This window comes from Camelus dromedarius, chromosome 1 (genome assembly GCF_036321535.1).
Source record: "Camelus dromedarius isolate mCamDro1 chromosome 1, mCamDro1.pat, whole genome shotgun sequence".
NCBI lineage: Eukaryota > Metazoa > Chordata > Mammalia > Artiodactyla > Camelidae > Camelus > Camelus dromedarius.
In genome coordinates, this window is record NC_087436.1 from 112879855 (window position 1) to 112940802 (window position 60948).

Here is a 60948-nt window from a genome sequence, read left to right on the forward strand (position 1 = left end):
ACTAATTGAATTACATTACATTAACCAAACATTTATTTGTACAGTTATTAGCTTTTCCAGTGAGGTGACAGTTAAGCTGACCATCTTACACCAAGAAATCAAATGAGAAGACAGCAATCAAAATATCTTAGCCAATTCATGTTTTATTTATCACCTCCTCTCCATTTATCATTTCTCCTAACAGTGGCCAAGGTTGATCATGGTATTTGTGGCAGTAGGCATAGTCCTTGTTTGGACTTTAAGTTGCTCTGGCATATTCTACTAAAAAGACTTGCTGGTTTCAACCCATAATTAGCTTGTGACCTGTTTTAAAAAGCACTGTATTATGCCATTTGATTTTGCATTTAGAGGCTGTACGAAACTTTGCTTAGTCTCATTTGAATGTAATGGTAAGTCTTTCCATATCTACATGTCAAATAGGAAGGTCAAATACTTAATATACAATTCACAAAGAATATAAACTGTTTAATACATGTTAAAACTTCCACTCTAACACATACTGAATGCCTGTACAACATGCCGAGTGATAACCCTTCTACCTGTTTTCCCGTAGATTGTCATAAAGGTTATAGGGCTTGCCCACGGTCATGTGATTGTTTAGTGAAAGAGCCAAAGAACAGAAGTGAAGTACTGACATCATTCAGGTGCCCTTTGCTCTATACACCATGATTCTAATCATTAAGCGTGGAATGACGGGAGGAGGGTAATAGCTCACTGGAAGAGCACATGCTTAGTGTGCATGACGTCCTGGGTTTAATCCCAATTACCTCACAGAAAAAAAAAAAGAGTGGGATGAGATTTTTACTATTAAGAGTTGCAATTTGTAATAGTACTAATATGGTTTATAATGTTCACATTAAACCAGAAAGTATTCAATATCCATTAATTTCTTTTGAAGTTAATTTAATACCAGTGAGCTGAAAATACTACCAATATTTAAACCCCCGATCTAGTTAGCAATTGGGTGAATTTTCTCCATTAATATCATATTGCCTAACAGGTTGCAATGTCATCAGAACAACAACAACAACAACAACCTCATTACTTAAAATCTGAAAAGTCAAATCAACCTAAAAGACTTACATTACAGGAATAAGATAACTCAAATGGTCTTTTTGAAAGAGTGTGTCAATAGGAACTTGATGCAATTCTGTTTGCAAATGGCCACAAGGAGAGTGAATCAGCCTCCTCTTGCTTCAGCCGAAGGGTGTGGCATGTAGTCTTGAGTAATACACTTGTGACCCAAATTGTTTTGGAGGCTTCCTTTGGAGAACATAGGTGCATGTATACTGTGGTCATCAGAGTCCCAGCAACGGCTAAATCCATCTCAGCTGAGAGCTCATTGCTTTTGTTTTCGTTTTTTGTTTTCCTTAAATATCAGAGCTTCTGTGTCGTTTGGCTGAAAGCCAGGTAGTCGCATGGTAAGTTTGTGTTCCTTCCTCAGATAAACTCTAGCTCTGCTCAAGTGGCATCAAATTTCAACTGTTATTACAGATTAAAAAACACTGATTGAGGCTCTAGTGTGCACGAATCTCCAGCAGTGGAGCTGGTGAGGAGAGCAGGAAGGGGTAAGACAAATGTAGCTTGGAGCATATTCCTTGAGCATATTCCTACGGGTACTCTGGGATGCAGATCATTTTAGATACTTTCAGCATAGTAGTAGGGTGGCCCCATAAAAGTTTCACCAAATTTGCTGTGGTAACTTATGCAAGGCAGATCATCTTGAGGTAAAAAGAAGCTGGATAAATATTAAAACCATTGTTGGAGTGAAGGAGGGATTCTGAATATGATGGTATGGCTGTACCTCACATTTGCCCTGGCTTAGACCCCCAAGAGCGTATCTGATGCCCAGGGGGCTAGAGGTTCTCTGAGTGAATACAGTTGAAAGCTGCTTCACTGAACTCATGATGCTGAAGCAACCCTCCTTTGGGACCCCTTTGACAGTCACAAAGAAGAAAGCCATTCTTTACTTGGCACCTAAGCTCACAATGACCATCTGAGAATACATGGCCCAGGGGAAGAATGGAAGAGACACAGTGGCTCACTTGTCACCTGGGGTGGCAGCATGGCTCTACAAGGAGTGGATTTGTTACTGAGCCTGTGAAAGCCATCCCTGAGGACTCAGAAGTACTGCTCAGTAATGGTGGGTGGTTTCTCCTGAAGCTACAGATTGTGCAATGGCTGGTGAAGCAATGAATCATTTAGATTCACATATTAATGATATTGTTTGATATTAATCATTTGTATCTGCAGGCTGCTGGGGCCTGGGGAGATATGGGTTATATAAAGATGAAGAAAACAGTGACCCTACGTTCAAAAAGGACCCATTTTCATGGGGAAAAAGACACGGTCATATTGATAAAAGCAAAATGCAATGTATTCACTATTGTAAGTGAGGTACTGTACCAGATGCCTCACTGAATGACGCATAAGAGTATCTGCATCCTCTTCTGTAGAAATTGGGGCACCATTAAATGCTTTTAATTAAGGGAGAATTAGTTATCAGATCTATGTTTTAGAAACATTTCTGACTAGTTGGTTTGGCAGAAGGATCGGATGAGAACCTAAAATCAGGGAGACTGGTAGTTCCAGCAGCAGGTAAGTAGGGCCTAAACTAGGTCCATATCAGTGTGAGCTGAGAAAGGGACGGATTTGAGACATTTGAGAGGACTGTGCATTTTATCAGATATTGAAGTGATGGAGAGTGAAAGCTTTTAAAATAACTCCAAGGCCTCCAGAGGCTGCATCACGTACTGTAAAGATACAGTTTCCGGGACTGAAATGCCTGCACGAGAACCTTGGCTCCGCTACAAACAGGATGACCTTGGGCGAATTAAAGATCCTCTCCATCTCAGTTTTCACCTCCGTAAAGTAAGGATGATAATAGTAACTGTACTCCACGTAGTCATTCTGTGAATGCATAGAATTTAATACCAAAAGTCCCTAGAACAGTGACGTATACTCAGGTTTGTTTGCTGTTGTAATTCTAGCTAGAGTAACTAGGTGAACAGTGATAAAAGTCAGGGCGATGAGAACACAGAGGCTTGGCAAACGCAGAGGACAGAGAAGACAGTGAGATCACTTTTGGAGATACTGAATCTGGAGTTTCTGACATACAGGAAGCATTTGTTGAATAATAATAGAAGTGAGCTGTTTTTTCTTTTCTTTGCTTTCTCTCTCTTTTTTTTTAAAGCACTTTGGTCACTTGCCAGGCACTGTCATAAACTCTTTACCTGCATAATCCCATTTCATCCTCGCATAATCCTGTCAGAGAGGTAGTAGTATTATTTCCACTTCACAGTTTATTCAACAGAATAGCACAGGCTTGTGGCTTAACAGTGTTAACAAAGACCTCATTCCCAGAAGGCATAGGAAGTTCTGACTTACTCTGCTGGGAGTAAGTGAGAAAGCAGACCAGCCGGGATTTGAGCCGAGACAACGTGACTGGTGTGCTGAACCACTATGACGGCTCAAACCACTTTGAAACCTTTGGCCCCTAATATCTCTTAATACTTAACAGAGCCTATTAAGATACAGTATTTTATTTTATATCGTGTTAGATGTTTAACAATAAAATAACCTGTCACTGGGGGGAGAGTATAGCTCAAGTGGTAGAGGGCAGACTTAGCATGCATGGGGTCCTGGGTTGAATCCCCAGTACCTCCATTAAAAAATAAATAAATAAATAAACCTAATTACCTCCCCCCCCCCAAAAAAAACAAAACAAAACAAAAGAAAACCTGTCATCAAGTGAATGGCTACCATATGCCAAGCATTGTATGTATATTAGCTTCAATCTCCACAATAACCCATCAAGGTATTATAATCAATATTTCAAAGCAGCGGAGACTAAGGTTCAGATATGTTCAGGAACTTACCCATAATTTGGTAACTATTAAACAGCAGAGGAGAGATTTGAGCTCCGGTCTGTTTATTTTTGAAGTCTATATTATTTCTATAGTACTCTATCTTCTGAAGTTAGCTATATTAAACTTAGCGTATCGTGTCATTGTATTTTGCAAATGATATCATGAGTTCCATGAACTCTACAACCACCTATCAAGTTTGAGAGGTTTTTTTGGGGGGGGTAATTAGGTTTATTTATTTATTTAATGGAGGTACTGGCGATTGAACCCCAGACCTCATGCATGCTAGGCATACCCTCACCACAGAGCTATACCCACCCCCTCAAGTTTGAAAAATAGTTTTAATCATGGATGCATAGTTAGTAACTGGAATAGTATTTCTTAAACTTTAGTTATAATAAAAGAATCACATGTAGAGTCCGAGACCTTGCCCCAAATGTACTGAATCGAATTTCCAAAGTGAGTCTCAGAAATAAAACCTTTTAAAGGACTTGTTAAGATTCTAATCAGTTTCCAGAAAGACACATTTTGAGGAACACTGTAAGGGATGGTCAAGTTCAGGTACCCCTGGCATCTGAGCTCTCAGGCTGAAGTCTTATTGTACTTGCATTGTCAGTACCATGCAGTTTATTGGCTCTTAATTATTATTTCAGATCTTCTGTCGTTAATCTAGGTGAACGCTTGCCAGCACGTAGCAAAGAACCTTGAAGCAGTGTGGGTCTGCATCCTGTTCTGCCCTATATTATTGCAGACTCTCTGCACCCCTTTTCACCAATGAAGAGTTCAGCAAGGCTATATAGCAGGACTTGTGTTTGACAGAAAGTGAAGTGCGATGCTGTACAAGCCAGAAAGAGCATGGCAGTGCAGTGAAAATGAGAGATCTGACTTCAAATCTTACTTGTGCTTCTCTGAGCTTTGGTTCCCTCATCTGTCAACTTGGGTTGACAGAACATACTTCATTATGTTGTCAGATAACGTGGCACTTGGTATACAGTTAGTCTTTTGATGGCTGATAGCTATCATCAATGCATAATTCACCCTTACATTTGGAGAGGAAGATCATAGAAGTATTATGCTGTATGTAAAAAAAAAAAAGAGAGATTTCTCAAGAATGTTTATATTGAGACAGGCAAAATTAAACATGTGTAAATCTGTAATTCTTCATGAATAATAGCATTCCTTTTATTTTGACCCATCTTAAAGCTGACTCAAGTTGGACATTTACAGTTGGTAAATATTTCACAGCCATCTCTTATGTATTCATTGTTAAACTTGCAGAGTCATTGTGACTTCTATTTTATTTTATGTGGCTAGACTACCAGCTTAACTGCCAGCTTAACTGCAAAGAAGCTGAGCTAGAATGACCCAGCTAAGCCACTCTGGAATTGTCGATCCTCAGAAACTGTGAAACAATTGGTGTCATCTTAAGCCAGGAAGTTTTGGGGTAATTTGTTATGCAGCAATAGATAACTAATACCATGAGACAGAGAAAAAAAATCTTTATCTTGTTTCAGCCACTGTCGTTTTGTGTTTTCTGTCATTTAACAGCCAAGTCTAACTCTGAGTCTTCCTTTCTTCAGTTAAATTAATTTGTAGAATTAACCTAAAGAAACATCTTTCAAGGTGCTATATCTAGGGTCTCAGAAACTGAGAACTGGAGGAGAGCAAAGAGAGCGCCTTGTCCAACCTCTTCACTTTATAGGTAAAGGTAGCAGCTAATATTTAGTGTTTCCTCTGCCAGGCTCTCTACGAAGTTCTGTACAGCATGTAATTCTCAGGCTATCCTGGGAGGGAGAGACTCACTATCCTATACGATAGATGAGGAAACTGGGTCCACACTCCTACCCACTTTGACTTACTATCTCTCTGCTGTTAGGGAGTACTTTTCAAACAGTTCAATTACAAGCATATGCCAATGTTTCATTACAATCTTGCACCTAAGGGGAAAAATCTATAGTAATTCAAAGAATCATTCTGGTAGGGGCATTTTAGGAAAAATGAGTGGAAAGAATCACAGTAAGACTAGTTAAACAAAGAAAATAATGATTGGCTGAAGGTCAGTTAACTCTTGAACTGGGTTGTTGCTGACTGATTTCCCATAACAGAGAAGCACTTACCTGGGAGAGTCCTTTCTATGTGTGTCATAGACTAATTAATATGTATTATTTATCACCCCTTAACACTCACTTCTGCACAGATGAGAAAACTGAAGTCTCAGAAAGGGCAAGTAACTTGCCCAAGGTCCCCCACATTGGTAGATAGCGGCAGAGATGGAATTAGAACTCAGGTCAATGTTTTATATATTAACCAAGTTGTTCCCCACAAACCCAGTTTTAGTCAATTAGTGGGACAATTAATTTTGACTAATTAGTCAATTAATGGGAATCAGAAGTTTAAATGACAGTCTTGTTTCTTTCTGCCTACATATCTCTTAGCATTTAAAAAATTCCTGGGAGTTGCCTTATGTACCTGGGGATACTTTTTTGTACTGTGTATCCATGGGTTTATGAGTTTTTTTTTTTTTTTAATGTCAGGAGTAGGAAGAAAACACAGCTGATACTTCCCTAAATACTTTTTCCCCTCTCCGTAGGCACAGATTAAGCAATCACTTGCCAGATTTCATCATTATGATGAATGTAAACTCGACAGTTTACAGGAAGCTTATCGTTCCTTCCCATTCCAGAAACCGTGTGATACTTTCCCTCGCTACTTGTTGCAAACAGCTTAGTCAAGTTGTCCGTGATTGTAGTCACCATCTTTCCTTCAGGCCATATATACTGCACATCCTGCAAGTCAGCTCATAATAGAGCCTTTGATTGGAGTTGGTGTTGACTTGGCAATATTTACTAAGAACAGGTAAGTGATGCACAGGTATGTTTAGGAAATGGAAGGCTCTTACCTGTCTGAAATGTTTGCAAAGAAACATTGTGGGTTTGTCACCAGTTGTGGGTTCTGGCCGGCATAAGTCCCACCGAGATGGAATGAATTACTCGAGATTCTGTGGAAAAAGTCAAGAGAGCGAGAGGGAGTTGGGAGCCAACTTCACGAACCTCTCAAATGCTCCCACATTTACTGTGTACAATCAAAGGAGAAATTACTAACAGTTGTGTGATGGAATGCAAGAATTTAGGGAAAGACAGGGTAGGATCGAGATTGTAGAGTCTGGCTCAAGGTCAGAAGACCCTTTATGTTTTGGTAAATCATGTTCGTGTTGGCACCAGTGAGTCTTACAGTTTATCAGGGCGGAATGTATGAGAAGCAGCTGCTTAACAACATTTTTCTTGGACTCAGGCGGCTGTGCCTGTCTTAGGTTGCCCCCCTCTGGGGATCTTACCCATCATTGGCTAACCAGCCTTCTCACCTCTGAGTTTGCAGCTTTTTATAACTTGTTTACCATTCCAGCCCAAGACTCCTTTGGGGGCCTACAGTTTATCCCTAGGGAAGTCATGAGAAGAAGGGAACAAGATACATTCTTAGAGCTATGTTAAAGCAGACCACCAGACCAGCCACTTCCTTGTTTTGGGGATAGAAGACTATCTAACAGCAGGCACGCCCAGCGTTTATAGCCGAGGGCCTGGGTTGTTGCTTTGTAACAAGCAGAGTGCTATCTAAAACCTCAACTATGCAAGCAAGGCAGTTACTAAGCACATTTGCTCTTCTTTAAGGAGACAAGCGGCTGGGGTCTGTTACAATTTGTTAACCCAATCATGGGCTCCCACAAAACATGGACCACTACGCACATCATAGCTCCATATTTCTAATGGCGCAAACTGTGGTCTTAGCATTATCTAAACTACTTCTTTTCAAAAGGTAATCTAGGGGACTGAACTCCTCTCTATTTGGACACTTACGTAGTTTGTGGTATAGCCTACACTCTTCTTTGTCACCTCTGGCTCCTTTTCAGAGGTTAATAACACATATTATGCATTTAGTTTGCTGAGATAAACTGATGACAGAGAACCGTCTTTTAATGTAAGGTTAAGTACATGTTCTAGGATGAGGAAGACAGATTTATATCCCTGATTTTCCACTGACTAGCTTTGTGATCTTGGGCAAGTCAATAATTCTAAACATTATTTTTCTTTTCCCATCAGGTAGGAAGAATAGTAAAACCTCCCACATGTAGCTATTGTGAGGATTACATATAACTCATGTCAAGCATTTACAGTGCCTGGTAAGACATCAACACATCTTAATTATTGTTTTCTTCTGTCTACTTCTACCTGTATCTTTTTCCTTTCCTTTAATCCTTCCCAGACTGTGCTGTTCCTTGTCTTTTTATTTCTGTCATATCTGTCCCTTTTTCTTTTATGCCTCTTTCTCTTATTAGCTCTTCTGTTATCCTACCCACAAGTCCAAGCATTTCTTTATCTTATGCATGAGGCATCAATGAGTCACCACCTCTAGGGGAGAGAGCTCCACACCTTGAAAAAAAAGGGCACAGTAAGTAGTACCTGTGTTCCAACCTGATGCCTTAATCTTTAAGTCAGGAATGTGCTCCAAAAATGCAAACTTGAAGTTCTGGGAACAGACACTGAGATTCACTGTGAGCACAAAGAGCCACCGAACAGGAGAATACCCCATGTGGCAGAACCCCTCCCAACTTCCTAGCAACTATTTGGACTTTAAAAAGATCTGGCCGCACTGTTGGCTGGCTAGAGAGGCCTCGCCGAGGTGAAGAGGTTCCTGTGTGTGTGTCCTGCAGGAAGTGCCATAGGGGCTTGGTGGTGTAAGGAATGAAACCCAGTGAGAACTCACTGGAGGCTTCCTAGGGACAAGCTGGGAAAGCCCCATGTCAGAAGGATGGGACCACGTGGCAGGAGATGAGGGCAAAGGTCTCTAGGTACAGGTACAGGAAGCACCTAGGACTCTCATTATGTAACTGTGCAGTCGGGTGGGGCTTCTGAGAGACTGGACATAGCTCTGGAATTACGGCTGTAATAGCGGCTGCTGTTGATTAAACTGAAATCTTAAAAAAAAAAAAAAAAAGCCTAACTTTATTTTTCAAATACAAAATTTAGGAAAAAATTTTGTTAAAATTTAAAGAAAAAAGTAGCTTCCCTTTCCCCCAAAGCAGCCACAGTCCCACCACCAAAAGACAGCCACCATCAATATTTTGATATATTTACTTTTAGCCCCTTTTAAATGTAGCTATAAAATATAGTTGCCATCAGATTGTTTGTAATATATTCATTTTCGTACTCTGACATTAAAAGTAAAATATGCTCATTCAAAACACTGGAAAGAATAGAAAAATATAAAGGAGGGAGGAATCACTATAATTTTTGTCACTAAGAGGAGACTTACTAAGACTTTGTGTCATTTATCTCCAACCCTTTTTGTGCATTTTTATAAATTTGGTGTGGATTATACTGTACTGCAATTTTGGTCCCATTTTTTTTTTTTTGGTTAACTTTATATCATACCCATTTCCCCAAGGGCATTCAGAACACTGTCCCTACCCTTAAAGATGCTTCTGGTCCCACTGGAAAAATGGATGTGGACCCAAGAGCAGTGGAGCAGTGCAGCAGAGAGCACAGAGGCAGAGCAGATGCACAAGGCAGAATACAGTTTTGGAATAAACATAAAATGGCTCTACTTGCAATTAACACTCTTGCTACTGATTATATACAGTCATTTTAGCATTTTTAAAGTCTTAAAAGTTATTGCCTAAATTCTTTTAAAATGCATTATCATTAACAAATTTTTATAACTGTAAGAGCAATAGGTGAACATAGTAAAATACTAGAACTGTGCCAAAAGATATGTATTTAAGAGGCATTTAACTGTTTCCCATCCTAGAACCCCTGGTCACTAATTTCTGCTGTGTTATTCTAGAAACATACACTATATCTTTTCTTTCTTTTTTTTTAACACAAAGGAGAATATATTTAACAAGTGTTCTCTACATTATTTTTTTTAGCTTAGAAAATGTTGGTTTCATTCCATATCAGCAAGCATAGATCTATCTTACATCTTTAAACAGATGCATATTTGTCCATTGAATGAATGTACTATAATTTATTTGTCTAATATCCAGCAGCCTAGTGAGGGACATCTAGTTGTTTCCAATTAATTTTGTCCCAGCGTGCAAAATATTTTATTGTATCTTTTGTTACAAGCTTTTCTTTCCATAGTGTTATGGCCTGAATTGTGTTCTGTTCAAATTCATACGTTGAAGGCCTAACCCTTAGTATATGAGAATGTGACTGTATTTGGAGATGGGATCTTTAAAGATGTGATTAAGTTAAATGAGGTGGTTAGGGTGGACCTTAATACAGTCTTACTGGTGTCCTTATCCCAAAAGGAGATTAGGACATAGACACCAGACACACACAGGCACAGAGAAAAGGCCATGTGAGGACACTGCAAGAAGGTGGCCATCTGTAAGCCAAGAAGAGAGGCGTTAGAAGAAATCAAATCTGCTGACACCTTGGTGTTGGACTTCCAGAACTGTGAGAAATGAGATCTTGTTCTTTACGTCTGTGATATTTTGTTATGACAGCCCCAGCAAACTAACACACACAGCGACGCTTCTATAATTATATAGTAAAAACCAATGGGGAAGTAGAATTCATTGTTTAAATTAAAAGAAAGAAAGTAAAAAGTATGGGGCAAAATGCAGGCCTATATATATTTCATTTTCTTAGGTCCATGTGGGTATAAAGTATCCGAAAGGAAAATGAAAAAAAGAAACGTAGCATCTGGCATCAAATTTCAGTTCAGCGGCTATCTTTTCTTTTAATAAGGCCATCATCCCTGCTAAAAGCTTTACTCCTAAATCCACCTAGCCTGCCGCCGCACTTGCTGATTGGCTGTTTTGGCTGACGGTAAGGATCAGCTCTGGTACTGAGTCAGGACCGGGACACCAGCTGTTGGGGATAGCAACATCTTTTCACTGCTTGCTTTCACAGCTAACAATGACAGGGAGAAGAGCTGTCACGTACTCAGCTAAAGAGAGTTAAATATAAATGTCTCGGAACTGACTTTCCCTGACCAATACCACTTTCCACGGCCCTCAAAACTAGGGTTGGGAGATACCAGTAAAGAGGCCTAGTGTCATCATATATTTAGATCCCCAGGGAATGATCTGGCATTTTGTTTCTACCCTGCTAGCACGCTGTTTTTCACAGAGAATGAGAGCAGGAAAGAAGGAATTGCCGGCCCACCAGGCACTATGCAATGTGGATTTTTCACTGTTCTGTTCGTATGCCTTAACCAGTCTCCTTGTTACCCACAGCTAGATGTCTGTCAGAATTCCTTTGCTGTTATACACCAGAAGAAATCATAAAGGCACGATTAAAATGACAACCTTGGCCTTGGTAACAGCTCCTCACCTGCTGTAGTTGCGGGCACCCATAAAGACGATACTACACCCATCAGTGTCGCCTTTCTGGGGCTAAAGTTTAATGTAAATCAATCACTTATTCTGGATAGATCAGGTGATTAATTATTACCTTCCTCAGTATATGGAGCAAACGTTAATAGCTTCTTCTGAAGGGAAGAATGACCCCCAGGACTTTTTTTTTTTTTATTACTTTATTCCTATCATTTTGTCATCTCAAATTCCCTGAAATGGCCAGAGTCCAAAGTGGCTGTTACTACTGTTCAGCTGACCACACAGTTTCAAATTCTTGGTCACAATGAAACTGTGTGTGGATGGAGTTTTTGTTGTTGTTGTTGTTAAACATCTACTTAAGGGACACTGGTGAACGACATGGACACAAATAGCTATTGGGAAATAAAACATGGTGTATTAAAAGTTAGTTAAAATGAGGAAATTACAGAATGCCACGAATGTCCTTAATTCCTTCTTTTTTTTTTTTACTTAAAAATTTATTTTGGGGGGAGGTAATTAGGTTTATTTATTTACTTATTTTCACGGGGGTACTGGGGATTGAACCCAGGACCTCATGCATGCTAAGCATGCATTTTACCACTGAGCTATGCCCTCCCCCCTTATTCCTTCTTTCTTTTTTCAACAAATACTGAGTGCTAAGTTTAAGTATGATAGGCATTGTTCAACCACTGAGGCTAAAACGATGTGCATGTTCTCTTGGAGCTCATTGCTCTGTATAGCTGGTTCTGAGGTCTAGATCGCCATTCCAAGACAGCTGGAGTGGCAGATCAGAATGAAGTAAAGAAATAGAGGGGAAACAAGGAAACATCCTCTGGGGGATATTTAAAGTTATAGAGGCAAAGCCACAGTGAAACAGCAGTTTAAAAATAAAGGAAAAAGGGAAAGAGGGTGAGAGAGAAAGACAGATATCAAAATTTTATCTCTATTCTAGTACTTAACAGGAATACTATTATTCCTGTTTCTAGGGCAGACTGTGTATAAACCATCATCTGAATCCCACACAACTAACACTGCACCTGGGAGGGTGTTACCAGACCTAGATTCATATGGCCTGATTACTCACTAATTTGTGGGATGCCAGGCAATTACCAGAATGCCTTTAAGACTTGATTCTCCTACAGGACGACCTCACAGAGTTATTTAATAATGACAGTTTACAGACAGTACTCACTAGGTGCTAGGTACTATTATAAATAATCCAAATGTATGAACTATCTTAATCCTTGTAACAATCCTGTGAGGTAGGTATTGGCCTTCACTCAGACTTAAAACAAAACACCATAGACTAGGTGGCTTATAAACAGCTGAAATGTATTTGTCATGGTCGTAGAGGTTAGAAGTCCAAGATCAGAGTGTCAGCATGGTGAGGGCCAGACTGTTGATTTCTCCTTATGTCCTCACATGGGAAAGAGTGGAAGGGAGGCACATTCTTTTGGGATTCTTATAAAGGCACCAATCCATTATTAGGGTTTTACTTTCATGACCTCATGATCCTAATGATCTCCCAAAGGCCAACCTCCTAATAACATCACATGGGGGGGGTAAGGTTTCAACATATGAATTTGAGGGGGGACACAAGCACTTAGTTCCTAGAAGTATTAACCCCATTTTATGTATGAGGAAACTGAGGCACAGAGAAGTCACGAAGCTTGCACGAGGTCATACATGTAGTGTCTGGCAAACCAGGAGTCCAACTTCATCTCCAATCTGTGCTTTTAAACGCTGCTCATACAGCTGCCAATAAATGGCACATAGTAAGATTAGAAATATACCAGTGCGTTCTTCTTACCTCCTACTCCATCATTGAAAATTTATTGAACCTCTATGTTTTCATGGAAATGTGATAGATATTAGGGATATAAGGGGTGAACAGAATCTATATGGTTTTTGCTCCTCTGGAGTTTATCGTTATTAAGCAAATAATATAACCCTTCCCGGGTTCTCAGTCTTCCCTGTTCTCTCTCATTTCTGTGTGTCCATTAATCCTCCAACCAACCAGTCCAGGCTTGATCCAGATCATCAGAGCCCATAACAGTATCTTCCTAGGTGTCTGGAGGCTGGGGCAGGGACCAGATGACCTGTGAGGAAGAGACACACTAACCTTTCTCTTGGCAGTGACCTTGTTTAAGTCTGCTCGACTTAAAATGGAGGGTTGTGTACCGAGGTTCTTTTCCCGCACTATTTTTCTGTGATTACTCATCCTCCCCAGCACCTACGGCCTTTCTGAGACTCCTGACCCGGCGTCCCTGTGCTGGGGGTACATTTTTCCCGCCTGCCCATCCCCAGGAGCCATCTTCCCCTCCTTGGAGTCTCCAGAATTCCACGCGGCCCTTCCCCCTCGCCCGCCCGCGAGGAGATGCGTGGTTCCCGCCCAGCCCTCAGCACCAGGCTCCGCGCCCGCCCCGAGCCCGGGGGCCGCCATTGTCTGGTCCTGTCACGCGTCCCCGTGTTCCCTGCGCGTTGCAAGCTCTTGGATCGCCCAGTCCTGGTTCCCACAGTCGCCGGGGCGCCTGACCAGCGGGCGAGGAGGTCGGCGCTCGGGCCCGCGTCCACCTCTGGCACGGAGAATGGCTGGGAGGCGAAAGCGGCTCGGGGGGACCCACGGCGAAGTCGCCCAGGCGAACAGGGAAGCCCGGCCTGCGGCGGCGCTCAGGCAGCGCTCTCGGCCGCCTCGGCTTCAAGGCCTGGTTGGCGTAGCGGCCGCGAGACACGCTGACAGCGCCCCTAAAACGACACCCCCTCCCCGCGGATAATGTTTTATGTTGTGAAACATAACAAGGAAGCAAACAGGGAAAAGAACTGGCTTCTTTTTCCGGCGCATGAGGAGGACGAGGAACGAGAAAACTGGATGTGGGAGGTGAAAGCGCAAGCCTCTGCCGCGCGCCGGTCACGTGGGCCGTGGGGACCGCATGGCGGCGGCTCGCGCGCCCCCGCGTCCGGGCTGGTCCGGCAGCCCGGGCGCGCGCGCCGACGGGGCGGGCGCATGCGCAGGGGGGCGCGCCGCCTCTGCCCCGCGGCGAGGGTGTCTATGGAGAGGCGGCGGCCGCTGCTGCTGAGGCGGAGGCAGTGGCGATGGCGCCGTTCCCCGAAGAAGTGGATGTCTTCACCGCCCCACACTGGCGGATGAAGCAGCTGGTGGGGCTCTACTGCGACAAGGTAACGGTGTGCGGGGCCTCTGGCTCCGGACAGCGGGGAGGAGCGAGCCGGGTCCCTGGGCGGCAGGGCCTGCGCCGCGCCCGCAGCCCCCGGGGGCCGCGCCGCGCGAATTGCTGCCTGCGCAGCTGTCAGCGCCGCGCTCGCTCCTCCGCACCTTCCCCGGGAGCCCGCGTCCCCGCCGGGCGGGCGGCTTTGGACGTGCCCTCGGGGCTCGCGGCGCGGCCCCTTCCCGGTGGCGTCCTACTGGCCAAGGGCCTGGCAGCCCGCCGCCCTCGGGCGGGCTCCCCGCGGCCCCGCCCGGCCTCCCGCCCCAGGCCTCCCCACGCCTCTGCCCCCAGAGGAGGGGGGCTCCTCCACACCCCACCGGCCTTCGGGGACCCCGGGCCGGTCACCTCGGTGGCTTCCTTTCCGCTTGGGGCAGGTCGTTTCTACAGTTGCCCCCGCCTCCTGCATCAGCACTGCCCCCGCCCTCCCCCTGGCCTGTTTTGGGGCTCCCCGAGTCTGTACTCACACCCATCCATCCTTCTAAACCTCTGGCTTGCTGCCTGGCCCAACAGGCAGCTTCTCCTAACTGCTCTCTGCCTATTTTACGCCCCAGCTTTTTCACTGGTTTGATTTGGGAAAAAAACTCAGGTCTCTTGAGAACCCTCACTCTTCATTTGCGATTATCTTTTCTTTGCAAATTGTATTGTCTGGAGCCTTTACTCGATGTAGATTTTGTTACAAGGCAGCTCTTCTCTGTTGGAATTCTTTACTGGACTCCAATGAAAGGGTCCTCCGAAAAAGTTGGTTTAACTGCGAGAACCTTTTTGCACCCTTAATTGGCGCAGCATAAGCTGAAAAAGCACTTTTGTGGAGATAGTTTAGGGCCTTAGTGTAGGGCCTTTTTGCTAATGATTTAAAAACATTTCTGTCAAAAATTTATGTTGGGGGAAGTCCATATACGGATATCCTGAGAACTTTGGGCAATTCTGTTTCATTTAGAAGTGAACCAAGCGAAAAACAAAGTACTCTTTATTAAGCATAGAAATCAACTTTGGTGAACTTTCAGAAATTACATAGCATTAAGGAGAATCACTGTTGAGAGAAAAGAGATGTACTTGCAGCCCAGTGAGGTCTGGGTTGGAGGATGCCCAAAGTCTTCAGTGCTAGGCCACACTTAACAAGCACCCACAACCGTCTTTTCCCTGTCTCCATTTTGAAGATTAAAAACACCCGGTTCAGATATAGGTTTAAATACCAGGGCAGTCTAGGACAGTGGTTCTCAACTTTGCTCATGAGAGTCATCCGAAAGCTGTTAAAATCAGGGCCTCTGAGGGAGGGACCCAGGCATCCAGTGTAATTTAAAGCTCCCCAGGTTAGTCCAGTGTGCGGCCAAAAGGGAGAAACAACAAATGGGTAAGCCGTGTAACTCTGGATTTTTGACTTCACTTACTATATAGCATTTTCATCTGTTCTGGCTTTTGGACTTAGTTATTCTGATAATATGTTTTAATTGCAGGAGAAAAATTGCAGGAAAAAAATGGGAAGGTGTTTTACTTTCTCAAATTGAGAAGGGAAAGTTAAAGAGGAGTAATAGAATCCGAGGTCCTTTCTTCAGTTCAGAGAGGTAGTCCAAGGATCACCCAAAATTGTTAGGAAAATTTTGGTGCCTGTGTACGTTTTTCTAGGGGGTCTGTGACTTTCAGTAGATTTCCAAACGATTGTGACTTGATTCTCCCAAAATAGTTAAGAATCATAACTTGACTTAGTTACACGCTAGCCTGACCAGCCCTATTTAAAAAATTTGAAGAAGTCAGGTACTAATTGTGTGTGCCATTACCTGGTGATTGAAAATGTTAGATCATATTTTGAAAATACAGTGCCATTTTTAAAAACAACATCTGAGTCAAATAAGTTTCTTTTCAGGAGTTAAATGTCTGCTCTTGAAATAACTAAGAAAGCATTTTCAGTTTGCCATAACCTAAGCTAAAATTATCACATAATTTCAATTAATTAGATGTAGTAAATGAGATTGTTGTGTATGTTTATCAAGATTAAAAGTCCAGTTTTCTGAACTGTGAATCAGAGGCCAAGGTGAGTTAGGGAAAAAAAAACTGCATAGGAATTCTATATCCAGATTTCTTCCTGATACTAATAGTTGGTGGAAATCTCTCCTGGGACAGCCTTTGGGAGATAGTGGGGAAAAAACGTATTTCATGATGGCTGAATTGTCTTAAAGGACTATTTGTTTTTATTCATTGGTCATCTTAGTTTTTGCCTTTGTCATCTTTTGGTTGTACAGACAATAGATACTGAACCCAAGCAGCATGTAGTAAAACTTTACAAAATGTGTTATTTCACTATGTTCTAAATGTTGACTCTGAATGCCCAGTTATTATAAAGATGTCAGTTTTATTTCCAGTATTGACTTTTTCAAGTACAATATATTTTAGAAACATCCATTTATTAGCATCAATTCAGTTATTTACGTGCTTCGTGCTACGATTAGTTTACTAAGAATAATTTATTCTGAAGTTGTAGGCCATTTTAAATATGCTATATAATACCTAATTTAATAGTTTGCTCATGGATTCCCCCTTACATTTATAAAACGTTTTATGGAAAGAGTTTTCAGACAACAGTCCTTTGAGGTAGGTAAAGGCAGGGGTATTTCTGCTTTATAGCTGGGTATTTGTAGGCCTTGGTTAGCTAGACCAAGTTGACATAAGCAGTGCTGGACCCGGATGGCACCCCACGTCAGGATCATGATTCCTAGCTTAATTTTCTTTGTATGAAACCAGAGTAGTTTCTGACAGAATTTTTCTTGTTGACAATCTGTTGTTCACTGACCTTCCAACTTGGGATGGTTTTTAGGGAATATTTACATTGGATGACATCCTTTTTCCAGCTTATTTCAATTCCTCAGTTTTTCCTCAAATCCTCAAAACTTAACATTCTGCTAGTGAGCGTGGAGTTTCTCCTGTCAGTTGGCGCTGTAGTAGCTTGTATTGGTGGTGTGAAATGTCGTTCCTATTCTTAAGGAGTTTACAATTTTAACATTTGTGCTAGGATGGAAATCTAAATGCCGTATGGTGGGAGCGAAGGGAAGTATGTGGTCAGATCTACGTTAAAGCGTCAGAAGTAGTCTTAACAGTGTGTTTGAACTCATTTCTCGAAACAAAGTAGGTGGTGGTTTTAAGGATGTGCTTAGTACAGAGATTCCCAGACTTATACATAAACCACTTATACAGAGTTCAAGGGCTGGAGGCTTTATCGAGTGCCCAAGTTTTTCAGGTAAGAATATTAACAGTGCCACCTGCTTTACCATTTTATAAAAATAGAACATTTATGACCAAAACCCTAGAGAGGAAATAGGCTGAGAATAATTTGAATAGATTATTTTCAAAAAATTGAATGAATATAGGTTTATGAAGAATTCATTTAGTTTTCCTGTTTCTTTGCATACCTGTAAAAACTGTTATTGACTAGCATTGAGAGAGTTGATTTATTGGAGAGAATGCTGAATTGAGAGCTAGGAGAGGAAGGGAAAGGGAATTTAATGAGTTCTTACTACGTGCTTATTTATTTCTTTTAATCCTCACAAGAGTGCTGTGTGGCAAGTATTATCTCTGATTTACAGAGGAGACAGACTTAGTGGTTAACTAACTTACCTAACTCACTCACCTAGTAATTAGGGGAGCCTGAATTTTAATCTTTAGGATTTTTTCTCTTTCTGAAGCTCCTGTTTTTTGCATTACGTTAATGGTTCTGCTGCTTATTACTAGCTGTATGATTTTATGCAAAACATTTCACCTGTGGATCATGGTTTTTTCTGTCTGTAAATTAAAGCTAGTTTGAGCATATCAGTTTTAAGGTTTTCTTCATTGAGTGTAAATCTCCCTTGATGAAATGAAAGCACTGGCTGAGAAGACAAAAAAATAAAAACTTGTTTGTGGTAATAGTAGTTGAATTTTTGTTATGTTTTTTCCTGTCTGTTTTTGAACTTAATATTTAGTCTTCAAGTGACACATAACTTTTCAAATCAGTTTGAAGCCATGCTGTAGGTATGATTTTAAGTTGCAGAATGTCTGAGACAGAAAGTTTACAGATTCTTTTAAAATATAGGAAGTAGCATGTTACTGTTTTTGAGTATACGTTTCCTGTTGTACATAGGTTCTTTGTTGAATTAGCCAGGCATCAGAGGATACAAGCTTATAGGTCACTTAGGAACTTTTATATCCTACTGTAGAACAATATTTTTCAAAGTGTGCTTTATTGCCTATTTGTGGGTCATGGAATTAATTTTATGGGTCAGAAATAGCATTAAAAGTGAAATGGAAAAGTAAATAATAGAATACATCATGGATTAGGGAGGGAAATACTGTTTCCTGAAATTTGTTAGAAGTGTTGTGATGTGTATGTGTCTGGGTTGTGCTGTATTTCATACTAAAGGTCATGGTTAAACATGCTTGAAAAAACACTTCTTTAGAGCAGCATTTCTCAACTGCAGCACTGTTGACATTTTGGGCCAGATGACTCTTTGCTGTGAGGGCTGTCCCGTGCATTTTAGGGTGTTTAGCGGATCCCTGCCATTCACCCACTAAGATGTCAGTAGCACGTCTACAGTGGCAACAATTAAGAGACAAACAATTAAAAAAAAACGATTCGTATGAACAGATTTTTTTAAAAGTTAAATTGTATATGCTCAGGTTATTCTTTTCACTGCTAAATTTACTGACTTTAGGTACCTAGTTAAAAACAGTTGTTGAACTGGAGAAAAACTGAGTAGGGTAAGGACTTCTAGTGATAGTTTTATTTGGGCTAGATATAGAAATAACAGAAAAGCCTAAGTAGACTTATATAGGTTACGTTCTGTGTTCTTTAAACATATTAATTTATTCAATCATCACAAGAACTTTATGAAGTAGTTTTATTAGTCTTATTTTACAGATAAGAAGCTGAGTGAGGTACAGAGTAACTTAGTGACTTGCTGGCAGAGATGGATTCACACCCCAGCAGTCTGGCTCCAAAGTCAGCATTTTTAACCACTCTGCCGGGTTGACTCTGTGTATAACATAGAGTCCTTTTGTCTGTCTAATTTGGTTCTCAGTCTGTAGCATGAACCTGGTCTTTGCCTTAACTTGTTATTAAATCTGAAAGATTTTCTAATAGTCCGGTGAGAATATTTATAAAACTTCTTACATGTCTTTTAAGATGTTATTTTCCATAACTCACATGAGAGCATTATTTACTTTTTTGCCATGCTTTTGTTTTTAAAAATTTTATAGCTATTATTAATACTTTCAAAATCTATCTTTTATTTCCACTAAGACTTATTTTTATTTTTTTTTTAAATAAAATGACACATAATAGTATTTCCTGAGATGAGCCACTAGGGAATTTTGTTGTGATTTTTGTGTGGCATTTCTTAAGATAACATTTGCAGCATCGGTTTAACCAAATCTGTCTTGTCGTTGTTTTTGTGTGGCTCAGGAGCTAAGACTATTTTTTACATTTTTAAGTAGTTTGAAAAAAATCAAAACAATAATATATTATGACATGTGAAAATTATATGAAATTAAAATTTTAAATAAAATTTCATTTATACTCATTCATATGACTACTTTTGTGCTACAACAGCTGAATTAAATAGTTGCTACAGACAGTATGCCCCACAAAACGTAAAATACTTAGTATCTGGCCCTTTACAGAAAAAGTTGCCAATCCCTGTTCTAGATAATTTACTTACTGTGGTTCCTATTCATTGTCCTGTCTCCAGTCACTAGAATGTGAGCTCCATAAAGGCAGAGATGTCTGTTTTGTTCACAGAAGTATACCAAGTACCAGAAACAGTGCCTGGCTCATAATAGCTGCTCATTAAATAGTTGAATGGAGTAAAAAAAATGCATTAATTTATAAAAATGAATGACTAATTTTCAAAATAATGATAGCTAATATTTATTAAACACCAATTCATTTTAATCTCACAGCAGCCATGTGAAGTACCAGTGGTGTTATTCCCATTTAACACCAAGAAGAAACTAAGACATTTAGGGAGAAAAGTAACTTACCCAGGGTTACACAGCTAAATAAATACTAGGACTGGAACCTAACCTTAGAGAATTTGGCTCTAGGTCTGGCTTTCTATAAATAACTCTTAATACCTAATCCATACTGCCTTATACAGAAAATGCTTATCTATCATATATTATGTATTATATACTATTATATGTAGTAGAATAGTTTTGCTTTTGGAGTTTGTCTTTTTGATACTTTGTCACGAGCCTACTATTCCTACCTGGAACAGACAGGCAGTTAAGACAGGTTAGACTCTGCTTCATTTTAGAAATCCTAGATCAGACTTTGCAGAGCAGTCTAGGAAGTTGGTGTTAGTAGCTTCTCCTCCATTTACTGTCTCTTGTTTTTTAACCTAATCAGATTTTCCCTCTTAAAATGAATTTTGAAACTGGAATTGACATAATAGAAGGTAGATTTAATGTGGCAGTGGAGGTAATTGGAAGGTTTGGGTTTACTTTGAACTTCAACTTGAATCGAGCTTCTTGATAATATGTATGCTTTAAACATGAGAATTTAATTTGACATTAAATGTAAAAAGTAAAAGTTACATCAGAATAGTCATTTTCTCTTGTTGAATAGTAGAATTAAGGAAGATGACACTGTATGTATTTCTTTATATTTTCGTTGAGTTTTGTCTTTCCTTCAGGTACGTTTGCTTTCTCATGGCCTGATGTGCCAGGATTCACGTTGTACTGTTGCAGTGCTTCCACACCAAAAAAGTACACGACTCCTTATATAAACTGCCAAGTGTTTATCCTGGTTTTCTTTAAAAAAAAAAATTACTCCCCTGAAATTATCTAGTAATATTCTAATAGCTCAATGTTTTATAATTATTTTCTGAACAGATCAGATGCATCTTGATATTAATATTTAAACAAACTATAATAGAATGTTTCTGAATTTTTTACATTGTAAAAATAGTGTAGTAGCATAAAGTACATTTTAAACAGAGGAAAAAGCACATCACATTATCCTAACATAACTCTTTTAATGTTTACCTACAACTCTATGGAGTGTCTATATTTAGAATACAGATAATGGAATTTTAGATTTTTGATGGAGTCTGGTTTAATCCCTTTTATATAAAGAAACCATGCTATTTGTTGGTGCATATGTTCCTTCCTTCAGAATTCAAACCAGCATTCCTGGCCTGGGGCCCTTTTTATTATACCATCATAACTTCTTAGTTTATGAATTTCCTTCCCTACTTTAACCAATTGTAAGGGAGATATTTTGCTATATACAAAACTAAATAGGAATGCATTTGAATATTTCTTACTGGTGCATATTTACATGTATATTATGCCTTTCTTTTTAAATTTTTATTCAGCTTTCTAAAACCAACTTCTCCAACAACAACGATTTCCGTGCTCTTCTGCAGTCTCTGTATGCTACTTTTAAGGAGTTCAAAATGCATGAGCAGATTGAAAACGAATACATTATTGGTTTGCTTCAGCAACGCAGCCAGACCATTTATAATGTGCATTCTGACAATAAACTCTCTGAGATGCTTAGCCTCTTTGAAAAGGGTTTGAAGAATGTTAAGGTGAGTTGCATGAACGAGTATTTATCAGAACTTTTGCTATCTTCTGATATGTCATTGGCAAAACTTGTTAGCATTTTCTAGTAAATGATGTTATGTTAAAGAAAGAAAAATTACTCTGATACTTGTTAAAGACGGCAGGGAAGACTTTATTAAAGGGATTACTACAGTGGGGTTTTGCAGAGAGAGATGGGCTTAACTGTGAATATAACAAGGACAAGTGGGGATTTATAGCCAGAAAGCAGGGTGAGGGTCAGGAAAATTGCTAATAGGAAGCATCAAGGCTGGGAGATTCTTGCAAGACTGACTTGCTGCCTCTTGTGGAAGGCAGACCAAGGTGGTAAGATACTCAGAGCAGGTAGATACTGAGGGTTATCAGATGACGAGTTTGGGGAGGTTGATAGACTGGTTAGGATGATTTTTTGCTAAAACTGGACCAAGTGGGCCAAGGACAGAGCTCAAGGTTAGGGCCTACTTGACAGAAAGACTCAGTGGAGCCTCACTGAGTTTTGATGAGAATCTTTATCAGTTACCTCTTTGTTACTCTATACAAAATTTAATCATGAATGCTACTCCCCAAATCTTAAAGGTGTTGTTCTAAGTTGAAATTTTAATTACTTAAAATTTTTTAATTTCTGATAACATTTGCTGAACTCTTAAAAGAAAGCGGTAATAAATGCAGTTACTGGTGACTAAAGGTAAAATTGTTACTTAGAATGAACATAGTTTAGGATACTAATGTAGAAAAATTTTCCTATTAATTGTATTTACATATTATGGGCTATTTGAAGTTTGATCTTCGTTTGTCCTGTTTGGCTTGGTGAAGCATAGATGTAAGTTGCAACTCTCTCAAACCACCACACACTTTTAATTTACAGATTTGTGTTCAAGAAAGGCTGTTCTGCATCAGGGAAGAGGATGGACTGAAGGAAGGAAAAGACTCAAGCAGGAATATTGTTATAAAAAATTGTTGTAGTCTCTGGAAGAATACAAAATAGCTACTTGGTGGGGAGTTGGGAGATTGAGTAGGGATAGGCTGATGGGAGGGAAGATGGTATTGGGAGATTCACTTTTCATTAAATACTCCTTTCTGCTCTTTGAATTTTATAACATGTTCACGTATTATCTAGTCAGTAAAATGATTAAAATCTGAACTAAAGTAATGACTAGTAGAGAGTGGGGAGGGGACAGACTTGAGAATAATGTAGGATATAACATTGATAGAAAGCAGTGCTTGTCTGTAAAGGGGAGAGGAATGGAGAATGAGAAAGGAAATAGAGTTGAGCCAGACTTTCTACGGAATATGAAAGAGGCTGGGGGAATAAAAAGATCCATAATGAACAGGTTGGGTTGGAACTGCCTGTGCAGTCCAGGTGGACGTTTACTAATAGGAGGAGGCATAGTTGGGCTTTAAGGTTAGAATAGTAGTTCGGAAAGCAAAATTGATACTTATTAGCATGTAAGTGGCAGTAGAGACCACTTGGTTATGCTTAGGGAAAACGTGTCAAATCCTAAGAGACTAGGGCATTGGATAGGCTATCGGGAAGCAGCTGAGTAAATTAGTTCAAGAAGGAAGAGACTAGAGAGGACTCAGCAGGAATAAAATACTCCCATATTAAAAAGTTTTATTATTTTGTTAATTTTCCACACGTATTCAGTTGAGAGGGCTGATAGAGGAGCGGTGGATAAGTTACAGGGAGATATGATCTTAGTTTGTATTAGGAAGAACTTTTCAGCTGTTATCCAGTTAGTCATTTTTGAAGTGTATATGGTCTTCTGAAGGATAATGTAACAGGTATTCTTAATTGTTTAGTGGAGGAGACACCAGGTGACCTTAAAGGGATTCTGTAATGATATAGTCCAGTAGGCCTTTAAGGGCTGCTCAGAAGTATAAGAAAACTGACACACAGAATTGTGTAAATACATACATTAGAAGTCAATGGAAGCTTTGAGCAGATACTTTTTATGACATTTTTTAAAAGTATGAGATCACATTACTGAAGGAGTTCAAGTTTCCTTTAAAAGATGTTTTAAGGACATCATTTATACTTAGAAAAGTGCAGAGACCACTTTGCTGTTTGCTAGTCTAATGTTTTTCCTGAGGTTTCATGTTACATTTTAAACTGAATTCCTAGGACCAGATACAGTATAAATAATGAACCAATTTTTTTTACTCAAAAATTTTATTTTTTATTGGAGTGTAATTGATTTACAATGTTAGTCTCAGGTGTACAGTAAAGCAGTTCAGTTATACATATAAACATATATATCTGTATCTATTATATGTATATATAGCTATTTGTCTTCAGATATTTTTCCATTATAGCTTATCGGCATTTTTATAGAATACAGTTTTTTTGTTTGTTTGCAGAATGAATATGAGCAGTTAAATTATGCAAAACAGCTGAAAGAAAGATTGGAGGCTTTTACAAGAGATTTTCTTCCTCACATGAAAGAGGAAGAGGAGGTAAGCATAATTCTTCCCCTTGTGATTTTGATTTATAAAATTAAAAAAATGTTATTTCGCCTTTGATTCTTCAAAATAATGTATAGGAAAATGGACTTCTAGTTCATTTTAGGAAATGAAGAAAAACCCAAGGAAAAAGAGTTCATTTTGTCCCCTTAGAGAGTTTGTTGCTTTCCATTGAATGAGTGATTTAATTCATTTACTCAACAAATACTTATTATGTTGTTATGTGGATGGCACTGTTAATAACTTTTTATGCAATCCTACTGTCTTTTCTGAACCTTTAGAAGATTCTTTAAACTTTTTTCTGTTTTATTTCTTTTTTTAAAGATTCTTTAAACTTTTTAATGTTTTCCTGTATTTTCATATTAAGTTTAAAGAATTTTTAGTGGTTTTTTTAGGAGTAGATTTTTGTAATTAAGTGGTGGTGTTAAATTTATCAGCCTTACGCCTAGTGCACACGTATTAGGATATCACTGAATGGATTAGCAAAACATTTTCTCATTCTCTTCTTTCTCTAAAGTGGGATGAATATCAGGGTGAGGAATAGAGAAAATATTTTATGAGAAACTTGATTCTTGTTCAGCTGGAAATCAGTTATTATAGTGATTCTCAGTATAATAAGGCTTCACCTTGTAATCAGATTGCTATTTAGAAAAATCTCCTTTTAAGCCCTTTCCAGACCAGTTAAATCAGGTGAGAGATACTGACATGGGTACAGTTTAAAGGCTCCCCAGGTCATTATAATATGCAAATATGCAACAGGCATTGAAACTACCGAGTTACTAGAGCAGTGTTTCTTAACCTGTGATGTATGTCAACATTATGAAACAACAACAAAAAGCCCTTGGCTCTACCTCTTAAGATTCTAATTCTGTCAGTTAGAGGTCGGGACTAAACATCTATTTCAGAGAAGAAATCTCCCAGATAATTTTGAATAGTTGAAGGTCTTAGTAGAGCTCTGACTTTCATGATTCCAATATACTGAATACCATTCTCATGTGATGTAGAGGCCCGGTTTAGATAGAGGTCAACTGCAGTAGCAGAAGGCAGTTAACGGACCTAAATGTCCGACCATACAGAGTGATTGAGAGTGTATGACAGGCTCTGTACAGGAAGACCTTCTGGTTTGGATGCTTTTAAATTGTTAAGGGATTGACTTACTAACTGGAGAAGCCACAGAAAGAAGGATCTTGGTGGTGTTCTCTGCAGTTTTGGATAAGCTAACTTAGTGATAACAACTAAATCTTTATGTCTTGCACTTAATGTGGGCATTTGACCACACTCGAGCCACTAATAATTTAAAAAGTGTACAGTGCAACAGAACCAGTTAAGCATATTTCCTGATGAGTATTTTGTTTAATTTAGGTTTTTCAGCCCATGTTAATGGAATATTTTACCTATGAAGAGCTTAAGGATATTAAAAAGAAAGTGATTGCACAGCACTGCTCTCAGAAGGACGCCGCAGAGCTCCTCAGAGGCCTCAGCCTGTGGAATCAAGCTGAGGAACGACAGAAGTTCTTTAAATATTCTGTGGATGAAAAATCAGATACAGGTGAGAGTCGTATGTTTAGATAGCCAGGAACTTACTCATTCCAAGGCCATTTACTTCTTGTTGATAAGAACTTTATATTTTGTTTGAAGGATAATTTAAGCCATGTTTCCAAGTGTAGTAAATTTAATTGATAGTAGTTTCTATTTTAGAATTTAATGTTGTCTGATCATTTAGCACCTCCTATACTTGGACCATGTGCTGTATAGTGTTTCTTAAAGAAGTTTAATATGCATCATAATAGTAATAATCATTATTTTGATAGATGATAGTATCAATATTATTTATATAAACATGTAATACAAATTTTTTAGCCAGTCAAAATTATTGAGAACTACCATATGTAGAGCACTTTTGCAGTGTCATCCTATTTTCTGAACTCCATTGACCACAGTGGCTGTTTCTGTCCTTCCTTGTTTTTCTCATCAGTTTTCAAATTTATTTAATGATTATAGTTTTATTTCCATCGTTCCATGTGTCATTCTCTTGGTTTAGATCCAGTAATATGCAGCGGAGTGAGTATGAGAGGCGTAGTTTTTCTGTGTATAGTCACTTTGAGAAAACAAATGACAAATGCAAATAAAATATGCCTGCTTTTTTTCTTAATAGACTACTTCCTCATTTTTAGTCTAATTTATCTTTGATAACTTTGCCTTTTAAATTGACATCCTTAAATCTTTTGCTTTTGCTAGATGAGCAGTAGCAATGACATTCCTGTTAAAATTACTTGAAAGTCTTTGGAATCAGTACTTTTATTTTTATTTAACAAAGTAGATGAGATGCATGTTGAAGCAAAGCTGTTTTTATATGTTAAGCTGTATAATTAAATCCATAAAGCTTGTGTGCTTCACTCTGAAATGCAGCTTGTGTCTTAGACACCAAGCCAAGACCTATCGTGTCTGGTTTAATTTGAGTTATAACATGGGATTTAAAAGCATCACACATTTAATTTTCCCACTCCTTCAAAGTAAATTATAGCTGTATTATGTTTAAAATATTTGCCATTTGAAAGGGTTGGTTTAAAGTAATTTGATCATAGCGTTACTATATTAAAATTGCTTTGTGAAGACAAATCCAGTATATAAGTTACTCAAATTTTTAGTTCCTTAATAATGAATCTTTAAATATTCTTTATTGTACACCTCATTTGCACTTTTCCTTCAGAAAATTGCTTCTGAAATAATACGTTACAGGATATTGGATATCCAGTGAGTGTTTTCAATAATAGTTATTGACAAAAGATTCCTGATACATGTACACCAGCATTAGAAATATTTACATTACATTGTCTCAGCTGACTCAGGTGGGGGATAATTAGGTTAAGACACGAAAAGGTTAAAAGAGGTCAGACTTCACAGAGCTCTTATGTGAAATGTGAAAATAAAAGAGGGAACACAAGGAAGATACTGACAGAAGTTGTAATGCATGAATGGAAAGTGTGTGAGATTTGTGCGTGTCATTAAAAATGCCTTGGAGATCTCATACCCTGGCCGACTCTGCACTTGCTGACTTAAAGCTGTATAACCTGCTGGGTTCCTTTTTCAAATGATGCCTCTCATGCTACAAAGCGAGTATTGTTTTCCTGTGACGCCTTTGTAAGAGGAAGTCAATTCTGTGTTCATTATTGTAGCTCCTGCTGATGAAGTATGATTTGGGCTGTGATAGTTTAACCCTCCAGGTTCTTACCAAGTTTAACATCTCCATGTTACCTCTAATCCATGTTATTTCCTTTTCACATCTTGCAAGCAGGAAGAAGTGGACTTTAGGCACTGGATTTTATTTGTAGAAATGTGATTGTAATTTCTTACTACATTTGCTCTGTATAGCCTTTAATGTTAAAGTTTTTCTTTTTTATTTCAGAAGCAGAAGTGTCAGAACAATCCACAGGTATAACCCATCTTCCTCCTGAGGTAATGCTGTCAATTTTCAGTTATCTTAATCCTCAAGAATTATGTCGATGCAGTCAAGTAAGCACTAAGTGGTCTCAGCTGGCAAAGACTGGATCACTTTGGAAACATCTTTACCCTGTTCATTGGGCCAGAGGTAGGTAAATGGGATGTTTAGTTTGTTTTAAAAATATTTCAGTCAATTTTTTTAAAATAAATACATACGGACATTCATAAGCAAGGCCAGAGAGGGGGACTCTTGAGAGGTTGACTAGTAAGTAGGTTTCATAGTTAGATTATGTGTCTTTGTGTGCATTTTTAGGAAGCTAGCCATGCTGAAGTATTCAGGGTGAATTATGTGATATGTGCAATTTCTTTTAAAAATAATTGGGGAAGGAATGAAAATAATTGGCAAAGTGTTGATAATCATTGAAGATAATGTGATGAATACGTGGGTATTTATTATGCCACTTGTTTAATGCTACTTATTTCTACTTTTGACTATGTTTGGAATATTCCATCACAAAAAGTTAAAAATACAATTAATAGGTTGTTAGAACAGCTTTAAGTAATTCAATTATTTTAAAAATACAAAATAAATTTTATAAAATTTAAAGGTGAGACATTGTGTCTCCATTTTGGTAGTGGCTCAAGATAGTGGAGTCTGTTTTTGTCTTTAGCATATTTTTTGTGATTAGTGATGCCTCATTCTATAAATTACAATTTTATATAATTTCATTGTGGTAAGTTAGTTTTACATGTAAACACTTAAAGAAAATTTTTTTTTCATGAGCATATAATGCAGTCACGGGATAAATAAAGCTGATACAGCATGTATTTTTCTGTCACTGAATAAAATAGTTTTTCTAGGTGAGTACCTCAAAATTCATGTAAATGTTCTTTTTAGTTTTCTATAATTTGTCACTTTGACATGGACATATTTATTTCCCACATAATTAAGCTATGAGTCTGATTTTAAAAAGTTTTATTTTTTATATCAATATATGGCACTTTTAAAATACACTTTTGTTAGATATTTAATGTTTTTTGCATGAAGATGTTTGGAGTGTTGGGTAGATTTATATGAGCTGAATTATTAGAATTATTATCTCATGTGGAATAAGTTTTCCTATTGTATGATAAAATATTAAGTGAAAAGTCAAATAAGGCAAATATGGATATATCAAATACTTTTTTGTTTAGCTGTATTTTTGATTATGAAGAATGAATTTTTAGGAAGTAATACATAATTGGACACTATTTGAAATGATCAAATGTGATAATGCTGTGCTAGACATCTGTGAGGTTAACCAGATCTTAAATACGCTTTTTTTCCCCTGTTTTTAATATGCTTAAGAAGTTCCAGTAAAAATGGTTTTAATTCAGTTAATTTATGGTATTTGTGTTCAATGGTTCTCAATCACAATTGACTTTACCCTCTCCAAGGGATGTTTGAAATGTCTGTGGGTGCATTTTTGTTTGTCCCATCTTGGGGGGCTATGCTGGCATCCAGTGGGTGGAGGCCAGGGTTACTGCTAAACACCCTACAATGCGCAGGAGAGCTCTCCACAACAGGGAGCTGCTCAGCTCAGAACATCAGTGGTGGTAAGGCTGAGAAACCCTAAGGTAAATGTAATGTTAGGGGTTAGGTAAATTAATTCTGCATTGTCGCTTACTTCACAATCGTGTAATTTAATTGCAGTATATTCTCCAGGATCTTTAAATTATGGTTTAACTTTACCTTAATCTTTCCCTTGACTTCTGTTCCCACCTATTTCTGAATTGCTGGCTGATTCACTACAGAGCAGGAAGTCTTGCTTCCTTTTGTTTATTAGCTACTATCGTGATGGGGGTGTTGCTGGACCCAGTGTGAAGCCACAGTAGGGGAAGAAGATGGGGTTGTATTCAGTTATTTCTAAAATTGCATGTTAAGACTGGTAATTATTTTTCATAGTTCTTTTTGGCATGTCTGAAATTGAATTCTGTGTTTTTAAGTGTAATTTTTTAAAGCCACAATTGAATATTTCTAGCAATATTGGCCTATTGCCTGGGGCTCATGTATGCAGAGGTTTTTGTTATAAATAGATAATTTTTTTGTCATGGTAGCCAGCATACTCTTATTTTGTCCCTCTTATTTATTTGTTGTGTAGGTGACTGGTACAGTGGTCCTGCAACTGAACTGGATACTGAACCTGACGAGGAGTGGGTGAAAAATAGGAAAGATGAAAGTCGTGCTTTTCAGGAGTGGGATGAAGATGCGGACATAGACGAATCCGGTGAGCTTTGTTTAGAGTTAAAATTATTACATGGTGCTTTATTAATTAATGTGACATGTAACAGTTACTTAGGTGTTCGGGTTTATGTATTTTGTGTTTGTAAAGAAACTGGTGTTTTTAACCCTATTACTTTTTAAACTTTGAAGGAATAATAAGCATATTTAAAGTTTTGTTTGAAGTATTTTTAAAAAATACACAGGGTTGTTTCCCATATGTTTTAATATTTATTTCGACACTAAAAAAATCAGAAAATGACAGCTGGTTTTCCTTATTGGAATAATATACATTCATTTTAGTGCTCTGCAGTTTGCAATGTGTTTTTAGGGCCATTTCAGCTGATTAGTACTGTTATATTGAGTCATACTGTGGCCCAGAGGGAGAAACATGAATCTGTTGAATCTGTTCATTTATTTGTAAACAGTCACGCCACTTGCCTCACGTGGTTGTTAGTATAGAACTAAGTATAGTTAGTATAGAACTAAGAAGTAATGTACATGGAAATTCCTTGTAAATGGTAAGAAGTTATATAAACTAGTGTAGCCATTCATTAAGCACTGTGAGAGAATTCAAGGGCGAATAAGACTATTCCTGCCCTCAAAGAACTCAGCAAACAGGAGAATTTAGAATACATGATTCTTAATCAAGGTACGTACTGGAAAGTCCTGTAATAGAGGTGCAGTAAGATGCTATTTGGGAATATGGAGGAGAAAGGTATAAATTCTGTTTTAGATACTGTTCTATATAATAATTAGTAAAAGATGGTGAAATAATAAAAAAAATGAATGAATAAGATACTCTGCTACTTGGTAAAATTGAACCTGTAGGGATTTTTTGTTTGTAAGCTGCCTACTTACAGTAAGCTGGTCTGGCAAAAGAACTAAACATGTGGAAAGTAAGGACTATAAATACAAAGATTATTCTATCAGCAGCAAGTTTATTTTTATGAAATAAAGGTGCCACAGCTTTGTATAGTTTTAAATGTTTGGAGGGTACCATGTAAGAAAGAGGTCTGTTCTAGTTTAATTTGGTGATTTGCTTGCACTGTGGCAGGCACTTTCTGGGCATGAGATTAATAGTGAACAAAATGGAAAAAAAATCCTTGGCCTTGTTTAGCATAAAATTTGGAGAGGGTAGGCAAACAGCAAACACAGGAAAAATATATATATTGTATTAGATAGTGTCATCTGCTGTGGAGAAAAATAAAGAAGGAAATAAATGTGTCAGGAAATCTCTTCTAGCTCTGTGTCCCTTTCATCTATGTAAAATCATGAATGACAGCTTTTATTATGGTTCATTTTCCTTTTGATATCCTATATTTTGTTGAAAAACTTATACTTGAAGAATATTAAGTAGTCAGTTTTTTTACAAAATTTTTTCAGTACTTGAAACTGGAGGTTTTTTTTTCCTTCTCCCTACTAGTTAGCTTGATGAGAAAATACTCTCAACTTTTTTTTTTTTTTTTTTTAACCCTTTGTCTCTTTTTAGTTGTTGTCAGACCTGTTCAACTTTAAGTCCTGGAGAGTGAGACCTTGACCACTTAACTTACTTCGCGTATATAAGGGAGTTAAAGGAGAGCAAAAAGTATTGCGTATTTAATGATTTGGTGATTCCTTGAGTAGCCTAGCTGTAATTAGTATATTCTTAGACTTTTGAATTCATTTTACAGAAGAGTCTGCAGAGGAATCGATTGCTATCAGCATTGCACAGATGGAGAAACGTTTACTCCATGGCTTAATTCATAATGTTCTACCGTATGTTGGTACTTCCGTGAAAACTTTAGTATTAGCATACAGCTCTGCAGTTTCCAGCAAAATGGTATGTATAAATTAGCACTAGTTTGGGTATTAAGAAAAAGTAGCAATGACCTACATTTGGCTTGCTTATTCCTAAGTTTAATTAAGGAAAAAAAAATAACAATTTACCCATGAGAGTACCTTATCATGGGTAGGGATACACTGTTAATTTTTATATTTTTCATGTTAATTCTCATAGTAATCTTGGTATATAGATATCATTGTCTACACATTGTAGAAAAGGAAACAGAGACTAAGAGAGGTTAAATCATTTATTTAGTTTCACAGATTATATTAAGTGATGAAACCCAGTTTTATATGATTCTTTATAATATGTAAGACATGGTAAGATGGGCAACTGAGAATAAATCACTGCTTTATAAAAGACTATCTTGTGACATTCTACATCAGCATCTCCTTGGGTATTCCTTCAAAATATAAATTTCCTGGATCTAATCTTACAATTAGTAAAATAGATTCACTGGGACTTAATCATATAATATATATTTGTAATGCAGAATCAGAGTGATGTTTTACATGCAGAAAAGCTTGAGAACCACTGGATTAATATTATGTCTCTTGTCTAAAACTAAAAGGCTACAGATCTTCATAGTGACTTTTTTCCTTCCTAGGTTAGGCAGATTTTAGAGCTTTGTCCTAACCTGGAGCATCTGGATCTTACCCAAACTGACATTTCAGATTCTGCATTTGACAGGTTAGTTATTTTTGAATATTTATATTTAATGATCTCTAACTGTGAATCAATAGAATCGTTCCTGTAATTTTTCATTTGCATAATTTGAGTTTAATTATACTATGGTTTTTTACTATCAGATTTCAATCATGTTATGTCAGTAACTTGATAGCACCCTCCAGTTCTTTGCCTCTTGTCCATAGATCCCAGCTGATCCAAAACTCGTGTATCATTGTCATCTTTATAATCTTGTGCTCTGCCTAGGCCTTTTAAAAAAAATTTCTTTTGAAGTATAGTCAGTTACAATGTGTCAGTCTTTGGTGTACAGCACAATGTCCCAGTCATGCACATACATACATATATTCGTGTCCATATTCTTTTTCATTAAAGGTTATTACAAGATACTGAATATAGTTCCCTGTGCTATGCAGAAGAAATTTTTTTTTAATCTATTTTTATGTCTAGTCTGCCTAGGCTTTTAAGCCTTGCTGTGCAGCCATGTAGATTGGCGCAGTTAGGCTCCCAGTACCATTTGGCAAAGCTCCCTCTTAAACTGTTCATAATTAGTCTGAAATTCTAACACTTTCTTTAAGCCACACTCTTCACAACTTTGTTTCTTCTTACTGTACCTTACCTTGCTCTTTCCCACCTCTTCCTGTTTTAGCGGGAGTGATGTACTCATCTCTGGCTAAGGCTAATTCTCTCCCAATTCCTAGAGCTTATTTCTTCTGGATCTTACTCCGCTAATTATTATATTCTTTCTTTCATGTGTGTACGGCCTTTCCTCTACGGGTTACTTTTCAGGATGATAAGCAGTCTCTCCCTTCCATACCCTTCTCCTCTCCTACCCTTCCATTAGGTTAGCGATACTCTTAGTTCCTAATTACTCTTACTGTCTTTTCATATCCCTAACATGTAAAATAGTGCCTGACAATAGATATTCAGTAAATGTTTAATTATATTAGATTTAAAATCTTTCTTGTAGTTTCCATCTACTTACATGTAATCAGATGCTTTTGAAGATTTTAACAATATCCACTAATAGTCTTGTTACCTCTGAATTATAGTTGGTCTTGGCTTGGTTGCTGCCAGAGTCTTCGGCATCTTGATCTATCTGGATGTGAAAAAATCACAGATGTGGCTCTAGAAAAGATTTCTAAAGCTCTTGGAATTCTGACATCTCATCAGAGTGGCCTTTTGAAAACTTCTACAAGCAAAATTACTTCGACTACATGGAAAAATAAAGACATTACCATGCAGCCCACCAACCAGTATGCTTGTTTGCACGATTTGACCACCAAGGGCGTTGGAGAAGAAATAGATAATGAACATCCCTGGACTAAGCCTGTTTCTTCTGAAAGTTTCACTTCTCCATATGTGTGGATGTTAGATGCTGAAGATTTGGCTGATATTGAAGATGCTGTAGAGTGGAGACACAGAAATGTTGAAAGTCTTTGTGTAATGGAAACAGCATCCAACTTTAGTTGTTCCTCCTCGGGTTGTTACAGCAAGGACATTGTTGGACTAAGGACTAGCGTCTGCTGGCAGCAGCATTGTGCTTCACCGGCCTTTGCGTATTGTGGTCATTCATTTTGTTGCACAGGAACAGCTTTAAGAACTATGTCAGCACTCCCAGAGTCTTCTGCATTGTGTAGAAAAGCATCAAGGACGAGATTGCTTAGGGAAACAGACTTAATTTACTCTGGGAGTGAAAAATCTGATCAAGAGACTGGACGTGTACTTTTGTTTCTCAGTCTGTCTGGATGTTATCAGATCACAGACCATGGTCTCAGGTAAGTAATCACTTGCAGAGTATTAGGAAATGGACATGTTCTCATTCTCAAATAGAGTATAAAATTTTGAATCTAAGTCATTCCTTTCAACTGATTCATTTAACCAAAAGAGTTAACCAAGATCTTTCCTACTTCAGAGTGTTAGAACAATATAACTTCAGCATTAAGTTTCAGTTAGTTCGATGCCTTTGTGATATGGAAGAACATAAATTTAAGAGTTTAATAAATACTTAGCAAATCTGCAACACATTTTCTAAGGTACTTTAGTGAATGTAAAGATGAGTAAGTTACAATTTTTACCCTCTAGGACTTGTAACAGAGAAGAATATATATATGCCATATTCTGTTGCTGTGTGTTATTTGTGTACAGTTCCTTAAGGGATGTTGAATTAAAGATTCTGTGGGGATTAAAGGAGAGAGAGAGAGACCTCCTACCAGTTGCAGCAAACAGTCTGGATAAGAATGAATTGAAGAATGTAATGAAGAGATGGCACTGAACTGAACCTTGAAGAAAGATGAAGGATTTGATGGGTGGCAGTGGGAAAGGAGAACATTCCAAGCAGTGGGGATCATTTGAGCCCACAGTCAAGCCCTGTTGTAAATATTGTTCGGCCAGTTTGTTGTTATGATTGTTCTCATTATTAATAATGTGTAGTAATTGTTTGATTTTCTTTGACATGAGCCTTTGGAAATGGATTTCATGTTTTCTCTTTCACCCTGTAATAGGCTTGAGTTTTACTGGGGCTCTTTAATAATGGGGTGTCAGACGTGTTAAAAATTGGAGATTCATACAGCATAAAGCCTAGTACTCCCTCTTGTCTTAAGTGTGATCTTTAGCAGATTAAACTGAACTCAGTAGGGGGTGCTCAGAGGAGACTTGGTGTCCCTGTTTGGTTATAATGAAGGAGGTGTATGTGAAATGGTGGGAAATAAGGCTTTGGCAGAGTTTGCATTTAGGGAAGAGTTCATTTGGCAGATAGGGAAACATTTATTTGATACTACTTGGATTGGTAGCTTATCAAAAAACTTGCATTCTGAGTGCAACCCAGATTTAAAGAAGTGCAACTCCTTTTAATCAGATTATCTTGAAGGAATCGTTCTTAATCGTCTAAGTGTTTATTGAGCACCTGCTGTATGACTTGCCCTCTTCTAACTGCTAGGGATCCAAAATAATTGAGACAAATTCCCTGCTTTCATAGAGTTTATAACCTAACGGTTAAAGTAGACAACAAAGATACAGTATCAGACTGAATGTTCTGAAAAAAGGTGAAGTATGGTTATAGGATAGAGAATACAGAGAATATTCCTTCATATTTGATGGACAGGAAAGGCCTTGAAAGGAAGCATTTTTTTTAGTAGAGATTGGAATGAAGTTAAAGAGTGAATTTTGTGCATCTCCTGGGAAAGAAGCTAAGGAAATAGAAAATAGTAATTTAATTTTTAGAAACTTTTTTTTTCATTCATTCTATTGGTTTAAAAAGTAATTTCATTAACTTACAATAAGTTCAGCTGGTGTCAGTAGGTTTAAGAACAAATAAAACTTGTGCAAGCCTTCAGCTCAACTTCTGGGAACAGAAGTGCTGGTTGGGAGCGTTCTAGTATCACTCTGCATTAGTCATTATGTTTTATTTGGGAATGTGTAGCATGAGTTCTGACAAGTTGGTTATGGGGCATGTTAAAAGAGCATTGACTGTAAGAATATAGGTTGAAAATCAAAGTTTTAAACTAGATTGAAGCCATAGGGAACAGATAGTGTTGTGTGTAGTCTTCATGCAACATTTTCTGGTTTTCATAGGAATGAAATAAAGTAAATCTTGGCTATCATTGAGTAAAAAGCCTCTTATTTAAAGTCTCACTTTCTTTGGCCCCCTCACATTGCCATCACTGTTTGGGTATAAACTACTCCTTTCTCTCCTTGAACCCAAGGCAACTGCTCTTGAGTCTTTTGCAGATGCCCTGTATAGTTGGGTCTGCAGTCAAATATTCTGTCATTTAATTGATGGTTTCACCATATAACATGTAAAGTAATTATTGGTATGGTTGGATTTAATCCTACCGTTTAACTGTTTTTCCCTTGTTTCTCTTTTCTTTTTTACTGTTTTGTCTTTCCTGACTTGTTTTGGATATATTAAGTACTTTTAGTATCTGCTTTATCTCTACTGTTGGCTAGTATCTCATTTATTTCGTGTGTGCTCTAGGGTTTGTATGCATCTTGTAAAAAAAATTGTGGTATAATTACATACCAGAAAGGTTACTATTTTAACCATTTTTAAGTGTACAACTCACTGGCACTCTGAGTTCACAATGTTGTATAATGTTCACCATTATCTCCAAAACTCTTTTTTAATCACTCAAAACAGAAACTATAACTATCGAACAGTAATTCCTTATTCTCCCATGCCTCCCGGCTCCAGTAACTACTATTTTATTTTCTGTCTCTATGTTTGCATTATTTATACATCAGAGATACATCATGTAAGTGGAAACATACAATATTTGTCTTTTGTGGCTGGCTCATTTCATTTAGCATTATGTATTCAAGGTTCATTCATGTTGTAGAATGTATCAGAACTTCATTCCTTTTTATAGTGGAATAATGTTCTACTGTATTTGTATACCACATTTTGTTTCTTCATTCATCATTGATGTCATCAGCCACGGGCACTTGTGTTTCTGGCTTTTAACTGTTGTGAATAATGCTGCTGTGAGTATTGATATACAAGTATTTGAATGCTTGTTTACATTTCTTCTGTAATTTCTTTAGCAGTGTTCTGCAGTTTTCAGTACGAGTCTTTTGCCTTCTTGGTTAAATTCATTCTTAAGTATTTAAATCTTTTTAATGCTATTATAAATGGAATTTTCTCTATTTCCTTTTCAGATTGATTGTGTTAGTATATAGAAATATAACTGATTTTGGTGGGGGGGTGATTAGGTTTGTTTGTTTGTTTGTTTATTTATTTATTTACTTATTGTAATGGAGGTACTGGGGATTGAACCCAGGACCTAATGCATGCTAAGCGCACACTCTGCCAATGAGCTGCACACTCTGCCAATGAGCTACACGCTCCCCCTATAACTGATTTTTGAATGTGGATTTTGTATCCTGCTACTTTACTACATTTGTTTATTAGCTATAATGGTTTTTATTGTGTGTGTGTGAATTCTTTATAGAGTTTTCTACATATAAGATCATGTCATCTACAAACAAAGATAATTATACTTCTATCTTTCCAGCTTAGATGCCTTTAAAAAAATTATTTTTTTCTAGTTTAGTTGCTCTGGCTAGAACTTCCAGTACTGCATTAAATGGAAGCATCCCTAGGGGGCATCCTTATCTTGTTTCTGATCTTAGGGGGGAGAAGCTTTCAGTCTTTCACCATTGAATATGTTAGCTGTGGGTTTTCCATATATGGCCTTCATTATGTCGAGGAAGTTCTGTTCCTAGTTTGCTGAGTATTTTTGTCATGAAAGGGCGTTTGATTTTGTCAAATGCTCTTTCTGCATCAGTTGCGATGATCATGTGTTTTTTTTCCCTTTAGTCATTAATGTGGTTTATTAAATTGACTGAGAACCGCCCTTGCATTCCTAGGATAAAACTGACTTGATCATGATGTATAATTTGTTTAATATACTCCTGGATTCAGTTTGCTAGTATTTGTTGAGCATCTTTGCATCTATATTTACAAAGGGACATTTGGCCTGTGATTTTTGTTTCTTGTGCCTTTGTCTAGCTTTGGTATCAGGGTAATATTGGCCTCATAGAATGAGTGGGAAGTCTTCCTCTTTTTCAGTGTTTTGTAAGAGTTTGAGAAGGATTGTTGTTAATTCTCCTTTGAATGTTTAGTAAATTTACCAGTGAGGCCATCTGATTTTGACTTCTTAGTTGGGAGGTTTTGATTATTATTTCACTCTCCTTACATGTTACAAGGCTGTTCTGATTTTCTGTTTTTGTTCTTTTTTTTTCCTTGAGTCAGTTTTGTTATTTTTTGTGCTTCTAGGAAATTTGTCCAGTTCAGCTAGGTTGTACAATTTTTTGGCATACAGTTGTTCATGTTACTATTTAATAATTCTTTCAATTTCTGTAACATCAGTAGTAATGTCCCAGCTTTCATTTCTGAATTTGGTAATTTGAGTCCTTTTTTTTTTTAGTCAGTCTAACTGAATGTTTGTCAATTTTGTTGATGATCTTTTCAAAGAAACGAATTTTTTGGTTTAGGTTGATTTTTCCCTATTATTGTATTCTCTATTAAAAAAAAAAATCTCTGCTGTAGTTTTTATTATTTCTTTCCTTGCCTCGTTTTGGATTTAGGTTGCTCTTCTATTTCTGATTTCTTAAGGTGTTCAGTCAGGCTGTTGATTTAAGATTTTTTTTAGCACTGGTGTTTACGACTATAAATTTCACTCTTGGCTCTGGTTTTGTTGTATCCCAGGAGCTTTGGTTTGTTGTGTTTTATTTTCTTTCATCTTAGTTTTCTTGTGATTTCTTTTTTGTCCCATTGATTCCTTAAGAGTGTATTGTTTAACTTACACATATTAGTGAATTTCTAATTTTCCTTATGTTACTGATTTGTAGTTTCATTACATTGTGCTCAGAAAATATACTTTGTATCAGTTCAACCTTTTAAAATTCATTAAGACTTGTTTTATGGCCAAATGTGGTCTATTTCTGTTCCATGTGCACTTCAGAAGGTTGTGTATTCTGTTGTTGTTGGCTGGAATGCTCTCCGTCTGTCTGCCAGGACTAATTGGTTTGTAGTATAGTTCAAGGTCTCTACTTCTTTGTCGATCCATTATTAAAAATGGGGGTATTGAAGTCTCCGACTATTTCTGTAGAACTGTTTATTTTTCCCTTTAGTTCTGTCAATTTTGTTGTATATATTTTGGAGCTCTGTTGTTAAGTGAGTATGTTCATAATTTTTAAAATCTTAGTGGAGTTAAACTTCTACCAATATGTAGTATCCTTTTCCTTTTGTAACCTTTTAAAAATGGAAAATCTCTTTTGTCTTGCAGTATTATAGCAACCCTGGCTCTCTTTTGATAAACTTTTTGCATTGAGTATCTTTTCTCATGCTTTTACTTTTAACCTCTTTGTGTTTTGTGTCTAAAGTGAGTGTCTGTATACTCTTACAGACAGCATATAGATGGATTATGTTTTTTTTAATTTTAACTCTCAAATTTTTTAATCTTTAGTCCAGTCTGCTAATGTCTGCCTTTTAATAGGAGAGTTTGATGGATTCATATTAATTACTGATAAGGAAAAATTTACTTCTGTCATTTAGCTATTTCTTTTCCTTTTGTCTTACATGCTTTTTGTTTGTCATTTTTCCTATTATTTCCTCTTTTTCTGCTTTGTTTTGTTTTTGTAGTATACCATTTAGTTCCCTTTTTTCCCATTTTCTTTATTTTTTTAAAGTTAGGTTTTTAGTTGTTACTTTAGGGATATAGTTAACATGAACTCAAAACAGCCAAGTTTGGACAACCCAATTTCATTTCAATCATGTACAGACACTCAACTCTTGACATCTCTTTCTCACCTCCTTTATATTGTTATTGGTACAGGTTACATCTTTATACATTGTGTGCCCTTTAACATAGATTTGTAACTGTTGTATGTTTTTGTGTATGCATTTTTAACTTCTCACTTTCTACCTTCAAACAATATTATACCACTTTACATAGAGTGCAAGAATTTTAAAACAGTAAGCTCCTGTTCCTCTCCCCATTCTTTGTGCTGTTTTTGTTATATATATATTTTTTTCTTAATTTTATGTTGTTGTTGTTGGGGTGGGTAATTAGGTGTTTTTATTTATTTATTTTTAATGGAGGTCCTGGGGATTGAACCCAGGACCTTGTGCATGCTACTGCTGAGCTGTACTCTCCTACCTCTCTTAAAAGTTTTAAACCCCATAATACATTGTTGATATTTTTTTCTTTAGACAGTTGTCTTTTAGAAAAATTAACAAGTCTTGTTTCACCTTTTTTGGCATTCTTCATTCTCTCGTACAGGTTCATGTTTCTTTCGATTTGGTATTGTTTTTCTTTTGCCTGCAGTATTCTCTAGTTTTTTACACTGTAGGTCTTTTGGCAGTGAACACTCTTAGCTCTTGTCTGAAAAGCTGCCACCTTCGTTATAGAAAGGTCTTCACTGTGTATCGTGCTCTAGCTTGGTAGCTTTGTCTTAGCACTTGCAAGATGTTCCATTGTCTTCGGCTTGCGTAGTTTCCTAAAAGTCTGTTTCGCTTTTATCTTTGCTCTTCCATATGTGATACAATTTTTTTTTTTCTCTCCAGCTACTTTGACTTTTTTTCTTTCTTTCTGCTTTTAATGCAGTTTGCCTGTGGTGTGCCTTGGTGAGGTTTTATTCACCTTTATCTTGCTTGGGGTTTATTGAGATTCTTGGATCTGTTGTTTCTAGCTGTCATAAAACTGGAAAACAGAATTCAGCCATTATTTCTTCAAGTATTTTTCTCTCCTCCTTATTCTTTTACCACTGCTTCTTGCTAGAATTTCATATATGTTAGGCTTGATACTGTCCTACAGGTCACTTTAGAACATTAGTTTCCTGGACTATCATAACAAAGTATCACAAACGAGGTGGTTAAAATGATATAAATTTATTTTCTCACAGTTCTGCAGTCTAGCCGAGATCAAGGTGTTGGCCAAACCATGCTCCCTCTGAAACCTCTAAAAGGGCGTCCTTTCTTAACTCTTCCAACCTCTTATAGATCCAGGTGTTGCTTTGCTTGTGACAGCATATACATAACCCCAGTCTCTGCCTCATTCTTCACATGGTCATCTCCTTTTCGTGTCTGTGTATCTGCATTTTCACACTGAATTTTCCCTGTGTGTGTGTGTCTGAATTTCCCTCTTCTTACAAGGATACCAGGCATATTGGATTAAGGTTCATCCTAATGACCTGATTTAAACTTGATTAAATCTGCAAAGAGCATATTTCCAACTAAAGTCACTTTTATGATACTGATGGTTAAGACGTCAACATATGTTTTTGGGGGGAAGGAGACACAGTTCAACCCATAACACTACGGCTTTTTTCTTTTTACTGTTTTTGTTCTTTTTTCTCCTGGTTCTTCATTTTGGCTAATCTGGTTCTTCTTCAAGTCCGGTAATCATTTTTGCAATGTCTAATCATTAGCAGAATGCTAATCTCATTCACTGTATTTTTTATTTCAGATACTATGTTTTTCACCTTTAGAAGTTTCACTTGGTACACTTGTGCTCTCTCCCATCATATATACATATACACACATATCAATACATAAATAATGTATGTAAATATATTGACACATACAAAAATATTAAAATATATAGATGTATTTTCCTGTTACTTTCATTATATTTACATTTTCTTTGAAATTCTTGAGTGTACTTAAAATATAAAATTTGTTTTAAAGCCATTATCTACTAATTTCATTATCTTTATCACTTACTGTTCTATTTCTATTGATTGATTTTCTTTCTTGATTCTTTGAGTGTCTAGTAGTTTCTGATTGAATACTAGATAATGTGAATTATAGATTGTTGAATTCTGGATTTTGTTCTAGTCTTAAAAATGATTACTTTTTTGATTTTTCTTTTTTAGTTTTATTAAGTAGAATTTTTACAGTTTGCACATATACGTTATATTGCATGTAAATACATATATACAAGATACTGCACATTTTTTTAGTTTACTTATGTGTACTGAAAATTGTTTCTAAGAATAGATTAGAGTTTTAGCTTTTTAAACTTACATAGTTATCAAAGAAATAAAGCCAACTGCAAAAAAAGAATCAGCAGAATGTGATAATCGAGTCATAAAGGACAGTCAGGTGTGCTTACACATATTCAAGAAAAGATGATTGCTGTTGAATCACTCCCTGGTCTGTATTGTTTCTATAAGTTGATTATATTTCTGTAACTTTTTTTATTGCATGCATTGTCAATACTTTGTTTAAGTGTTTCTTTGAGGACAGAGAATGTATTTTCATTTTGTATTTTACTTTGTTGGCCTGCGCCTGACATCCTTGGGCATTAGGGATAAAAACTAGACTAGAGTGATCTGTCTAGAATGCACTTCTTATTACTTGCTGTTACTCCTCTGTCTAAACCTTTCAGTGAGTCTTACTGCCCTTTTGTTAAAATTCAGATTGTTGGCCTTTGCTTACCCCTGTAGTTTATGTCTTGTTACCTTCTTTAAATCTTCTTCTTTTATTTCTTCATTTCTTCACCTCTGCCAAAAAAAGCCAATAAATAGGTAAATGTAAACATAACACCCCCTTCCCCAAACACACAAACACAGAGCCATCTCTTCTTAATCCGTACTCAGCTGTTTTCTTTTCCTTTAGCATTGATGCAGGCAGACCTTGTTTTATTGCACTTCTTTCTATTGTCCTTTGCAGATAATGGCATCTTTCACAAATTGGAGGTTTGTGGCAACCCTTCATTGAGCAGGTCTTTCAGTGTCATTTTTCTAATAGCATTTGCTCACTTCATGTCTCTGTGTCACACTTTGGTAATTCTTCAATATTTCAGACTTTCATTATTATATTTGTTATGGTGATCTATGACTAGTGATCTTTGATAATACCGTGGTAATTGTTGCAGAGTGCAACAAACCATATAAGATGGCAGACTTAATTGATAAATGCTGTGTGTGTTCTGACTGTTCCACCAACTGGCTGTTCCCCCCTTCTCTCTCCCACTCCTTGTGCCACCCTATTTCCTGAGACACAGCAGTATTGAAATTAGGCCACTTAACAATTCTCCAGTGGCCAGTAAATGTTAAAGCGAAAGGAGGAGTTGTGCATCTCTCACTTTAAATCAAAAGCTAGGAATGATAAAGCTTAGTGAGGAAGGCGTGTCAAAAGCCAAGATAGGTGAAAGCTAGATCTTCTGCACCAGTTAGCCAAACTGCGAAAGCAAAGCAAAAGGTCTTGAAGGAAATTAAAAGTTCTGCTCCACTGAACGCACAAATGATAAGAAAGCAAAACAGCCTTATTACTGATACGGAGAGCATTTTAGTGGTCTGGATAGAAGGTCAGACTAACCACAATATTTTTTTAAGCCAAAGCCTAATTTAGAGCAAGGCCCTAACTCTTCGGTTCTGTGAAGGCTGAGAGAGGTGAGGAAGCTAAGCTGCAAGAGAAAGCTGGCAGAGGTTAGTTCATGAGGTGTCAAGGACAGAAACCATAACATAAAAGTGCAAGATCAGTCAGCAACTGCTGACAGTATAGAAACTAGTTTATAGCAGCAAGTTATCCAGAAGATCTAGCTAAGATAATCAATGAAAGCAGCTACCGAAACAACAGATTTTCAGTGTGGATGAAACGGCCTCATACTGGAAGAAGATGCCATCTAGGACTTGAATAGCTAGAGAGGAGAAGTCAGTGCCTCGCTTCAAAGCTTCAAAGGACAGGCTGACTCTCTTGTTAGGGCTAATGCAGCTGGTGACGTTAAGTTGAAGCCAATGCTTATTTACCATTATGAAAATCCGGAGGCCCTTAGAATGATGCTGAATCTGCTCTGCTTGTGCTCTATAGATGGAACAACAAAGCCTGGATGACAGCACATCTGTTTACAACATGGTTTACTGAATATTTTAAGTCTGCTATTGAGACCTACTGCTCAGAAAAAAACATTCCTTTCAAAATTACTGCTCATAGTTAATGTACCTGGTCACACAAGAGTGCTGATGGAGATGTACAAAGATATCTGTGGTGTTTTCATGCCTGCTCACACAACATCCATTTTGCAGCCCATGGATCAGGGAGTCATTTTGACTTTAAAGTCAAAGAAGTACATTTTGTGAGGTTATAACTGTCATATGGAGTGATTCCTCTGATTGACCTGGGCAAAGTCAATTGAAAACCTTCTGGAAAGGACTCACCATTCTATATGCAATGAACATTTGTGATTCATGGGAAGAGATCAGAATATCAGCTTTAATAGGAGTTTGGAAGAAATTGATTCCAGCTCTCAGGAGTAACTTTGAGGGATTTAAGACTTCAGTGGAGGAAGTAACTGCAGATGTGGTGGAAATAGAAAGAGAACTAGAATTAGAAGTCAAGCATGAAATGTGAATGAATTATCTTTGTAATTAAACGTAAAACAGATGAAGAGTTGCTTCTTATGGATGAGCAGAGAAAGTGGTTTCTTGAGATGGAATCTACTCCTGGTGAAGATGCTGTGAAGATTGCTGAAATGACAACAAAGGGTTTAGAATGTTACGTAAACTTAGTTGTTAAAGCAATGGCAGGATTTGAGAGGACTGACTCCAATTTGAAAGAAGTTCTCCTGTGGATACAACGGAATCAAACAGTGCTGCATGCTACACAGAAATCATTTTTTGAAAGGAAAAGTCAATCAATACAGCAAAGAAACTTCATTGTTGTCTTATTTTAAGAAGTTGCCACAGCCACCCCAGCCTTCAGCAGCCATCCCTGGTTAGTCAGCAAAGCCCTCCGCTAGCAAAGAGCTGGGCTTGCTGTGAAGGCTCAGATGATATAAGAAGGTTTTTTTTTGGCAATTAGCCATAAAATAAAGTATTTTAAATTAAGGTTTGCATAGTTTTTTAGACATAATGCCTTTGCATACTTAGTAGACTGCAGTATACTGTAAATGTAACTTTTATATGCACTGGAAAACCAAAAAAAAATGCTGTGACTTGCTTTATTGATTTTCGCGTTATTGTGGTGGTCGCGAGCCGAACCTGCAGTGTCTTGAGGTGCTCCTGAACCGTGCTCCTAAACCACGTTCCTCTTGTCTTCATATATTTGCATTTGCTTTCTCTCTCTCTCTCTCTCTCTGTTTAACATACATTTATTGGCTAACTTCTGTTCATTTCTATCTCCATTCCAGTTTAAATGTCACTGCTTATGAGCAACCTTTTGCTACCCCCCCCCCCCCCAAGGCCCTTCAGAATATTCCCCAGAAAGCGTTTATCATATGACATTCTAACTGGTTGGCTTGCTTGGTTTTGCACTAAACTCAGTGAGGCCAGTTGACTACGTGTGTGGTTTACTCAAGTGTATTGTGATGGGAAGTTTTATATTCCATGCAGTCCATCCTCAGTGTACTGAAAATTTTAGAACATGAAGTAGTCTCTGCTTTGAGATAACCTCTGAGATCTTTAAGACCATATTTTAGAAGTTGTTTTGTTTTTTATTATGAGCTATTCAATTTTACAGGAAAAGAAGAATTAGGAAACTTTAAACTCTAATTGTCTTCTTTTAAACATGTGTGTCTCTAACTGCTCTGGCCCCGTCAAGCCGCTGAGGTTTTGAACTCTGCCACTGTTGCTGAACTGTAGGGGTGGATCAGGGAGCCTGTAATTTAAGTAAAAGCCAGTTCTTCTCAGTCAAAATGTAAGGAGAAATACGCATGTAAATCTCTCATATGTATTGGGGTCTTGATAAAGTGTTTTTAATAAATCAGTTTTTTTTAAAGTGCAGTGACAAAACATTAAAATATTTGTGCTAATCTTTGCACATCAGTGTCTCTCACTGAATATGTATTTCCAATTTGTTCTAATCTCAATTAATTGTGTACATACTTAACTTTACTTCCTAATTTCCATGTACCTGCATAATCATGCTGATTTTTTTTTACTAAATTTATTATATTATTAGTTTCTTAATATCCCATTCAAGATAGACTATAATTTTCCCAATTTTTGCTGTTATAGTGTAGAAAATTCATGTTCCCAATTTTACTCTTGATATTTTTCAGCTCTGCCATCGTCATTTTAGCCAGTTTCTCATTTTTTAAAAATATAAGTTACTATTTTTAATCTTCTACAGTATTGGGTTTTCATTTTTATTGAAATGAAATTCACATACTATTAAATTCATCCTTTTAAAGGGTACAAGTCAGTGGTTTTAATATATTTACAAGATCGGTGACTGTTAGCACTATCAAGTTCAGAAGCATTTTCATTATACCAAAAAGAAACTCCATACTCATTAGCAGTCATTCCTCATTCTTCTTTGCCCCCAGCCCCTGGCAACCACTAATCTACTTTCTGTCTCTCTGTTCTGCCTATTTTGGACATTTCATATAAGTAGAATCATGCAGTGTGTGGTCTTTTGTGTCTGGCTTTTTTCATTAACACAGTGTTTTCAAGGTTCATCCATGCTGTAGCAGGTATCAGTACTTCATGGTTACATAATATGTAATTGTATGGATAGACTATATTTTGTTTACCCAGTCATTAATAGACATTTGGGTTATTTCCACTTTCTGGGTATTATGAATAATGCTGCTGTGAACATTTGTTTGCAAGTTTTTCTGTGAATATATGTTTTCACTTCTCTTGGATATATACCTAGGAGAGTAATTTTGGGTCATGTGCTGACTCCATAACTCTGAGGAACTGCCAGACTGGTTAGTTAATTTCTTGATAATTTTTACTTAGACAGTCTGGTAAGAGAATGTAAATGACAATTCCAGGATTCAGTCCTTCCTTTCTATAAAATTGATTTACTCTAATGTTCTTACAAAGAAAAATTTCATAAACTTGTTTACTGAATGTCTTTAGAAATGTCTTTGTTAAATGTATCCTGACTAATGATGGAAGTTAGTTGTCATGTTTTATAGAAATTTAAAAATTTTCTCATTACCAAATTAAAAGGTTTGTTAATAGTGGTCCATTGGGCCATGGGAATACGTACGTTTTCATGGATTCCATATAATTAATATATTCTGATTGTTGAATTGCTTCTCTTACAGGGTTTTGACTCTGGGAGGAGGGCTGCCTTACTTGGAGCACCTTAATCTCTCTGGTTGTCTTACTGTAACTGGTGCAGGCCTGCAGGATTTGGTTTCAGCATGTCCTTCTCTAAATGATGAATACTTTTACTACTGTGACAACATTAACGGTAATGCCTTTTAACAATGAGATAATTTTGGAGGAGTTGATTTAGAAATTTTTAACAGTGCTGATAATTCTTAGTGTTTCTATTTTGTTATCTAGATTTCTAGTTACCAGATATTTTTTCTTTCAGTTTTAGTCCTTTTCTAAAGTTAAATTGTTAATGGGGAGTTATTTCAGCTATCCTTTCTTTAGATTTTATAAGCATGTAATTGTTTAATCAGCCCAAAGTGGCAAGTTGTTGTAGAATTACTAACATTCTTACAAAATTTTGGGAAATTCCTCTATCGTGAAAGAGTACTCGTGAACAGTTTAGAAGTATTGATGTTCTAGGTACGTCTAATTGTTAGGGATGGTAGAGTAGTTTTCTTGGAGGATAACTTCATAAAATATAGTAGAAGAAGAAGCATTTTGGTAATGGGAGCTCTTCATGGATCCTGGATCTCGTTCCAAATAAATCTCATAGAAGAGTGAGGAGGATGGTCAGGGTGGAATTGGGAAGAGGCTTGAGATGCTTTAAACATGACTAAAATTCTTATAGTATTTTGGAGATTGATTCCTGAACCTCCTTTTAACAATCATGAGATAAAACTTTCCTGATTTTTTTTGTTGTTGTTGTTTTTTAAGCCTATCCCTGCCTTGTAGTGGGCCTGTTTAACGAGCTTTTCGGGCCTATTTAGTGTATTTTCTCAAAGTAACATACAGTGCCCTGTTGGACATTTCATAGTCACTGGTAGAGACTGAAGTTCTGAGGCATGAAAAGCTGTTCCTCAATTATTAGTAAGCAAATCAACCTCCTGTATTTACAACTGGAAAAAATGTACATGGTTCAGATTCCACTGTGTTTTTACATTATATATTGTTATTTTTGAGAACCCAGTTCATCTTAAGATGGTGGGAATATAACCGGGTTTCTCTCAGGCAGAAAAATTGACAGGAGCCAAGAAGACTAGAGGAATGGTCTCTACTTTAATGACATTTAAAGTAGGCAGAGAAGTTAGCAAATCTGTTGTTTCTCAGAGATTAGATTTTCCTTAAAATATATATATGAAGAGACAGGAGATAGCAGCTCCCTGGTTTCTGGACTCACACTGGCAACGCAGGAGGTGGCTTCCCATGTCTTTGAAATAGCAGCACTAAGTTGGAGCATTTCTTTGCTCTCTGTTGCCTTCGGTGTGTAATAAGGAATGGTGAAGATGAAGGTCATTTTAGTTGCAACCCACTAAGTGTACAAAAGAAAGTGTGATTGCTACAGTGAAGCACTTGCTGCTTCTGTGGACGCAGTGAGTTTGAGAAGGGAGTTTTTTTTTAATATACAGTTATGTCATTGTAGGTTCAGTGTTACTTACTAAGGCTTCTAGGACATATTAATGAAAAGTAATCGGTAAGCAATCTTTTTTTTTTTAATAAGAAAAACATCTTATTGGTAGGTTGCACTTGAATTGTTTATATTGATTTCAGCATAGATTATGCTTGTGGGAATAAATCTCATAACTGAATTCGTTACATTTATTTTGGAGTATATATAGATACTGGGTTGGTAGGGGGATTGGGTTTCACTTCATTTTTATATTTGCCTACTTGTTTTGTGTGTGTGTGTTTTAAAACTTCTTGAAGTAATCTAAATGATAGTATAAAGTTAGATACTTAAAATCTTTTGTACTTTGTTAGTATGTTAGAATTCCTTTCATATTGACTGGTTTCGAATATATAAATATTAATATGTTCCAAAGGAGTGGCTACATTCCTTTTATTGAATGTTAAGATTTTTTTTTTTTTTGATAAATGAGTGGTCCATTTTCAATAAATGAATTTTAATAAATATGTCTGACTTTGAAAGGTTTGAAAGGAAATTTACAGTGCTTATATAATCCAGTACCAAGTCTCTTTTTACAGCTTCATGATTTGGGGGAAATGGAAATCCTTTAAAGTTTACAGGGTAACTTGTCATATGAACTTATGTTGTAGAGTTCTAACCAGTTGCTCTTAAAGCAATCGTCTGCTGTAATCGTTTCCTTTAAAAGACATATGGACAACCTAGAAAGTATTAGAATAAAGTTGCATTTTATCCAGTTTTGCGAGATGACATGGTTGATCCAGTATCTTTCATTACAGTTTCCTTGTATAGTAAATATTTAGTAACTGCTAAGGTCTTCCTTTTTATTATTATTTTTTATTATTTTTGAAAGTAGTTATGTTTTATACATGATCTTAGGCTATAGGGGGTATGTTTAGGTGACAGATTATATTTTAATATTTGAGAGTAACATTTAACTAAAAATGTGTTTTGTCAAAAGAGAGTTTACATAGTTAACTAACTACCTAAAAGAAGTAAATACTGATAAATAATATTCATTAACTAAATAATAGTGATAAATAAAACAAAATTTTCTGTTTCCTAAGCAATAGCAGACATTTTGGAAAAGATAAATAAGTAATCAGATACTTATACAAAGTCTACTGTGTGGAAGACAGTTTACTAGGCATTGACATAAATGTCATTTTTATTCTGAATGATTCTTCATGACATTTAAATTTGCTATTTGATTGATAAACAAATTAAGATTTAGACATAAAACAAGAATTCTTAGCCATAACATTTAAAAGATTCTATGTCATTTAAGAAGTGTTAGGTAGAATTGCATAATTTCAGAGCTCTGAAGAACATTGGATCAATGATAGCAAATAAACTTTTGGCTTGATTTGCATTTCAATGTATGTTTAATTTATGAATTAAGATAGATTAGCTCATAGTTCTGTAGGTGACACAGTCTCAGATGATTTGCTCTCTTATGTTTCTAATTTAAGTTAAAGAGGAATTCAAGGTAAGTGAAGGTAAGTGCAGATATACAGCAGAAGTAATATGCGTAAAATCTAGGAAAAACATGTCATTCAATAAGAAAAATGTGGGAAAATAACAATAGCTAGTAAAGTTGTAGTTCTTATCTGATTTTTTTAAATGCTTTTTTACAAAATTTATTTTTTACCATGCATTTAAAGATTTTATTTGTGCAAGTTTTTTCTATTTTCTTTGTTATTTAATACAATTTATCCCTCATATATTATAGCCATTTGAGTTTTTTATCTCATACCAAGATCAACATTTACAGATTATAAGTCAAATACTCACCTTTTGAATTCTGTGTCTGTGGAAGTGCACATTCCTACTTGAGATACTTAGTGTTAGTCATGCTTCTTTCTAATGCTGCCTCACTTTTCCTGTTGTCTGTTTATTCTGTTTTCCATTTGCTCCCTTTTCTGAACAATCTTTCTGTGATGCTAACGGCCTTACTGTTAATCATTGCGTACGATGTCCATTCTTTGGAAATTGCTGTTCTCCCCTTTTTTATATAGTATGAAACTAACAAGTTAAAAACAGTGGTTGTCTTCACCTTTGCTTTGCTCGAGGCCTTCAACAAAATATAATTCCTTCATGGATGATGTCACTTTTATGGATTATTAGGATAGTCACCTGAATGTCATTGAGCTTATGATGGGATTGGAGCTTGGAGGTCGTTGGTATTGGTATTGGTATTAGTGTTGGTTAAGTACAATTTATGCACCGAGAATTCCAGTGAAACGCACATGTTCTAGTGCGTATTTGAGGAAGGGCGCACACACCAGTATGAGCGAGAACTTTGTTTTGTGATGAATAAGGAGATCCTGACAGATGTCAGCGTTACATTCTACCTAATATGGGGCACATATTTTTAGTTCTACATTTTTCTTTCCCAATTATCCGTAATACCATCCCTTAGACTTTGAGAGCAAAGAGTGACTCAGGTCACCAGGGTGTAGGCTGAGCATACTGGGCCCCTGTATTTTGGGGAGGATGATGAAAACCTGTGTGATACAGGCATACCTCAGCAATATTGCAGGTTCGGTTCCAAACCACCGTAATAAAGTGAATATTGCAATACAGTGAGCAACATGAATATTTTGGTTTGCCAGTGCATGTAAAGATTACATTTACACTATACTATAGTCTATTAAGTGCAATAGTATTATGTCTTAAAAAGCAATGTTCATACCTTAATTTAAAAATATTTTATTGCTAAAAAATGCTTACCATCATCTGAGCCTTCATTGATTCATAATAGTAACATCAGAGATAACTGAGCACAAATCACCATAACATAATCATAATGAAAAAGCTTGAAATGCTGAGAGTTACCAAAATGTGACGCAAGACAAGAAGTCAGCAAGTGCTATTGGGAAGATGATGCCAGTAGACTTGCTCAATGCAAGGTTGTCACAAACCTCCAGTTTGTAAAAAAAAAAAAAAAAAAAAAAAGCAAAATCTGTGAAGTGCAATAAAGCAAAGCACAATTAAATGAAGTATGCCTGTGTTTGGAAAACGATGAAACTTTTGAATAGCTTCCTTGATCCAGTTGGCTCCTTTAAAGCTGTTTTCTGTCTTGAAAATCAGTAGCATGCTTCATTTTGATTGCTTTCAGCCATTGCTTATGATTTTTCATAGGCCACTGTTGATTTCAGTATAAAATTTCTTCCTTGCCTTTCTATCCTTTTGAAAAATAGGAATATAGCTATTTTGAAGTGTTTTAGGGAGTTTCAGTTTGGAATATTGCACCAAAGTCTCCATTTCTCTTTCCTCATATTTCTCCCTTTCAAAAAATTTAAAATTATATACTGAGAAAATGATAGTCAGATATGTTTTTACAAAGGCCACCAGTTCAAGCATTTCATCACAGGGACTGTGTCAGTTCAGGGCAATGGTAATGAGGCAGGGGACTGTGTCCTGGAGAAAGTCTCTACTTGGTGACTGGCAGATAAAAGCAGTAACCAATGTAAGTGGTGAAGAAAGGAAAGCAAAGAAAGGGCTCCAGGAATAGTAGTTAAAGCTGAAAATGTATTCAAGAGGAAAACCTGGTTAGAGGTTATTAGTGAGAGAAGAGTATCAAGCCATAGGATCTCTTACGAGGGCATTTCTAGTATCTGATGGTATGAACTAGGAAATTTCATTTTGGCTCTGTAGTTAAGATGACTAACATTGTGTCTTATTTTAAGGGGAAATAATCTTAGGAAAAATGCCACTTCGTGAATTCTAAGCATTTGACACATTTACCTTTTCATGTTAAAATTGGAACAGATTTTAATTTTGATTAAATAAAGAATAGGCTGTGGTAATTCAATTTTATATTTAAATTGATTTTAAATTTTAATTATGGGAAATTTTAAAAACATAAACATAATAATACAATGAACCCTCATGTATCATTGGCTTCAGCAGTTATAACCTGTGGCCAGTCTTTTTCTCATATAGCATTGCCCATTCCCATACCTGCTCCCCATTTTCCAGGTATCATATTAATTTTACAAGTTATATTATCTGAAAGTAAGTGAAATTAGAAGCAACTGCAGTCCCAGTATGCTTGTAAAGTTCAGTAGTTTCTTTTCTTACTTAAAGATACATTATTATTTCCATAGTGAAATATGTGAACATTATACTTAATTGATTGCATAGCCTAAGAAATTTGCCTTTTATATTAATCTTATATATTGCCATTTCAGGAATACAAAGAAAAGTTAAATTCTGGGAAATGTGTGTTTTATGTGTTTAGTTGCAAGTAATTATTTTCTTGTGTTGATATTAGCATAGTTGCTGCCTTTTGCAATGGATTACTACTTTAAAAAACAAAACAAAGCTAATTTCACATTTTTTCTGAGTTAAAGTCTAGATATCATTTCAGGGTACTATGCTTTTTCAATTATAATCCATTTGATATATTCTATAATGAAATTATATTTCATGTACTTTTGTGGTCCTTATCACAATTACAGGTATTTTGGTTCTAACTGATGAGTAAAGAACTCATTAACTTTGTTCATGATGCAACCCTTCAGGGCTTCAATGTAGTCAAAACATCTTTTCCACATTTGCCTGCCTTTATGAAAACTGTGACTCATTCAGAGTACTCAATATTTGAATATGTGTCGTGATAACTCTTTGACATTTTCTAATTCTGAGCAATGTTCCCTGATGGATCTTTTAATCTAGTGTTTGGGTAGCATACTGTGATTAGAATAAAACCTCAGTTATTCCACAGATACTTTATTACTTTTCTTTGTAATTAAATCACAATTTTATTATGTCTTAGATATGTTTATTTAATTAGTCACTCATTATATTCTTAATTCTGCAAGATAATTTCATCTAGCCCTACCATATGATTTTTTTTGGGTACAGATGTTAAATAAAAATATGGCAGACATGTTAAGGCTATGTCTGCATAGTTTATTTTTAACATATTTTGAAGATAATATTTATTGTAATTGCTCAATACTGGATTCTTTAGCTTATTGGTTACAAATAGGGTTGTTTTTGCCTTAATTATGTTTCTAGGAAGGATGTTCATGGTATAAGAAATCCATTGTTAAGTTAGCCTGGCAGTCTTGCTTCTGTGGGTTATCTCATTTCTTCTTGGATTTTTTATTTTGTAAGATTGTTGCCAAAAAAAATATTTCTTTTCCTTCTTTCTTTTCATTTAACTATAAAGTCAAGCTGCTATTGGTGATTTTTGTTTCCAAATAATTTTTTATACATTCATTGTGAGGTATTTTTACTTCTATAAGTGTATTACTAGTAAAAAAGAAAAATCAGTGTTTTACTTTTTTCATTAGCAAGATTATTTTTATGTGATAAGAAATTCCTCCTTTCACACTTTTCTGTTTTCATACAGGTCCTCATGCTGACACCGCCAGCGGATGCCAGAATTTGCAGTGTGGTTTTCGAGCCTGCTGCCGCTCTGGCGAATGACCCTTGACTTCTGACCTTTGTCTACTTCATTTAGCTGAGCAGGCTTCCTTTCATGCACTTTACTTATAGCACATTTCTTGTGTTAACCATCCTTTTTTGAGTGTGACTTGTTTTGGCCCCATTTCTTACAGCCTCAAAAATCTTAATTTACTAGTGAATTGTACAGTGTTGTTTCTCTTGCAGATCATATTTTTGTTTTAGAAAGGGGCTAGGTTTTTTCATAGGGTGAGAACAGTTTCATCTGATTTCTTTTAAATTGAATACTTTGGGGGAAAAATGTCACTAATGCCATGCTATTTAAAGTATTTTTTAGATTACTTTGAGTTTTGAAGTCAATGGGGTTATTGGTTCTCTTTATAGGTAAACACTGTACCAAGCTTTGCAGATCTTTTCAGACATACATTTCTGAAGTTTTATTTTGGAAACCGGTCTCTTTTCCAAAGTATTTCCTTTATTTGAACAATTCTCAGAGGGCCAATTCAGACATACCTACATATGATTCTTTAAGATTATAAAATAAATTGGCTTCTTGGTGTTAGCTCAGGGAGCTGGCACAGCACCAGTGCATCTGCATTTGCTTTTTTCAAAGACCCCTGTTTCCCACCACAGTCCCTAAATTGTCACGTTTGGGAGGGGTTTTTAAAAGTTCCACAATCATTTGAAGAAATGTATAAATAAAATCTACTTTGAGGACTTACCAAGTAATTTCTTTTGTGTTTTGATTTTGTTGTAAATCTCAATCCAGGGTTACTTTACTGTGAAATAGAACTAAATATTTTGTCTTTTGAGCTTCCATGAAATCATGACCCTGACAGTTAGTTTTAGACGGATACCTAATTTTGTTGAGCTGAATTGTCTTTTTGAAATTAATTGTGCAGTAGTCAGAATTTAAACTTGTAAGTTTAGCTTTATTGCTGTGTGAAACAACAATTGGAATGGAGACCTATTATTCAGAAAGGCACGTGTTGAGTCAGTTTTATGTCATGCTGTGTATAATTTTACATCATGAAGAAGAGAACAATCTGCAGCATGTCTTCTGTTTTTATAAATACCTGCAAGGCTGTGGAAGAGGAGGTGGTCTTGTAATCTTGTTCTTTGTAGTCCCAGGTATTTTTTGTTTGTTTTATTGGGTGAGAGGAGTAGGAAAGATGTAAACTACAGGTAGACAGATTTCAGTTCAGGCTTTATTTTACACAGTTTTCTAAAGGTAAATGAAGAATCATTTGATGGGAATATGAACAAGGAGAACACTCAGCTTTTAAACTTATTTTGAATGACATTTGAGTTAAACACTTCAAGGGAAGATCACCTTTAAGGGAGGACATCTAATGACTCTGAAATTTCACCTTCCTCTAAGGGTTCTCTCATTTTGATTCCATCGCTGTTAACATTTGCAAAATAAAAGATAGAACCCCGTAAGTTTCTTGAATGAGGGATAAGGTAGCTGTGTAAGCAGACCATCTTACCTTTTGAGTTTGTCTCTTAGCTCAAAGTCCTCGGGTCTTTTGTGACACCACTACACCTAGCTGTCTGCTTTAAAAGTCTGGCTTAAGCACAAAGGAAAAAAGTCAAGACTTAGAGAAACTGAAAGGAAATTTGAGTTTAGTGAGCAGTTACAGGGTCAGAAGTAGGTCAGAAGTTATTTTGTAGGTTGACTGTTTTGTGGTCACTGTATTTTTATTTCCTTAAGTATTTAATAAAGTTTATTTGAAAAACTGACATAAGGGACTATTTCAGGAAAGTAAGCTTAAATAAGTCTTCTGGAGTGAGTCCTATTCAACACCATACTTCATCTCTTAAGTATTTATATGAACTGCATGGTAAAATTACTCATCTGTAACCATGGTTCTGAGTCATCAAGGGAGGACTACAATTTATACCCCATGTAATCAGAAAACAGTGTAATATTTTGGGAGTAAAATTTTTGATCATACTTACAGACAAAAAAATCATGATTAAATGATGTTTTGGGACTTAGCCTAAGTGTATTCATTATAAATTAATTAATTTGAGCAGTTGATTTCCCAGAGGTTCCAGGTAATTGAGGTGCCTCCCCACTTTTGCTCTGTCCTGTACTACTTGATGTTAGCAAACCATTTAATAGGATTGGCAATCTTGAACCAAACTGACTTCAATATGTGAGCACATTTCATGCGGAAACTGATTTTCTCCTCCCCCCCCCACCAGAAATTCCATGGGGAGATAGCATAATCTGCATTTAACTTTTAAATATTATTAGTATTTCTTTTCTTTTTTAAAAATTACTCTTTTTTATTGAAGTGTGGTTGATTTAAAATGTTCATTTCAGGTGTACAGCAAAATGATACAGTTATACATATATATACATACATATATATATGTTCAGTTTCTTTTCCATTACGGCTCATTACAAGAAATTGAATGTTGTTCCCTATGGTATACAGTAGGTCCTTGCTGCTTATCCACGTCACATACAGTAATGCATATCCATCAATCCCAAACTCCCTTATTGCTCTTCTACTATTAAGGGGGCAGTTAATACTTTAAATTTTTTAAAAATTCATTTTTCATTGAAATATAGTTGACATACATTGTGTTAATTTCAAGTATATTGCATAATTATTTGATATTTGCATACATTATGAAATGGTCATACATCTGCGATACATCTGGTAATCATCTGTACCCATATAAAGTTCTTACTGTATTACTGACCATATTCTTTATGCTGTATATTATGTCCTTCTGATTTTATATAACAGGGTTTGTACCTTTTAATCCTCTTCACCTATTTCCCCCACTCCCCCATGCCCCTCCCTTGTGGCAGCCACTGGTTTTCTGTATCTGTGCTTTTGTCTTGTATTTTAAATTCCACATATAAGTGAAATCATGTATTTGTCTTTCTCTGCCTTATTTCACTTAACATAATATCCTTTAGACCATCCATGTTCTTGAGTGGCAAGATGTCTTTTTTTAATGGCTGAGTAATGTGTGTGTGTGTGTATCTCACACCTTTTTCTTTCCGTAGACACTTAGGTTGCTTCCATATAACGGCTGGGTTGTAAGTAATGTAGCAGTGAACACTGGAGTGCATGTAACTTTTCGACTTAGTGTTTTTGTTTTCTTCAGATATACTCAGAAGGGAAATTGTTGGGTAATACGGCATTCTACTTTAAAATTTTTGAGGAACCTCCATACTGTTTTCCATAGGGGCTGCCTCAACTTACAGTCCCATCTACAGCTCACAAGGGTTCCCTTTTCTCCACATGTCACCAGCACTTGTTATTTGTTGGCTTTTGGTTGATAGCCATTCTGATAGGTGTGAGATGGTATCTCACGGTGGTTTTGATTTGCATTTCCCTGGTTATTGTGATGTTGAGCATCTTTTCATGTGTCTGTTGGCCATCTGTATGTTTTTGGAAGAATATTCAGATCCTTTGTCCATTTTTTAATCTGTTGGTTTGTTTTTTTTGATGTCAAGTTGTATGAGTTCTTTGTGTATTTTGAATATTAACCCTTTGTCAGATAAATCATTTACAAATATCTTCTCCCATTCAATAGGCTGCCTTTTTGTTTTGAGAGTTTTTAATTTTTGCTGTACAAAAGCTTTTTAGTTTGATGTAGTCCTATTTGCTTGTTTTTGCTTTTGTTGCCCTTACCTGAAAAGACATATCCAAACTATTGCTAAGACCAGTGTCAAAGAGCATACTCTCTGTTTTATTCTGGGAGTTTTATGGTTTCAGATCTTACAGTTAAGTCTTTAATCCATTTTGAGTTTATTTTTGTATGTGGTGTGAGAAAGTAGTCCAATTTGATTCTTTTGCATGTTGCTGTCCAGTTTTCCCAGTTCCATTTCCCCATTATATATTCTTACCTCCTTTCTTATAGATTAATTGGTCATAAGTGTGGATTTACTTCTGGACTCTCTATTCTGTTCTATTGATATATCTATTTGTTTATATGTGCCAGCACCATACCATGTTAATTACTGTAGTTTTGTAGTATAGTTAGAAATCAGGGAGCATGATACTTCCGGCTTTGTTTTTCTTTTTCAAGATCATTTTGGCTATTCAGGGTCTTCTGTGTTTCCATTCAATTTTAGAATTATTTATTCTAGTTCTGTGACAGATTGCATTGGTATTTTGACAGGGATTACATTGAATCTGTAGATTGTCTTGATTAGTATGATCATTTTAACAATATTATTTCTTCAGTCTGTGAGCATGGTATGTCTTCCCATTTGCTTATGAAGTCTTCAGTTTCTTTAATCAGTGTCTTGACTTTTTTGAGTACAAATCTTTTATCTCTTTGGCTAAGTTTATTCCTAGATCTTTTATTCTTTTTGATGCAGTTGTAAATGGGATTGTTTTCTTAATTTATCTTTCTGATAGTTGGTTGTTACTGTATAGAAATGCAGCAGATTTCCATGCAGTCAGCCCTCGGTAAAGTGGGTTCTGCATCCACAGCATTCAACCAAATACAGGTGGAAAATACTCCACAGTCTCTGGTTGGTTGAGTCTGTGGATACTGAGCAGATAAGGAGGATCAGCTGTAAGGGACTCAAGAATCTGCAGACTTAGGTTTCCACAGGGGGTCCTGGAACCAATCCCCTGCATATACTGAGGAATGACTATATACTAATTTTGAATTCTGCACTTTTATTGAATTCATTTATTAATTTGGATAGTATTTTGGTGGTGTCTTCAGGATTTTCTGTATATTGTATCATGTCATCTGCAAGCAGTGACAGTTTTATGTTTTCCTTTCCAATTTGGTTGCTTTTTATTCTTTTTTCTTGTCTGATTGCTGTGGCTAGGACTTCCAGTAATATGTTTAAAGTGGCATATGAGTGAAAGTTTCGTATGAATGAAAGTGGCAAGAGTAGGCATCCTTGTCTGGTTCCTGATCTTAGAGGAAAAACTTTCAGCTTTTCACTTTTGAGTGTGATGTTGGCTGTGGATTTGTCATATTTGGCCTTTATTATGTTGAGGTATGTTCCCTCTGTACTTAACTGTGTTGAGAGTTTTTTTGATAAATGGATGTTGAATTTTTTCAAAAACCTTTTCTGCTTCTCTTGAGATGATCATGTGGTTTTTATTACTCTGTTTGTTAAGGTGGTATAACACTTTCATTGATTTGCAGATACTGAATCATCCGTGCATCCCTGGGATAAATTCCACTTGATCATGGTGTATGATCCTTTTAAAGATTGTTGAATTTGGTTTGCTTATATTTTATTGAGGATTTTTTTGCATCTATGTTCATCAGTGATACTGGTCTTGTTTTTTTTTTTTTTTTTTTTTTTTTTTTTTTTTGCAGTATCTTTGGTTTTGGTATCAGGGTGATTCTGTCCTCATTGAATGAGTTAGGAAGGGTTTCTTTCTCTTCAGTTTTTTGGAATAGTTTGATGATAGATGCTAATTTCTCTTCATATATTTGGTAGAGTTCACCAATGAAGCTGTCTGATCCTGGACTTCAGTTTATTAGGAGTGTTTTGATTACTGATTCAATTTCATACTGGGTAATTTGTCTTTTCATATTTTCTGTTTCTTCCTAATGTAGTCTAGGAAGGTTGTACATTTCTAGGAATTTATTCATTTCTTGTAGGTTGTCTGTTTTATTGGCATATAACTGCTCATAATAATCTCTTATGATTCTTTGTATTTCTGTAGTGTTGGTTGTAACATCTCATCTTTCATTTTTTATTTTATTTATTTGAGCCCTCTCTTTTTTTTTTCCACCTGGGTGAGTCTAGCTAAAGGTTTATCAATTTTGTTTATCTTTTCAAAGAATCAGCTCTTAGTTTCATTAGTCTTTTCTATTTTTTTTTTTTTATAATTTATGTCTCATTAATTTCTGCTGTGATCTTTTTCTTTCCTTCTACTAACTTTGGTGTTTTTTTATTCTTTTTCTAGTTCCTCTAGGTATAAGGTTAGATTTGTATTTGCTTTTTTGTTTGTTTCCTTATAACATTCTCTCAAGAAATGCTTTTACTGCATTCCATAGATATTGGATCATTGTGTTTCCATTTTCATTTGTCTCCAGGTATTTAAAAAAATTTTGATTTCAGTGATCTTTTGGGTGTTTAGTAGTATATTGTTTAGCCTCCATGTGTTTGTGGGGTTTTGTTTTTGTTTTGTTTTGTTTTTTTTGGTAATTGATTTCTAGTTTTATAGCTTTGTAATTGGAAAAGATACTTGGTATGATCTCAGTCTTCTTAAATTTACTGAGATTTGTTTTGTGGCCTAGCATGTGATCTATCCTGAAGAATGTGCCATATGCACTTGAAAGTAATGTATGTTGTGCTGCTTTTAGATGGAATTTTCTGTACGTATCTGTTAAGGCCATCTGTTCTAATGTGTCCTTTAAGGCCAGTGTTTCTTTATTGATTTTCTGTCTGGATGATAGTGACCCTTTTTCACTTAGATAAGTTCCTTTAACATTTCTTGTAAAGTTGATTTAGTGATGCTGAACTCTTAGCTTTTACATGTCTGAAACTCTTTATCTCTCCTTCATATAGCCTTGCCAGATAACGTATCCTTGGTTTTAGATTTTTTCCTTTCATCCCTTTGCATATATTGACCTGCATTGTTTCTGCTAAAAAGTCTGGTGATTGTCTTAGGGTAGTTCCCTTGTATGTATCTAGTTGCTCTTCTCTTGCTGCTTTAATATTTTCTTTTTATCTTTAACTTCTGCCATTTTAATTGTAATATGTCTTAGTGTGGACCTCTTTGGACTCTCTGTGCTTGCTGAGTCTAGATGTGTTTCTTTTCCCAGGTTAGGGAGGTTTTTAGCTGTTATTTCTTCAAATAAATTATCTGCCCCTTTCTCCTCCTCCTGGAACCCCTGTAATGCAATTGTTAGTAGACTTGATGTT

The 60948-nt window shown here is 36.5% G+C and overlaps 1 protein-coding gene across 4 annotated transcripts; it reads left to right on the forward strand.

The window, feature by feature from the left end:
* The first annotated feature begins 6568 nt into the window (after positions 1–6568).
* Positions 6569–54793, forward strand: FBXL5 (F-box and leucine rich repeat protein 5). Of its 4 annotated transcripts, none has more exons than XM_064487945.1 (12): positions 6597–6722; positions 7961–8040; positions 21773–21988; positions 24357–24452; positions 25821–26007; positions 27865–28047; positions 30041–30166; positions 31833–31981; positions 32592–32674; positions 33721–34446; positions 47173–47321; positions 54016–54793. In XM_064487945.1, exons 3-12 carry the CDS (start codon positions 21854–21856, stop codon positions 54090–54092), a joined length of 1911 nt encoding a protein of 636 aa, XP_064344015.1. In that variant the 5' UTR covers positions 6597–6722; positions 7961–8040; positions 21773–21853; the 3' UTR covers positions 54093–54793. The 4 variants fall into 4 exon arrangements, with proteins under 4 accessions (XP_064344011.1, XP_064344015.1, XP_064344009.1 ...); XM_064487939.1 differs by lacking the exons at positions 6597–6722; positions 7961–8040 and adding exons at positions 14224–14382; positions 48648–48698; XM_064487941.1 differs by lacking the exon at positions 7961–8040 and having other exon boundaries at positions 6569–6722.
* Positions 54794–60948: the final 6155 nt, after the last annotated feature.

Excerpts from the sequence above, each read along its gene's own strand:
- FBXL5 (XM_031437086.2), top strand. The coding sequence starts at position 14,299 with ATGGCGCCGTTCCCCGAAGAAGTGGATGTCTTCACCGCCCCACACTGG. Across the intron at positions 14,383-21,772 it reads TGGGGCTCTACTGCGACAAG|CTTTCTAAAACCAACTTCTC; the intron begins GTAACGGTGTGC and ends ATTTTTATTCAG. Across the intron at positions 28,048-30,040 it reads CCCTGTTCATTGGGCCAGAG|GTGACTGGTACAGTGGTCCT; the intron begins GTAGGTAAATGG and ends TTTGTTGTGTAG.